At 34.4% G+C, this 65,958-nt stretch overlaps 4 protein-coding genes, 1 long non-coding RNA gene, 2 other non-coding genes and 1 pseudogene across 7 annotated transcripts; 3 read left to right on the top strand and 5 right to left on the bottom strand.

Moving 5' to 3' along the window:
• Positions 1 to 11,447: 11,447 nt before the first annotated feature.
• LOC108831562 (uncharacterized) lies at positions 11,448 to 13,630 on the bottom strand. The gene is made up of 8 exons (XM_056991501.1): positions 13,556 to 13,630; positions 13,360 to 13,413; positions 12,755 to 12,857; positions 12,483 to 12,538; positions 12,163 to 12,402; positions 11,962 to 12,069; positions 11,819 to 11,870; positions 11,448 to 11,696 (listed from the first exon to the last, which is right to left on the bottom strand). The coding sequence occupies exons 1-8, from the start codon at positions 13,628 to 13,630 to the stop codon at positions 11,641 to 11,643; spliced, it is 744 nt and encodes a 247-aa protein (XP_056847481.1). The 3' UTR covers positions 11,448 to 11,640.
• Positions 13,631 to 14,609: 979 nt separating this feature from the next.
• Positions 14,610 to 18,496, bottom strand: LOC108834122 (phosphoglucan phosphatase LSF1, chloroplastic-like). The gene is made up of 4 exons (XM_056990652.1): positions 18,308 to 18,496; positions 17,992 to 18,095; positions 15,118 to 15,230; positions 14,610 to 14,976 (listed from the first exon to the last, which is right to left on the bottom strand). Exons 2-4 carry the CDS (start codon positions 18,058 to 18,060, stop codon positions 14,826 to 14,828), a joined length of 333 nt encoding a protein of 110 aa, XP_056846632.1. The 5' UTR covers positions 18,061 to 18,095; positions 18,308 to 18,496; the 3' UTR covers positions 14,610 to 14,825.
• Positions 18,497 to 35,649: 17,153 nt separating this feature from the next.
• Positions 35,650 to 35,756, top strand: LOC130498169 (small nucleolar RNA R71). The gene has a single exon (XR_008937091.1). It is a non-coding gene; the product is annotated as a small nucleolar RNA R71 (small nucleolar RNA).
• Positions 35,757 to 41,180: 5,424 nt separating this feature from the next.
• LOC108815755 (uncharacterized protein At4g02000-like) lies at positions 41,181 to 42,557 on the top strand. The gene is made up of 2 exons (XM_018588256.1): positions 41,181 to 41,802; positions 41,995 to 42,557. The coding sequence occupies exons 1-2, from the start codon at positions 41,181 to 41,183 to the stop codon at positions 42,555 to 42,557; spliced, it is 1,185 nt and encodes a 394-aa protein (XP_018443758.1).
• Positions 42,558 to 45,569: 3,012 nt separating this feature from the next.
• Positions 45,570 to 46,976, bottom strand: LOC130498133 (uncharacterized). The gene has a single exon (XM_056991499.1). It carries the CDS (start codon positions 46,974 to 46,976, stop codon positions 45,570 to 45,572), a length of 1,407 nt encoding a protein of 468 aa, XP_056847479.1.
• A 703-nt stretch (positions 46,977 to 47,679) lies between these two features.
• Positions 47,680 to 47,787, top strand: LOC130498152 (small nucleolar RNA R71). Its single transcript, XR_008937074.1, has one exon. It is a non-coding gene; the product is annotated as a small nucleolar RNA R71 (small nucleolar RNA).
• Positions 47,788 to 49,479: 1,692 nt separating this feature from the next.
• On the bottom strand, positions 49,480 to 50,253 carry LOC108816536 (uncharacterized). Its single transcript, XR_001943878.2, has 2 exons — positions 49,932 to 50,253; positions 49,480 to 49,861 (listed from the first exon to the last, which is right to left on the bottom strand). It is a non-coding gene; the product is annotated as an uncharacterized LOC108816536 (long non-coding RNA).
• A 783-nt stretch (positions 50,254 to 51,036) lies between these two features.
• LOC108815754 (probable sucrose-phosphatase 2) lies at positions 51,037 to 52,297 on the bottom strand (annotated as a pseudogene).
• Positions 52,298 to 65,958: the final 13,661 nt, after the last annotated feature.

The raw sequence follows: 65,958 nt of genomic DNA, 5'->3' as shown, positions 1-65,958 counted from the left end.
CACTTTGTCTTCACCTGATTGTTCTCTAAATCCATTACAGCTTTCTCATCTCTTCTTTATTGTTTCGTTCTACCTCCCTCTCTTTCTCCTTATATATAAATTGATACCATATCTTTGTCGTGAATTATTTCAAAGGAACACCGGACTCTTCTACTTCGTCTTCACCGTCTCGGTTGCTCTGTAATATTCGTCTTCATCTGAGTACGTTGAAATCTCTTTCATGGAACTGATGGTATCGTATCATTATTTAGAGATTCGAGTTTTAGTTATGACAATTTTTTGGCACGTTAATGCACAAATCTCCTTAATAGATTTTGGCCAATGTTTGACTTTGTTTGTGTGACTGATTTAAGAGTTTTGGGTTGGGAACAAAGAGCTTCCTCATCTGTAAACGAAGAGACTTGGCGACGCTGGTTATCTCAGTTACAAGTTTGACCGACAATCTTAGTGATAGTAAGAATTTATTTCAATTTTTGTGAAGCTTCTAGGCTTCATATTCATGCTCGCTTCATTCTTTAATCAAATGACGAACCAATGTGTTTCTTCTCTTCATGTGATTGGTATTTAGGTTTGATTACGGCTCTTCCTAAGGATTGCTTTAGAGTTGTGAACTCCAGAGGTGTGCTTCCTAACGATTGTAGCGACCGAGTCTTTCAGTTGCTACATGTTGAATCAGATCCTCCTTACTCTCAGTATGATATGCCCATCAATAAGTTTTGATCGACGACATTCATTTGATCTTTTCTCATGATTCTACACTGTCTATAGTATGATTGTAGCAGCTACAATATTTCAGTCGTAAATCTTTGTTGTACCAATCCTTCACTATCATTGTTGCTGATTTGCATCTGTTGAACAATTTTTTTTTTTGGTTTAGGCAGGTTTATAAGATTCTTCAATACGTTTTAGTCTTATCAGAAGGAAGTCTATCTCAGTCTAATGCCTATTCTACTTTGCGGGTATTACCAAGTCTGGTTTTTCTTTTGCATTTTCATGTGTTTACATCTAAAGAACAAAATTTTTAATTTTTTTCTCTTAACAGCTATGTTTGTGTCTTTGTGGCAGAGACTGGAGCAGTAGTAACCGATGACATGTCGTCTACCATTCTCAGGTCACAGGGCTTTGTGTTTTCTAACGGAACTGCTCATCGGTACACCAATTCTGATGCTCATAAGGTCACAGGGCTTTGTGTCTTTCTTCATCAACCTCATCTCAGCGCTTATAAACCAACCCTTTTCTCAACTGAACCATCCCTCTTCTCAACCAAAATTAGCTCAACAACCTACCGCTTCTCCCAAGCCACTTCACTCTCCACCGCCACGTCATGGTTTGAGGCTTACTTTGCCTCCGTAAATTTGAAAGAATTTTTAAACACACCAACCTCCTTTTTCAACCTCCTGTTTGAGGCTTACTTTGCCTCCGTTCATGCTCATTTGAAAATTTAGTAGCTCATTAAAAAGAAAGCTAGAAATGCCCTCCTTTTTGAACGGACCAGCTCTCAACCTGTAAGCATTTCTATCAAAGCAAAGTAGGATGCAAGTATTTGGTTTCGTGTGAACTACCCTGAACCCCATACTCCTAACACTCCAGTTCCTCTGGTTCTTAGTAGTTGGCAGAAACCATCAATAGGCTTTTTAAAATGCAACACTGCTTCATCATGGTCTCCTGGACAGGTTCATCAGTGGCGCTTCCTGGATCCTGAGAAACCATTCAGGTATTCCATTAACGCACAGCCGTAGGTCTTCTCAAACACACCTTCGGCTCTTCATGCGGATCTCCTTAGCCATCTCTGGGCAGTTGAAAGCATGAACCATCTCCACCATGATCAGGTCATTTTTGAGTTCTCTTCTGAGCTTCGCTTGTGTTTTCAGCTGTCTAAAACGTTAAAAAAATCAGGTTTCATTTTTCTGATAGATCTAAAAAGGGCTGAGAAACCCCAACCAAGTGTTGTGATGGGGCATTGATCACAATGTATTTCTGGTGAATCATGGTGTATTCGAAGTGTCACATCTCCACTTCTTTCATAATAGATAGCTGCTATCAAGTCTGCACTTCTATTCAGATCAAAATTTGGAACTGACTCTCTCTCAGATGGACAAATATGACATGGTCTTTGTTGTAAGGTGATAGCAGATTTATTTTAATTCTATAATATTTTATATGTTCGTAATTGATTATGCCCCAAAAAATTTTGATCACACTTTTGTACTTGGTATGTCTAATTTACTGACGATGATACTTAAGATTGTGGACCTCATTTGCGAGGACAATGTGCAGTGCGGGTTGTCTATAGTTTATGAGCATTTAATCTATGTGCAGTTTGGGAATGGTACACATTGGTTTGGAGCAAACGCAAAGCTCATCCATCCTACTGCCGTGAGTAAGCAGCAGCTTTTCCGCATCACCCTGTCGAGGATGAGATATGGGGAAGGAATGGTGGTGGTCAAAGAAGTGATGGAAGCGATGATCATGGGCCAACGAATTTTTCACTATCGCATCTATGCACTGCAAGCTCTGTGAGAAGACTAGGAAGTGATGTGGCTCCTTATGTGAGAAGCCTACCAATGTAACTGTTATTGACTATACTTAGTGGCAGTCAAAACCAACATATGGAGGTGTCGTGAAAGGTGATTACTTAAGGCCAGAGGCCAAGCTGGTGGTGGCAAAGGGAATAAATTTGCAGCCGGAGCTAAAGCCTTTGTTGCTCAGACTTGTGCAGTGATCTTTTTCGGTATTCAGTGGCTACACGAGAGTTATTTCTTCGTAGAGTCTAGAGTCTGCAACGAGTGTACGATAGGTGAAGAAGGACCAGTTGTTTTCTTATGCGAGGAAGATGGGAATGATTCCATCTCCATCAGTAGCTTAACTATCTTCACATTTAAGATGGTGTGGTTACAGTTCTCTGTTATCTCGACTCTGCGCTGTTAGTTGTTAATCTAATGATTAAGTCAATACTTTTTACGTACAGGGAAGAGGATGCTACCTTTATCATTGATAATAAAAAGTTGTTTTTGGTAAATTGATACTACAGTTTTATTTTGTCATCATAATAAAAACATCAAAGACTTATGAAGCGGTAAAAGTCTAAGTTTAATGCATGAGTTTGAGCAAAATAACGCAAATACAATTCAGAGAATGATCTTTAAGAAAAACCCAACTATAAGCCGCATTTTAGCGTCTTCCAAACTTTCTATGAATTTTATACTTAGTTTTGTTTTTTTTTTTTATGGAAAATTATAAAACACAGTCTTATAACAATTTAGAAAAAATCAAAATCAATTTACATGTAACAGTTTAAACAACCAAAATCAACGCATGTCATCTTCCTTAATCTATATGTTAGATGTTAGAATGTTTGTAAAATTTAAACATCAATTATCCGCGCGTAGCGCGAAAAACGATCTAGTTACTATAAAAAAAGAGATTGTCTCTCTCCTAAGAAGGACACGTGTCTATCACTCTAACGGATTTCAAATGATTTGGGTTAAAGGGCTTTAACGTTTGGGCTTGAAAAAAAACACATACAAGGTAATGACGTCTTCTTTGATGATGTCGAACTTATAAAGGTTCTTCGTTTTCTCAAGCACGAAATATGGCAACGATGGAGGTTCTAGAATCTATGTTTCGATCTTCGTTTCTGACATTTCGTTACAAGATGAATCGCGATTCGTCATTCAATGCTCCTTAGCTCCCTTCCAGACGGTGGAACGCAACCTATAAAAAGGTCTGTATCCATCCCATTAACATCATTCTCACCATCTTACTCATCTTACGAGATAAACTTATTTCAGTATTATAGCTAACTCATCTGTTATACTCTTCGATTTGAAAGCGGATCGTTATTCTTCCACCATGGAGATCCAACCTCGAGGCCAAAAATGTGTAGCGAGGCGGATAGGCTTATCGGTTTTTGTGGCAGAGTGTTTTATTCCTTAACAAAAGAAGCTTTCATCATCATCCTAGATTCTTATTAATGGCAATCAGTAAGTAATGAGGTTTACATTTGCTCAATTTTTTTTTGTTTTTTTTTTTTGCATCTGTGTCTGACGATTGAAAATCTGAATCTGATTCAAGTTATGGATCTGAAGATTAATCGAGCGCTGGCGATTGAAAATTGTTTTCATACCAACATAATTCACAAGTGAAGGCTTGGTGACGTTTACGACTGCAGGTTAGCGATTTGCATTGCATCCTTCTAAAAGTTTTATTGTTCCGCATACGTTTTTATCTTTTGCTGATTTAGATTGGGTTGGTGATTTACATATGAAGTTGTGGCTGATAAGAGATAACTGATATTTCAGTGTGACCCTTCAGTGAGCATACATGTTACCATGGAAACAAAGACTTTGGATCATGCTTGGTGCCACTGAATTATTGTCTTATTTACATGGACTTTATTCTACATTGCCACACTCACTCCCATCTTCATTCTAATTTAACCCACCAATTAAAAATATTATAATTTTTATTATATTTTAATGAAAAACGTGGTGAAAATCGATATTGTCCTTAATGAAACCAAGTATTTACAAGATCCAACCTAACTATTTGACCCGACCCACTATAACCCATACCCAATACGGATCCCATCAATTAAATAATAAGTAAATGAAAAAAAAATCTTTAATCTTTCCATCTCCTTCTTCACGAATCTTCTTCTGCACATCCTCTTCTTCTTCGTTCTTTTTCTCTAATTTTTTTTTTAAATTTCTCAGACAACATGTTTTTTTATATCTAAACTCTTTTCTTTCTAAAAACAGAATCATACACCAAAAAGCTAAATCAGATCATCTTCGTCGACTCTCCCATGGCGGTTGTGGTCACAAATCAGTTCTCTTCTTTGGACAACAGTCACAGATCACAGTTCACATTATAGAATCAAAGATTTGATGTATAAACACCAATTAAAACCCATAAAAACAGAAGAATCTTTGAAGAAAATCTATGGCGGCCGCATGAAATTGCAGGCAGAACCCTAAAAATATAAAGAGATAATTACGAAATTGCCACTCATTAAAAAGAACAAAATAAAAGAAACTGACCATCGAACCCAAGATTAGTTTGCTAAGAAACAGGAACTATACCACTAGACCACATGTCACTTTTGTTAATAGCTACATAAACTAAGTTTTGTATATTTTTATTTTATTATAAAATACACAAAACCAAATATCGAACCAGTAACTCTCTTGATAACAAACAAAGAATATACCACCAAACCAAGTGCAATGTACGTTTAAATTTACATAACTATATTAAATAACGTTTATTTTATAAATAACATAAAGCCAAATCCGAACATACGTGGAGCCCCTAAAAATTTGCATTTAACATCTGTTCTTATTTTTAATTATTAAATTATACATTTAAAACATATATACCATTTAAGGAAATAATTTCTATAAATATTTTATTAAATTTATTTTAAAAATTAACTATTGATCAAACTATTATTGAAATGCATGTTTTACTATATTTTTATTTTAAAAATATTTTTATATAACCAAAATTATATAAATATTTTATTAAATTTATTTTGAAAATTATTGTTGATTGAAATAATATTGAAATACATATTTTGTTAACTTTTATTTTTAAAATATTATTGAAATATTTTTTATAAATATTTTTGAAATTAATTGTTATTTTGAAAATTGGTAGTTCCTGAGGAACCAATAACAAAAAATGGTTTTTGTATGTTTAAAATATGAAAGTTTGTTATTTTTAACTTGTATAGCACGGTCTTTGAAACTGGAAGTTTGTTCATTTGATTTTTTATGTGTTGTATGTTTGTGTTGAGGAAAAATAATTTATATAAATAATTTATTTTAAAATTAATTGATAATTAAATATTATTAAAATAATTTGTTTAATTTATTTTTTTATTTTAATTGGCTTTTGTATGTTTAAAATTTGAAAATTTGTTATTTTTAACTTTTATAGCACACACAGTCTTTAAAACCAGTAACAAAATTGGTTTTGTATGTTTAAAATTTGAAGCTTTGTTATTTTTAACTTATATAGCACGGTATTTAAAACTAGAAGTTTGTTCATTTGAATTTTTATGTGTTATATTTTTAACTTATATAGCATATTAATCATCAAGAATTTTAAGCATATTTTTAATTGTAAGCATATTAGTCATCAATAAAATTTTGATCATATATAACACTTTCGTCGAAACAAAATCTTGAAAATGTGTAGTTTGGGTGATATTATGATATTATTGTCTTTAAAATATTTTAACTATTTTCAAAATAATAATAAATTAGCAGTTAAAATTATTTAATAATATTAATAGTTAAGCATAAATATGACTAAATCTATAATTATGCAGAGCATAAAAAATAAACAAATTCACTTCTCAAATAATAGTATATATAGATTGTTTTATATCTTATTTTAACTTTTATAATAAACAATTATTTTAAGATAACAACACAATATATAAGAATTATCTTATTTAAAAAATTAATAGTATTAAAATAAATTCCTTTTTCACTATATAATAAATTCACAGAAAAAAATATAACAGAAAAAATTATTTTAAGATAACAACACAATATATAATAATTATCATTTTTATTTAAACAAACATGTTTGAATATTAAAGTGATATTTATCTTACTCTTAGTAGTACTCAAGGTAATAGTAATACTTCACTCTTCATAGTAATATTTTTGCAAATTATAACATTTTTTAGTAATACAACGTCATTAAACTAAATTAATTAGTAATACCAATATATTTAGACAGTTTTAGACTGTATATAACACATTGGAAGAAACAAATTTCAGAAAATATGTGTTTTCTGAAATTCATCTCATGATGGCCTTCCCATCAAGACATTTACTAGGAAGTATAAGAGTGTTTTCTATTGAAATGAGAAATTTTCTACCAACTTGAGATTTTAATAGTATTTTATGTCTATTTTGACAAATAAACACATGCATGGACATATAATCACGTAATATACGAGATTCATCTTTTAAAAATAAATAATAAGAAGAAAATTAAGGTTCTTAGAAACATGCATAAGAAATAGTAATACAGAGTAGTTTTTCGGTAGTTCAGAGTAGTACAAAGTAGTTCCTAGTAGTTCATATTACACATAGTAGTTCTAGCAGTACTAGTAGTTCACATTACACATAGTATATCTTTATCAGTATCCTCTCCATCAGAAATACCAACATAGCTATCATCAGTTTCATCATCAGTTCCATCATCATCTCCTGAAAGCAGCAGACCACCATATGTAACATCCATGGTGGTCTGCTGCTTTCAGGATAACCCAAAACGTCTTCATCAGTCCTAATATATGATGGTATGCTTGAATACAACACCATTGGAAAATAACTAATCTTCAGCATCCCATCTCCATTTGCCTTAATCTTTCTGCATATACTATCAACCAATTCAGAATATGTAACCTCTTCCACAGATGTTTTCATCATTAGAGTGTGAATTTGATCTTCTCCTGAGATCCACTTTATCTCAGGCCCATGCTTGATGTAACTTCCTCTATAGTCAAAACATATGACTGTAATGGGAGAAGCCATATAATTCCCTGAAAAAAAAAATTATGATTAGTTAACTATTTAAAGAATCTAAGTTGTCTAAGATATTTGGTACATAGTCGTTCCAGTAATACAAGTAATATACTTTCACTTTAGTAATACCAGTCGTTCCAATAGTTCTTATAAATTTTTGCTTTTCTCGATTTAACACTTATAATTGATCAAGAGGGTGTTATACAACCCATAATATCGTCTACCACTATTGTAATGCATTATTATGGTTTAAAACAGTGCAAAATAAGAAAAAATATACAAAATTGCCCTTAAACATCCCTTTTCATAACAATATACCTAAAACTTTCATTTTTACCTAAAACTTTAGTTTTTCATCAGTTTAAGTCTTTTTAATCAACTAATAATGTGTTATACAACCCAGATTATCGTCTAACACAATTTTCATATTTTTTTTCTTTCAAAACCGTGTTAAAAATAGAGAACAATACAAAATCTTCTTCAAACATTATTTTAATTTTTCTTTCAAAACTCTCACGATTTTTACAGCAAAATGTTGATATTTTTCGTTTCACATCATACATAAAACATAAGTAGTATATTATTATGAGAATTTCGTGAAAAAAAACGTATCAATTTCCTTCAAAAAAAACCTTCAAAATCGCCAATGGATGTAAGAATATGAGAAAAATCGTTTCTGGTTGGAGAAGAGGAAACAAGATGGGAGAAAGGAGACATGAAGCAACAGCTGTGGGAAGGAGATATGTGGATTGGTGTGGGGACCGCATGTTAGGTTTGAGATTTTATGAGAGAATTTATGGGGGAAATGGTCGACATAATGGGGGGGAAGAGAGAGAGGAGAGAGGAAAGTGAGGTCTGAATTTGATTTTAATTTTAAAAAATATAGTGGGTATGAGATATTAATATAATATTAAGGGTAAGAAAGAGAAGAGAAATATGAAAAAAAAAATGGGGCAAGTAGAATTTTGGTGTGGCAAATAGAATACATTTTTTTCATGTGTGGCTATGGAGAATACTTCCCTATTTACATTAAGTTAAGGTAAAATCTTAAAACAGGAAAACCGGAAAACCACTTTAGAGGAAACTTGGTCAATTCTGATCATGACAGTTCTTGAAAGTTAATGACAGACACAACGTCTTAACAAACTTATTGTACATTGACCCATGAACATTAGACTAGGACCCTGACTTCTGTCAACCGTATTGCGATATTCAGTATTGGGGAGAAATATGTGTAGTGAAAATTCTGTAAAGCCAACGTTTGGTTAATATATAACTCAGTGAATGATATTGTGTAATATATTTGGTTGGGCAGGTCACATTCAAATCCTTTAACGTGCTGTTAAATAATGATGTTTGATTTTATCATGAAAAAGTAGAAACTTTATTACTTGGATTGTTGTTGTTTGATCGATTTTATAATAATTATATTTGTTTTCTGACCTCATAGTGGTTAATACAGTTACAGGTATTTAATCTGACGGAAGTGAAACCCCGTCAAGTTGTACGGTACAGTTTGGTGTGTTTGGAGAAGTTTGCAGTAAAATGAGATGAATGGAAAGAGAATGAAGAGAATGATGAAGATACTGGTGAGTAATATACATATTCATCCTTTAGCAATGGGAATTGGATTTGTCAAGCGTGTGGCAATGATGATATTGATAGGTGATAGGTGGTGATTGTAAATATGGTTGGGTTCTTGGTTGTCTTGATGAGAAACACAATATTGCTCTGTAGTCTCTAGAGATTTCAATCCATATTATGATACAAATATATTGGAATAATAGTATTTTTTCCGTTGATGCAATTATGTACCTTTAAATTGTCTCGGGAGTAATTTTAGACTAACTATTCAGTTTCAGCTGTTGAACGTATACTATTTGAAAACCAAATCTCTTTTTCTGAAATCTAAATAAGGGTCAAAGTTGGTTAAAACCTTTAGGGGGAATATGTAGAGGAAAAAGAGATGCACAATACAACAACTTAAGGTATTTTTCAGTTCAAAAAAAAAACAACTTGAGGTATTTTTGATCCGTATTTTTTTGAAACTTGAGAGTATGCAACATTGATGTCAAGCATTTTCTCACCTAGGACTTCGAATTCATATTCATATTTCTTTGTAAAAGTTTACTTTATTTGTTTTCTTTCCTACGTTTCAGATACTCCAATCTCATCTACCTATATTGTAGAATGAGAGAATCTCTAAAATTGATGGTGCAAAAGGATCAATAGTATTTTACCAATTTTATTAGGTGTTGTTTGTGGAGCAATTTTTTTTTTCGGTTTTGCATCGCGGATAAGTATATGTAAATTGTTTCTAGATAAGCTTGATCAATGTGTCACTGTATTTCCTGCAAATGATTTATTTCCATCTGATTCAGCAAGCAAAACAAGTACGTTGACACAAAGAATGCCCTTTGTTTGATAAACAAAAGAAACAATTTTATTCAACAATAAATTATAATCAATATAAGTACATATATAATAAAATTCTTTCAAAAAATATATTTAATAAGTTAGTTATTTTGGTGACAAAAAAATCAGTTAAATTTATTTCAAAATTCTAATCAATTATGTTGATGTATAATAATAATATTAATAATATTAATAATAATAAATAATAATAATAATAATATAATAATAATAATAATAATAATAATAATATTAATACCTATAACATTCTAACAAACATGTATATTTAGAAATATAATTCTTAAAATATTTTTAGTTATAGTGAATAAGTTACTTCTTTTATGTGTATATCAAAACTGAAAGAAAATAATTATATTTTTAATATAGTAAAATGAATAGTTAAACTATTGTAAGAATTTATAATTGTCAATAATAGTTTTAGTTAAATAAATCTAAAATAAATATGTATTGATAATTTATATATTCGCCCGCTCGTAGGACGAGTTTATCCTAGTGGCAATAATAGTAAATTGCTAGGGTGAGTGGGGTTGTTTTCAAAAGCAGTCTAAGAAGCTCTATTTATCTGACACGTCGCCATAATGGCAGTTTTGTAAATATAGTATTATTTGAAGGTTTTTCTTTTTTTTGCTTCCTTTTTAACTTGTTCAGAAACTCGTTAGGCGCTACGTGTGCGGCACACACAGATCTACCGATTTATTGAAAACGCGGGATAAAATCGGGAATACGCGGAGAAGAATTTTTTGTACTTTTTATGTATAACGTCACATTTTATACATATAATACAAAATTTTGATTAATATATATTTATGAAAGACACATCATTTATACTAAAAGTTATAGATTTATAAATACATGTCAATTAGATTACAATAAAAATTACAGTCCAAACAAAACTAACAAATTCTTAATAGTTAACAACAAATAGGTTATGAATAATATATATGTCGTGGTTATTGCTTTTAACAAATATGATATCGTAGCTTAGTGGAATATGAGCCATGTTATTAACTTATAGTTCACGTGTTCGACACTAGTGTTAGCGTCTTTTTTATTTTTTTATTTAATATTTATAACTAATGGCAAAGTTGTGATTAAAATCATCTTCTTCCCCAATTCTTTTATGGCTTGCGATTGATTTCTGCAAGGAAATTTTAGATTACTTACTCACTCGAATTCACAAACAAGATTATATTCAGTTTGGATTCACTTGATTTGAGGTTGAGAATGAAAGGTTAACGTTTTCTAGGAAGAGAAAATTCTGGGCTTCGAAATTTTTTAAGGAAACAAAGGAACGCTTTACACATTTAAGCGCCGATTTGCTCAATTACGCCGCTAATCCAGACAAATTCGCTTCACCGCCTAGCACCTTTTCGCCACGGTGACCCACGGATCAACGATTTTGCGTCCGAGTTTTCGGTAACGCGTCCGCGTTTTAGAACAAGTAAGGGGATTAAAAAAGCAGTATTATATTTGGAAAATTATTGAATAGAATAAAGTACTAGACGACATAGACATGTTCTTGGGAAGTCAACATGCCGTGGGACAAAGCAAAAGAGAGAGAGAGAGAGAAGAGCATCGTGTTCATGTTAACACATAGCACATGCTAAAAAAAGACATGATCCCAAAAACAAGAAAACAGGAATATGCATATTCGATATTAGTATCCCCTTCTTCCATGGCGGCCGCCTGCATTATCTTGCTGATATTCACCCTCTAGATACGCATCGAATTCACATGAAAAGAAAACACAAAACCCTCGGTTACTATAATAATAAGAAAAAAAGAAACTGGAATCCATGTCCTTTTTTAAACAAATCACAGACTAATTAACTCACCTGCCAGATTGGTCGCACGGTTAGCTTGAGCATCGGCCGCTGAATTGAATTCCTACAAACAAACACAGCTAACAGTTAATTTCCATCGAATGTATTAACAGTGAAGTTAACTACTGAATGGGATCAGAATCAGGGGGCGTTACCCTGGGAACGTGTTGAACATCGCATGAGTTAAACTGACTCATAAGCTCCTGTGCTTGTCCACAAAGCTGAGTCATTTTCGGGTCTCGGGTTGCCCATTCACCTCGAACCTGCTTGCCAATTAGTCAGATTTACTAACAGCACAACACAACACAACACAAAAGGAGACTGGAACACACATAAAAAAAGAGTCGGAACTGGACCTGCTTACAGACGAGCTGTGAATCACCCTGGACGCGCACATTTGTAAAGCCTTGGTTAAGAGCAGACTCGAGGCCAAGATTGAGAGCTCGATACTCAGCAACGTTGTTTGTAGCAACCCCCAAACCCTCGCGAGAAGAGTATATCACAGTGTTATCTGGAGCACGGAGAACGGCTCCTGCACCAGCTCTTCCTGGGTTTCCTCTTGAAGCACCGTCAAACTCGATGGTACAATATGAGTCCTGATGATTATTACATTTCACAATATTATTATTATTGTTAAATAAAAATAATGCAAAAAGAGAGGGAGGCTTAGAGATACTTTGGGAAGAGAACGATCCTCACGACGAGCCATAGCAAGCAAAGCAAAAGGGTTTCCTGCAAAATAGTAATTGAATAGTAAGATGAGCTAACAGATGCTAACAAGTAACAGAAAGATCTAACATCATATGCATGGTACAACTGTCAAAATAGATAACTAAGCAAAGCGAAACACGTAAAATGATTCGATCTGAGTTTTCGATAGAATAAAAGAGCAAGGAGGCTAAACAAATCTAGGATTCTCACGACGGCTGGGAAATTTTCTCTACGTACCTGATTCCGAGTGCCGCTCAAGAGAGTAAACAAGTGTAGCAGTGGAGGATGACCACGTCTCCTTTAGGTTTATATTTATAAACGAGAACCCTCCACCCCTAATCTAAACGAGCCCAATACTTCTCCTTTGGGCCTTTTCTAGATCCAATGGAACTATTGTTCACGGCCCCTTCTCATCGATTTATATTTATTTTGTTTCAGTTAATAACACACGCAGTATTCAGTAATGTGATATGATAGACTTCAGAGAACTGAGAACTAGTAGAAAGACAAATCCATTAACTTAGGAACAATTATAGTACCACGTCTTCTTACTCCAAACCATTGGTTTACTTTGGTTAACCAGTTGACTCTCACCAGTATGATTATAATTGGAGAAAAATCTTCTTATTCTTGTTACTTAATTTTTCTCTGAATAACCAAATAACTCATTTTACATTGTGTTTACTATGTATTTTTTTCCTTCGTTGTTGAAGTAGTAATATATTTGGTTTATGGCCATAAATAAACAGAAATTTTGTTTTTTTTTTTTGAAAATAAACTATTTTGGGCAGAGTCTAATTGGATAGACTGAGAATGCAATACAACGAGCTGCTTTTGTCAACCTGAACCTTTCGCTCTCTGTCAGCACTCTCTATCACTTTTATGATATTTGCATCCTGCAATTAAAAACAACAACATTGTTTAAGAGCTTTCTTCAGATAAAATGTTTTCAAATACCAATTATTTATCATATATCCAAGTTTTTCTCAACTGTATCAAGAAACTGACTAGTTCATACTTCATAGTTTAATTACTAACCTTTCTTGGTTGTTGAATAGTAGGCCTGACGTTAGCAACATCTCCAACCACTATCAGTGGCGGATCCAGAACCATAATTAATCGGGGGCACCTCAATAGAATAATTAACTCATATAAAAGGAAAAAAAGTTTCATAACTAAATGTATCTTACAAATTTATTCTACGAGATTCATTATTCTAGAATCTTTTCACTACTACTTCGTTTGTTATTTTCTCAAACAATTCTTTTTCAACAAAAACAAATAACATAATCATTTAAAAACTGATCACTTATCCGGTTCCGCAAACTAGTCTTCACGATTTTCATCACTGAAAAACATCTTCCACATTTGTTTTCAGTGTAATCTCTAAACAAGTAGCAGATCAAACAAAATGCTTTATCCTTTTTTACTATATTCTAACTAATCGTTATAGAGATCAAATCAAGCGAGATTGAATTGTCTCAGTTTACTTTTAAACAATGTTTTAGGAAATTCATGACCACGAGGTTGACAAGGATCTCTCATAAGATATTTGCGTCTTACCTCATCTCTCTGATTTAAAGGAAATTCGGTTATATCCTTTTCCTATCTCCAGGATCACTAGGTAAATTCTCCAAATCAACTTCAACGTGTTGTTGTTTGGAGAAGACAAATCATCTTCAGATACAATTTAACTTATTTTTCATTTTAATTTTTAATAGATTAAATGATTAATAGATTTGGAGATATAATTTAAAAAATAAAAAACATTAATTTGATTATTATTTTAGAACTTTAGATACAATTTTTGCTAATGCACAAAACAAAAGCTTAACATGTATATTATATAAACTTAAACTATGTATAATGTTAATAAAAATATTTTGAATAAAATGAAAGGAGTAAACTAGAAATATAAGGTTAAATATACATATGTTTGGATATTTTCGGATATCCATTCGGGTTCGGATATTACTCGTTCGAATTCGGATATCCAATCTCTCTTAAATCAATACGAGTTAGGATATTTTGATACTTCGATTCGGATTTCGGTTCAGATTTTTCGGATCGGGTTCGGGTGTGGCTTCGGATATCGAAAAAAGTATCCGCCCATAGTTAGTGTCGTGATACTAGATTAAAATTAAAAACTTCCATTATTAACTTTTTTTTTAGTTTTGATTGGGTTTTTTAAAACTAAACTTATCTTGGGCTACATTAGACTTATGGACATATAATAATAGTGTTCTACATTTCTTACTTATCCTGCAATTTTATATATACATAACTATTATTATATACAATTTTTTTTTTAAAGTAGTAGGGGGCACGTGCCCCCGTAGTCAACAACGTCCATCCGCCCCTCCACTATTATATTGTTAGTATTTCCTCGATCATCCCTCTCCGTTGGTGAAGTTGTTGAATGCCTCCAATCACCGTTGATTATATACTTGTAGTAGTATCTGCCACATTGTCAACGATCACCGATGTTATAAAACTAGAACACCCTCGTGATCCCTCGAAACCAACTGCTCGAAGATTATGGAACGTTTCTTGAGAATAAGTACAAATGGTAAAAATGGTCAAAGAAGCTTAGACTTTACTTTCCCTGTGAAAGCCTAACTTCTGTTTCAAAACGTGGACCACCCTTGTGCGTTGCCTTTATCGGTTCTTTCCAGTTTCCAGTGAAATCCCCAACCAACAATACATCCTCCCCCTGTTACATAGCAAACCGAGGTGCAAAACTTAAAGGGAAATTACTTAGAATAACACAAATCTTTCAACTAATGACTAGAATAACATACCAAAAAAAAAAAACAGAAAAAGTGAGTTAAAGTCTAAAATACCCAATCCTCAAATATATTAAACTAATTTTTAAACAATTATAAATATATTAGAAAAAGGAAACAAATAAAAAAGACATTCTCACGTTATTAAAAAAAAACAGGAAAACATTCTCTTCGTTAACGACGATGAAACCAAACACACAGAGAAAAGCCCCCTTTCCCCCCACGACATGAACCCTAAACTCGTCAATCTCTTGCGTCGATCTTCTTCTCACCCAGCGTCGATTTGATTACGCTGAGAATTGATCTTCTTCTCACCCTTCTCTGCCACAAAAAGCTCTGGCTTGAATCTCACCATGTGGGCAACAAAAGCCCTAAACTCCCCAGTCTCCTTTCTGAAATTCTGGGTTGTGTTGATTCGTCACTCCTAGAAGCTTATCTCCACTTGAATCACTTATATTCATATCTCCTGTCATCAAAGGTCCATCCCTCTGTCTTTTGAAACCTTTTTTTTTTCTATCAGTAAACTGGAATTTCTTTGCTAAAGAGTTGTTAATCGTGTTCATCATTCGTAAAGCCATAGATTGTGTAAATCGATTTTCATATTTGAAGCAATTTTCCAGATTGTCTAAATTGCTTTGATAAAGAGTTGAACTTGATTTAACTTGATTTACTAATCACTCATATACTTGATTAAATAAAGTAGAAGTTTTTTTATTTTTCATTGGGTTATATGTTTGAAAATTTAGATAAGAGTTACATCAATCCCTCTTGATTAACTAATTGTCTAACTCGGTTTTCATATGTTTCTGCATAATATTGTTTTGAGTGTCTCTCTTATTACATTCTACATTTTTTTAACAGAGATGAGTACATCGGGCTGTCCGAAAACATATCCAAAAAGACTGTATCAAGAGGGAAAATGCCCACTGCAACATCGAAGCATGAATCACAACTGTCACCTGTCAACTGTCACTTAACTTCCAACTACAGCCTCCAATCCAACACTTTACGATTAAAAGAGTCGGCGTTGAGTACTCGACATCATAATCGAATTTTTGCACTATCGTCAAGATCTTAAGTCGTGTTTTTATTGCAGACTTGGAGTCAAAACTTTGGCCAACAACTATATCTATAGAATCCAGTTGTTGCCTAACATGAGTGACTACCTTAGCCTTTTTTGATTTTGTCGCTGACCAAATATTTGGCTTGCACTCCTTCTTCATCTCTGTCTCTACTTCTGGAGTTAATCCGTACGCTATAAAGTCCTCATCATCTGATGTAGCATCATCTGAATCATCGCAATAGTCAAATCGTTCTCCGTCAGTGCCTGTGTCTTCATCATGATTATAATCAGATTGGATTTCCATCAGTGTCTGTGTCTTCGTCGTTTTCATGTTGCTTCTTAAAGAGACTTCCACACATAGATGAACTTGGACAGACTTCTGTAGATGGATGAAACCTTGAAATTGCTGAAAATTCCTAATTTTAACTGGAGGTGTGTCACGAGTTAGCTTCATCAAGTTTTTTCTGCTAAGCATGTAACTCAAGTCGAGATTGACATGGCCTCTATCTAATCTGTAGTCCTCATAAACCATGTTAATCATATTTTCCAAGCTTGTGTCATCATTCACTGGAATTACTTTGCTTCCTCTTCTGCTATCAACGTGAAACATCCATTTATCCTTCTCAAATAACCACTGGCCACAAACGACTTTAACATCCATCATCAATTTTTGGGGATTATTTTGAAAGAAATCAATTGTCAAAAACAAGACATCGTAACTTGGAGAAAGACATAACTTGGAGAAGAAAAGAGTACGGCTAAACCTAGATTTTAATAACTGTTCCGGTTAGTGGTCGGATTTGGTTCAATTAGTAACCCAGAATTTCCTAATTTTAATTAGTAAACCGATTTTCGCGGATAAGTCTGCTACAACATCAAATTCCTTGAAAGTCTGCCATGTATGGTAAAGTCTGCCATAACGTATGGTTCAGTATGTTAAAGTCTGCTAGTACATAAAAGTTTGTTTTGTTAACTCACAAGTGTGCAACAAAGCATACTTGATTCGGAAAGTTTGCAGTTTTATAAACGAAAAAAATATAAGTATGTGATCTCATCGACATGAAAGTCTTCCAAATTATGAAAAGTATGTGAGAAAAATATGCTTCCCGGTACGAAAGTCTTTGAAATATTAGAAATATGCCATCAAATTACGAAAGTCTGCTATAAAAAACTGCCAATTAAAAACAAATTTGCTATTAAAATTAAATCAACCATAACTTGCAGTAGACTTTTCTTTAAAAGTCTGCAACGATATAAAGTCTGCTATAAAAAGTCTGTGGAAAAAAATAAATCTTTTAAGCAATAATAAACCTACCGTAAAGTATTGCAGATTTTTAACAGGAGACTTATTTATATATTGCGAAATTATTTATATTTTCTGTAATTTTTTTTTTAAATTTTTTTTTTGTTAACAAAGAAAATGAGGGCATTTTGGGCATAAAAAATAATATAGTAATTAAAAAAATTTATATGTTATTCTAGTAATTATATCAAAATTTGATGTTATTTTAGTAAACCTCCATTTAACTTAAAACATAGAGGCCATCCGAGTTTTTATTAACCTTACAGATCATGATGAGGTTCCTGCAAGAACAAATAATAAAAGCGTGTGAAGCAATAGTCACCTCATGTCCATTCCACACAAAGGTGACAGCGTGTGTTGGAGGTTCATCATGTTTGCCATCGTCCACCATTGCAATTAGATCCTGTTGCCCAAGCAATTGCAGGTCTGTGATAAAAATAAATATCAGTTAATGAGGTTTGAGATAGTTCAGCCACCGGAGCCTACAACTTTTCCCCGTACGTTTTAGACCTTATTATATACATGGAATTTATCATCAGAAACATAACCAATTATCTCAACCTATTTTTGATAATTGTACAAACTTTTTAATATAAAACATAAATAAGATAATTAAAGTATATATGATTTTGGTTTACCAGAGAGGCTTTGGCGACGGAGTTCCAAAGACCTTCACCATGATTAAGGATGTAATTAAAGAGGATCAAATCTTCTTCCATAGTTCACGGCCCTTTCCTCAGTCTTCCTTCTTCTTCTTTTTGTGATGTTATTTCTTTCCCTCTCCCTGTCTTCTTCATTTTTTTCTTCTGATCAGTTCTTTCTATTTTTCTTCTGTTTGTAGTTATGCATGTGTGTTTATTTCTGTCACGACTGATCAACAACTGTTTTCTTTTATAGGGTTGTTGTGGCTTGTGACCATGGTGGCAGGATACATATATGTGAAAACATATGTATACAATTTTTAATGAAAATATGTAGTATTTTATTACAAAGATTAAAATAATAACTTGCTTATTAAGATTATAGCATTACTTAAATAATTAATTAAAGAGTTAAATGAAATCTCGGCGTGATTAGTTCACGTCCACACAAATCGAAGAAAGTGAGAAGGAAGAAAGTACAATATTAAATCAAAGCAAAGCTTGACAGAAACATGACTCATCTATCTTATTAAAACAGAAACATTATAACTTTTTCTTGGTGGATTTTTAAATTGGACATTACATTATTATTCTTAGTCTAACCTTTCATTTAAATATTTTCTTAAAGAGTTTAATATCAACTATCTATCATTTAACTCCACTATAAGATCTATGTCTATGCATCTATTAAACAAAATATCTGTTCTTTTCGTTAGAGTATACTCACATTATCATATTTATATTACATCATAGTAAAAATATAATAATCCCTCTCCTTTATTATAGTCAAATAAATACAATAAATGTCTCCAATATAAATATAACACGAGTCTAAGTTCTTAAAAATAAAAATATAAATAGATAGAAACAAAAATAAATATTACACATGTTATTAAAAATATAAATATTACACGAGTAGATTGACAAAAAAAAAATACAAATATTACGCTAATCCTTTTTTTTGTCATCAACTTATACAAACTTAAACTGAGTAGGTTGACAAAAAGATACAAATATTACATGAATCATTTTTTTTACACGAATCCTTAGCCAGTCATTATACAATTTTGACTATTTTGGTCTGGTTATTTCCTAAACAATTGATTCAATTAACCAAATAACTTAAGAACACGTTTCCTCCCATCATTAAACTATAATTATCTTAAAACAAAACCCCTTTTAATTAAAAAAAACAATTATTTGGAATCAAATACTGATGAATCTTAAAATTTTAAATAGCTTGATACATAACTTTTGAAACTCAATAATAAAGATATCATAATATATTTTCTTAGATGTTCAAATAATCGAGGTTTGCTTTGCATATACACTAACTTACTTCAATAACAGAAACATCAATTTATACTTAAAAAACGATTATTGGAAAACCTCTTCACCAAGTTGAGTCTACTATGCCTAAAATCTCGGTTACAATCAAATATTCACAATCAAATTGTCAGATTTGAAAAATCATGAATATGGAAAACCCTCTTCTCCAAGTTTATTCTACTATACATAAAATCTCGATGTCAAGAGATTTTGTATTTATTATATCTGATTTAATAGGTTAGAAAATATACATTTTCTCCCACTAAAATGTGTATACAAGTACTTGTCTTCGTATTCATCATTGGACATTCACAGAATTTTTAGAAAAAAACCCCAAAAACACAATGTCAAAACCAAATCGTATTGGTTGATATTATATTAGTGTTTTCACTATACAGTCAGTATAACATCTTTAAATTAATAATATATAAATTAATATCTCTATAAATTAGTATAATTTCATAGTTTCAAATTGAGTTTTTGGTTCAATTAGTATCTCGATGAATTAATAATATCTATAAATTAATAAAAATTATAGTTTTGGTATAGTCCCAACATTATTAATTTATAGAGGTTTCATTGTATATCTCTAATACACCAATGAAAAATTATTAATAGAAAAAACAGTTTTAATATTGTTCTTAAACAATATGTTTTAGACAAACTCAAAATTATATAAAACCACATTATGTGAAAAGGACAAATTCCAAATTGTATCAACTATTATAGAATATATGTTATATGTTAAAAATAAAAAATAAAATCCGCGCGGTCGTGCGGATCATGATCTAGTATCTTATACATGTTGAATAACGACTATTCCCTGCCCTCTCTCTATATATATTTGTCCTAATCAATATTTAATTAGTATTCAAAACCAGTGAAGGTCTTTTCTGTTTAAAATTGAACTCGATCAACACATTTTTTTTACCATACGTAGAAATGTAGAATAGATAACATTTTCTTAAATGTATTTTATTTGATCAACACTTTTTCCTTTTCACGTGTGTGATTATATTTTACTTTTATAATAAGAAAATTTCAAAAAGAAGTGAAAAGAAAGAAAATAGATTGATAGTTAATAGCGTATGCTTTTGGCCAATTAGTTGTTATATTATTATTATCATGTTAAATTTGTCTACTTATTTTACAAATTAAATTAAAAACCAAAAATATAATTATTTTTTAAAGTTTGTTCTAGTTTCTAACAATATGTCACTTCAATTATTTTTAACAAAGAAACATCTAACTAATAGTTGTAGCTTTAATATAAATCTAATATTAAAATTTCAAAATTGTCTTTCACTTTTATACACAGTCACACACAAAAAGTAAAAGAGTATTATCGTAAACTAAGCTTGCCATCATCTACCTTTGTCGTGGAAATTCATCCTCTATCGATGACTCAAAAAAACCATTTTTTCCAAAAAAAAAATAATTTTATCTTCTCTTATGTGTTTGCTTCTTGAAATTTTCCGCGAAAAATTTCAAATTTCACACAATCAAATTTTGAATTATGATCTGTATCAAAAAGGGTCTCTCTAACTAATTTAGAGAGTTAAGAGTAAAGAAATATTGGTGTAGAGAAACGGTTTAAGCGCATAGTTTGCTCTTCTCCTTCATCTATCTTCTCGCTTTCCACCTTGTTCATGTTCTTCCTCAATCATGGCAATCAGTTTTTTTTTTTTGGTAATATTAATCGTGGTTGTGTATATATGGCTGGTGTGTTTGTTTATATATATTTGGTTGCGTCTCTGACTCCTTTTTGTTGCAGTTTTTTTTGATAGATTTAGTTGTGTCTTAACATTGCTTGTGTGTGTTTATGGCTGGTGTGTTTGTTTATGATAGATTTAGACTTTGTTTCTTAGTTATTGTTCAATACTATTTGCATCATTCTAAAAAGTCGTAACTCATTATATTTTTTTTCTTTTTGTTCTTAAAGAAAATGAGCTAAAAGAAGAAGACTGAAAACAATAATGTGCGTGGTAAAAAATCCATAATTTTTCACTCGCCAATCTCTCCATCTTACTCGTTTGAAAACCATATATTTTTATTCAAAATATACTCTAGTCTATATTTTCTTTCCAATTGCAAACACTATAACTCGAAGATTGAATGATGGATATGTTTTTTTGCAAATTTACATTTTCTGCAGGATGTGCATGACACTTTTGTCTGGATATGAAAAAAACTATGAGTGATTAAGAAACACTTCATGTGAGTTGATTTTTCACTATCTGCATATGAACTTGTTCAAACATATTTTCCTATATAAAGAAGGCTTTTACTATATTTAATGTAACAATTATGTTTCTATTTACGTTAGATTTTTAATGTAATATTTATTTTTCTTAATAGAATATTTTCTATTTTTTATATTATATATTTAGTTATTCTAATTTTCTTGAGCAAATTGGATCAGTGATCGATTTCTAGGTTTTTCATATTTTATATCAAATGATAATATTATGATAGATGTTTAATGTAGTATTTCTATTTCTTATATTGTATATTTGTTTTTCTTATATTGTATATTTACTTATAAAAATATTTGAAAATAATAAAAATGTTAAACTATACATTTTTTCAGATAGATGTTAATGCAGTTTTTACATTTTTATATTGTATATTTACTTATTATTTATTTTACTTATATTGTATATTTACTTATTCTAATTATTTTGCTTTTATATCAAACTGTAATATTTCCACAGATGTCTAATGTAATATGTATATTTCTTATATTGTATATTTATTTATTTTTATTTTACTATATATTTTTCAGATAGATGTTTTATACTTTATATTTATTTATTATTTACTTTTATTATATTGTATATTTATTTATTTTAATTTTCTTTATTTTATTATATATTTCTTATATTGTTTATATTCTCCTATGATTTATTTTTCTTATATTTTATATTTACTTATTCTAATATTATAATAATTTGTACTTTAATATTTAATTTCTTATATTGTATATTTACTTATTATTTATTTTACTACGCATTTTCAGATAGATGTTTCGTTTATTTTTTTATTTCGTATATTGTATATTTACTTATTTCTATTTCTTATATTTTATATTTAATTATTCTAATTTTTTTTATATCAAATGATAATATTACGATAGATGTTTAATGCAATATTTATATTTCTTATATTGTATATTTAATTATTATTTATTTTTATTTATATTGTATATTTAGTTTTGGTTTATTATTTTTATTTGGTAATAATATCACATCGCATCTTTTGGAAGAAAACAATTTTGCTGATGTAGACGCTCCAAATTTATTTTTATTTATTCTAAGTTTTTTTTTTGTAACACTATTTATTCTAAGTTTATAATATAATTTTAATGTTATATTTGATTTAGTATACATTTTTAGGTTGTTGTTTAATTTAATTTTTAATTTTTTATATTGTATATTTACTTATTTCTATTTCTTATATTGTATATTTACTTATTCTATTTTTTTTTGTTTTTATATCAAATAATAATAATACGATAGATGTTTAATGTAATATTTCTATTTTTTATATTGTATATTGACTTATTATTTAGTTTTCCTTATATTGTATATTTATTTTTTAATACTAATGTCACGTGTCATTTTCTGGAAAAAGTTTGTTTCGCACATGTGGACGTTCCCTGGAACTTTAAAAGCGAACTTAGTATAGATTTATGACTACTATATATATATCTAATCTATTAAAACTGAAGTACAAAAAGTACATAGTCCTGAGTTTTTCACAAAAACTACAATAGCATGCCACTGAACTAAATCGATGGTATCATTAATACCAAACCTCTGAAAGTCAATTGTTTTATTTGACCAATCACATTGATTAACCGACGCTGATAAACAGACGCAAACATTATAACCAAATCTCCTAAATTCAATTCATTTATTTAACCAACCAGTAAGTCCAATATATGAATTTAATTGCCACAAAATATCATCCATCCTCATTATTGTAGTATGCTGCATTAGAGCAACCCCATCAACGAACTGGTGAGAGGGGTTCATAAAGATATTTTTTTATTATTTTTTTTGTTTTTCGGTTTGATTTATTATAAAAAAACATAAGCGAACCAGTTGTGGGCCGCTACGTGGCGTGGGGCCCACAGAATAGTGATGAACTCGGTTCACCGCGAAAAGCTCCCGCGACCTCGGTTCACTGCAGACACATTATTGTACTATTTTTTTCTTGGTTTTTGTGTGAACTTCTCTTAAAAACCCTCAATGGGGATGGTTTTATAACCCATCTACGGCATACGTGAACCATTTTAATATCACAAATAGTGTCAAATAAAATTCATCACAACACCTATATAGATCTTTGTACTTTTTTTTTTTTTTTTTGCTAAACAAAAAGGGTTAAACCCGGGTCAATGATGACACAAGCCTAACCCCCGGGTGGAGGTACAGCCCACGGATAGACCCTCTCCTGGGCATTCAAATGAGTCGAAAGCAATGGACCCATATCCGTGTGGCCAGTGGGAATCGAACCCGGGACCGTATTGAGGCCGAAGATCTTTGTACTTGGATTACAATTTAACTAACGTTCGCAGAAATCATATATGTGGTAGACAAAGATGATGCTATATCTTGTGGTCAAGTCGTTTTGAATAGATTACGAAAAAGTATTACGAAACCGGTTATTGTGATGGTAAAACCAAAGTTCAAAATTAAGTGAAAATCATTTTTTTGCATCAGTGGAAATCTCTTGAGATATGGAAAATATAAATAGAATATTAATTAACCAAGAAAGATCAGTAATTAGTTACTATATTATGTGCCAGATATTCTAACATTAGCTAGGATTGATTAGCATATATTTGGTAATCGATATCATCTATTAGGGGTGGGCACTTTACCCGATATCCGAAGCCGCACCCAAACCCGATCCGAAAAACCCGAATCGAAATCCGAACCGAAATAACAAAATACCTGAACGGTATCGATTTATGAGAGATTGAATATTCGAACCCGAACAGGTAATATCCGAACCCGAATGGATATCCAAAGATTACCGAACATATATATATTTACTTTATATTTCTAGTTTTCATATCTCATTTTATTTAAAATATTTATATTGATGTCACACATACTTTAAAATTATATAATACTAGATTTTGACCCACCCTTTAAAGGGCGGGTATATTTTTGTCTTATTTTTTTAATTAATTTTTATATTTTATTTATTATTATATTTGTAATTAATTATTAATTAAATTTAATTTGATGTAATATAATTTTGGTAATTATATTAAATATGCCAAGTTGCATAGCTACACACATATCCATATATATTTCAGAAATTTTTTTTAAACTTTATTTCTAAAGTTTGCAACATATAAATTTTTCTTAGTTGTTACATAACGTAATTAGTTAAGAATATTTGTACCCAAAAATTCCGAACCGGAATCACCGCGAAAATCAAAGTCCCATCCTTAGTGTTTTGAAATCCGATCTGGACCTGCAGTTGAATCGGTAAATTTGATGACTCAAAATAAATCTGATTTGGATTTTATTAAAAACCAATATTTAAAAACAAAGAAAACCCGCAAAAAATCACTAAAATCCGGAATCCGTTTACCGGTTAAAACACTGGTTAAACTAATATATAAATATTCGTGAGTTTTGATATTTTTTGTATGTCTTAAATCTTAACTTGTTAAAAATAAATAAATAATCTAAATGCAGTTAGGAAACAAATCGTAAAATGCAGTTAAGAATTATATTGATGCTTGTCCAAAAAAAACAAAAATTATATTGATGCAGTTTTGACAAAAAAAAAAATTGATGCAGTAATGGATCCGATTTTGCCAGCCCAATTAAGAATTATATTGATGCAATAATGGGCCCGATTTTGTCAGCCGATATTAGCAGTTATATTAATTTTTTAAAAGTGTATTAAAAGTGTCTTTCATAGCAGTTATAAAATAAAAAAGTGGACTAAACATATATCAATAGGGCATGCTTCAACTTTAATAGTATTGATACAATATATTGATGTCACACATACTTTAAAATTATATAATATACATATAATTACGGTGAAAAAGATTTGATATTCACTTAAATGAATATCAAGCTTTTAGTTTCATATATTAACAAAAGTTGCATCCAAATTCTAAAAATAATAGCCAAATGAATATCATATACATATGTATATTATATACATATAACCACACTAAGAACAAGAAATATACATATAATTATAGCCAAATAATAGCCGTAATTATATGTATATTATATACATATAATTATTTTTGAAATTTGAATGTCTATTTATTTTTGAAATTTACCTCCAAGTCTATTAGTAATTCAATCTATTAAAAAAATAAAAAGTCAGTCAATCGAAAACTAAATTTTTAAATACAAGAACCTTAAAAATGATTCCTTTAAAATCTAAATATCCGAATCCGACCCGAAATAACCGAATCCGAACTAAAAATACCCGAACCCGACCCGAATTTCAGAAATACCCGAACGGGTATTATACTCCTATACCGAAATACCCGAAAATCCGAAATACCCGATCCGAACCCGAACGGGTATCCAAATGCCTACCCCCTATCATCTATACTATTAAAACACAAGGCCCTTTTTTGAAGTGCCCTTGGAATTTTCAAATATTTACCATCTTATGCCACTGCATTTATTTTAGGCTATGCTTTTGATTTATTGTTTTTTATTTTTTTTTAAAAACGCAGGTAACAATCACCTATTTTCGTGTAATCTGTTTTATGATTAAATATATATATATAATGCTTAAAACCTTTAGTTTAAGCCATTTATGTAGAATTGTAACAAATATAACTGCGGCTATGTCACTTATTACAACAAGTTGACATACCTTCAATCAATACTATCAAAACAGGGGCAATATTTATCGACTATGTTTTGAACTACAAAAAAAAAAAATTATAACAGTCCAACTAAAATAAATACATTAATTATTATCACATAATAAAATAGTGAGATATTATTCGATATGCAACTGATTCCTACATACGTGCAAAAGAAAATCGGTTTGATTAAATATTTATATAAGAAACGTTATATGTTTTAAAAACATTTGAAAAAATACTTAACTTTGTTTTTTTGTTTTTATTATCATTCCACATACTGAATATATTAAAAACAAGTTTTTTAAACAATATTAAACAAGTTAAGAGTTATGATATAAAATAAAAACATATCAAGACTTAAAATATATGTGTATTTAAATGTATAATGTGAATACTAAAGATAAAATTTATTTAAAATAAACCAAAAGTAATATATAAATTGTAATAAATTATAACAAAATAAAATAATGTTAAATCACATCAACTAATTTTGTTAATATATTTATAATCCACATGATCATTTGATCTTTTTATTTTTGAAAAATAATTATTTGTAACGTTGAATTAGTTATATTTAACTTAATTAATATTAAATATACATCATGCCTAAAACTAAGGAGATAACTAACTAATTTATTATTTTTAAACTAATGACTATAATTTAATTAATACGAAATTTAATAATAAATTAATTATATTTTAATTATTAATGTGATAAATAATGATATATATCTATTAATTTGTATATATACAGCTATATATTAATCCAAATGCAAAAAAAAACAATTTCTTCAAAACCCTCACTAAATATATAAAAATATAATTCATATATTTAGAGTATTAAATTAGATATACATACATATATATATATGTGATAAAAATAGTAATAGTTTGATACTATTAATATTAAGAATTTATCCAAGCATTTTGGATTTACCAAAGGTTTATGATTTATCCAGGGGTTTAGGGTTTAAGATTTAGGGTTTAGGTTGTATACGATGAAACATGTTAGATTGTTTAACCGTTAAACCATTAAAAGATATACACAAGTCAATGAACATTTTCGTCTTACAATCGTTGGTTCTAACGTAAATCAAATGGTACACAATGTAGTGAACATAATAAAATTTACAGAGATCTTAGATTTAAACTTAGGAATACAAGATCGAAAAATCAAACGGTAATTGAAAATGGATGTCACACAAAAATCATTAGCAACTTCTTCCATCTCAAATATTTTATACGCGAGCTTTGTGTTATTGTTTGTTTGGTTTTGATTATATTATATACTCTTTCTATAAACACATACTAGATTTTGACCCGCGCTTTGGAAGCGCGGAATATTTTACGATGAAAAAAATCACTAATAACTTAACAAATATTTTGGTAATTTTTAAAGAGTATGTATTTAAAATATTTTTTGCAGCTAAATCAGTGTTTTTAAATTCAACCCGATTGTGATTATACCGGTTAATCCGAAGATCTGACAATTCAATTTAGGTTTTTAAAATATTCATATTAAAAAAAAATCACTAAAACCCGAGATTAACCGATTGAGCTGATGGATGACCGATATGTAATCTAATTGGATTTAAATTGTAATAGTTTCATAATTTGTAATCTTATAATCCAAATTTTAAAGTTCATTATTTTGCAATTTATGAAATTATAACGTTTCTACAAAATTTAAAAAAAAAATGATATATATAAAATAACTAAGATTAATTATTGTATTGTTTGGAAACATTGATAGTAGTATAGAAAATATATTGTTTGGAAACATTGATAAAAGTATAAAGAAATAAGTATATTGTTTGGAAACATGGATAGTAGTATAAAGAAAGGAACATTAGTAATTTAATGTAGGTTTAACTATAAAATATAAAGATGTATTTAATTTAAAAACTTACAAAATAAATGTTAGGTCCAATAAAATGTTTCTGTTTTAATAAGATAGATATAACATAATTTTAGATGGTGCAAACCTTCAAGACTAACAATTATTTATTCAGCTGCAGCCTATTGTAAACTACATATCATCTATTTATAACATTACTCTATTTAATATATGTAAGTTAAATTTCTTAACATTTGGGTATAAACATAGCATATTTGGAATGAGCATATACAAACAATATTTTAAATATTTTTAAAAGATAACGATATTGACAAAATATCTAGAAGATTAACAATAAGATTTTGTTGTTATAACATTTTAGACAGCGTTTCAAAACAATTATACAAAAAGCTACAAATCGCTTCAAACCATTCCAAACCTATTAAAATCAAAAACTGGCGTTTGCGGTTGCGGATGGTTGCGAAAGGTTGCGAATGGATAAAAATATAAAATATTTTTTTTTCAAAATATTTTATATTTTTTATCCATTCGCAACCGTCCTCAACCGCATCCGCAAATCGCCTCAAACCGCAAAAGTTGGCGTTTGCGGCTGCGGAGGGTTGAGAATGGATAAAAAATATAAAATATTTTTTTCTAAATATTTTAAAATAAAAAATAAAAATATTATAAATAAAAATATATACACATTTTATATAGTAATGTAAATTCATAAACAATATCATAATTTGTTTTATAAAAACTATAAACGAGCTATTCATTAGAAATTTTTAAAAATCAATATTCATACATATATAAAGATATACACATATATAAGAAATGAACCAAAATATTCTTTTAATTTTTTTAGTATAAATCTTCAAAAATATATTGAAATTATAACTTTCAACTAATTAAAAATTAAATAAATAAACATAATATTATTATTAAACATATTATATTAATTATTATTATATTTTATCAAAACAGTATGTTTTTATATTTTTATAATGTTATAATATGTTTATATTATTAATTTATTATTAAACCGCTGCAATATCACATAATCAATCAGTCACAAATATCCCGCAAATGCAACAATTTTCAAACGTTATACAAGTCATACAAAACGCTACATAACACTTGGAACCGCAACCACCCGCATCCGCAAACTCTGGTACCCGCAACCGCTGCGTTTGAACCAGTCATGCTCTTAATGATAACTAGATTTTGATCCGCGCTTTAAAAGCGCAGAATATTATATGAAACGAAATTTCATTTACAATATTACAACATTGTCTATTTAACCTTTTTGTATTTAAATCCGCGCTTTTAAAACTCAATCTAGACCCGTATTCTATCTATACCAGCAGTCGAACCGGTAAATCCATTAAACCGATATATAGTTCAGTTTGGGTTTGAAGAAATAACCATTATTTAAAAATTTGATAAACCCGCAAAATAGCTAAAACCCGATGCTACCAGTTTAATCGAAAAGTGATCGATATGTAATCTAATTTGATTTAACTTATTATTTTTATAATTTAATTTCAATGTGTTCATTAGATATTTGAATACTTATCAATTTTAATTTATTGTACTTTTTATTATATGTGGTAGCTCCAACTTGTTATGAAAAACTGATTAACTATTTTTATATCTATATTATTAAAACTAAAGTACAAATTAGGTTTGTTTGGAAACATGGATAGTAATTTCAAAAAAGAAGTTTGTTTCGGAATATTGATAGTAGATTAAAAAAAGTTTATTTGGAAACATGAATATCAGTTTTAAAAAGAAAAAGAAGTTAGTTTGGAAATATAGATAGTAGTTCAAAAAAAATGTGTTTTGAAACATGGATATCAGATTAAAAAATAGGTTCGTTTGGAAACATAAATAACAATTAAAAAAAAGTTTAATTGGAAACATGAATAACAATAAAAAAATATAATGTTGTTTAAAAACATGGATAACAATATATTAAAATTTTGATTTATGTTATTGAGAAATTTCGGAAATCCATTATATTATGATAAACTATCTATTTGGGCCACCTTTAAAATATACGAAAATGAGGTAATCTAATTATCTAAAAACATATTTTATCTAAAATAATCATAAAATAAAATTTAAATTATATACATATTTCAAATCAAAATAATAATCTAAAGTTGATTTATATCAAAAATTGATTCAAAAATATACATATATTCAAATTTTTATTTTTACTAAAATATTATCCAATAATCATTATTAAAAAAATGTTTTCAATATATATAAGACACAATACAAAGTCCAATTTCATAAACAAACTTAAAATATGGTTATTATATTTCACATTAACCTTTTAAAATATGATATATGTGATTATTTATATGATAATAAGTATAAAATACTATTAATTATATGATTACTTATATAAAAATACATATAAAATATGATCAATTACTTGTGAGTGTTTATGTTACTAAGTTTTTGAGTAGAGGTACGGGCGTTCAGATACCATTCTGGTTCAGTTCGGGTCTATTTGGGTTTGAGGTTTTCCAGGTCAAAAATTTCAGCCTCATTCGAATATTTTCAAATTTTGCTTCGGATTCAATTTGAATCTTTGCGGGTTCAGTTCGGGTTGGGATAACCCGTTTAAATTATTTTTAAAATTTTAAAATTTATTATATATTTTAAATTTCTCAAAATATATAATTAAAATAATATATTTGATACACTAAAATTGTGTCTTTCCGACTGCAAGCAAACAGTGTTGATTGTAGTACTTAAGATTCAATCCAGAGGACCAGCATACACTTTATTTCTATGGGATCAAAATTAAGCTAAGACAATATGGGGTTTTGATTGATTTGGTAACTTGCAAAACAAGTAAAATAATGCAAATGTAAATTCAATTTAAAGAGAAGCCAGCCTAAGGTTACTTCATCGGGTGTCAATACTTGTGAGCTAAACAATTATTCAAGTGCTAATAAGAACAGTCTAGAACTCGGATCACTCAAGTAGAACAGTCCACTGTCGTGGTACTGCTCCGTATGCTGATCGATCTCACCATCTAACTGTCGTTGAGGTGATAAGCGATCGCAAGCAATAGAGATCAGGTCCGATAGGTTCACAAAACACCCTAATATCTACTTTCGCTGATTAGGGATGCAATGCTCATTCATAACATGTCTAGCAACCTAAGCACTTTTGATGATCAGATTAAACCTATGATCTAACATTAAGCGGTCAGTTTAATGCAAGCAGTAAGAATGGTTATGAATGAAGACAATCGAGTGATTCACTTATCTATGTTTAGCTCACGAAATCAACACCCTAGAACCCTAGACAAGCTAGCCGACTACTCAGCCATGAACAGAGAAAACACACAGTTCATAGATGAATAATACTGCATAAATATAACAGAAACAAAGAGAGGGTTCAGGATGATCTTCTCTAAAACGAGAGAGAGAGAGATCCTTCTCCCATTACAAGGTATGAAATCACAAAGCAAGTCTCCAATGGTTTCTTCTATGAAAAGAAGCGTAGAATAATAATGAGAAAACAGAAAATATGATATATCAAAGCCACAGGCGGCTGGGAGAGAAAAAGAGGATAATTAGGGCAAATCCCGAAATAATAGTGGTTTCCATAAAAATCTCTGCCGCTGGAACAATCACTCGGGTTGTTCCGCTCGATCAGGAACAATCGTCAGACTGTTCTGCGTAAAAATCACCAAACTGCACTGTTTTCTGCCTCTTTTGTTCCAGCAGGTCCATCTCCTATCTAGTGCAACTCCAGACCTGTAATGACTCGAAAAGGACTAGAAAGACTCGATAAAGACTTGAAAACCAATTAGAAAACATATATACAATGATGTATAAAACACCATATATCAATTCCCCCAGACTTAGATCCTTGTTTGTCCTCGAACAAGACCAAGTATCAAGAACAGGGAGAAAGGTTTGAAAGTGTGGGAACTCTCCTATTCTCAGCAACCATACCTTAACCACGAATCTCTGAACCATACAAGCAGTAAACTAGGACAACACACCCTTACCAGAACTCCACTGACTGCTGTTCAAAAATCGGCTCCATACTCTACATCTCAAACCTGAAAAAGCAACACTATCGAGACAGAACTCCCTACATTCATTTAAGAGCAGCGTGAGCTTCTCATTACAGGCACTATTCAGGGTAGATGGGCTAGGTGTGGAACAGGCTAATTTTATGGTGGAGTTAAAGAGTGTGTAGGGGCTACCAAATTTTCGTAGTGGATGCAGGATATCGCACAAAATAGTCGTGAGAGGACGGCTCCATTGATGTCCACAGCCCCTTACTCGTTTTGCTATCTCAGGAGCGACTGTTCTTTTCGTTCGGGAACAATCATCAGACTGCTCCGCTCATCTGTCTGCTCCGCTCATCTGTCTGCTCCTCATCCCTTCATATTGATACCTACTCTTCTGCTCGACCTTCCCAATGGCTCATGTATCCTGAATTCTTCTCCTTCTCCATCCCCATATGCTAAATAAAATGAAAGATAGTTTTTTTTTTTTGTTTTTTACCAAGATGGTGGGGTGACGAAGAAGGAGGTAACATTTGATGTTTGGATTGCCACTGGTGGTTCTTCTGGTTCAGATCATTCTGGTTCTCCACCCATGTTCTTGCATAGCTCATTGGTTATGGAGCGGTTGCTCCCTTAATCTGCTTGTTCTCCTTCTGACTGAATCTGCGCAGCAGTAACGAGTAAGAGGCTGCGTCGATCCTTTCCTCTCCGACCTTTTTGCACATATCTGCACATACAACACTGAAAAACAAATGCATGAAGGTGGAATAAAGGCTAAGGCGCAGGGTGGGAACTAGCTAAAGATGAGCTAGCTACTCAGAAACAACAAGATGGATATAAAGGATAAGAAGTCCTGAGTGTAGTTCTCGTTTCCCTGATCTAGTGCCCATAACAAGAAGAATTTCAGTCAAGATTAGGTTCAAGTTAGGTGGAGTTGAGTCTACCCAGTGTAACCTGATCGGCTGAGAACTTCTGGAGAATCAAGTGAGAAATGTCAGGGTGTTCCAGGTCCACATGTGTGTCTTTCGGCACTGCTAAGGTCACTGAATAAGATAACTAAAGCATGAGGTGGTTAATGATCAACACGGAATAAGGTCCTAATTCCCACAAAATTTTGACTGACTCAATCCTGAAAACTGACTCAAAAGAAAAACAAAAGAAAGAAACGAGTTAGTAAACGACGAAGACCCTCCCCCAGACTTACTTCACAACGTCTCGGTTTGAAAATAAATCAGAGAGAAGGTGAAAACAAGAATTTACAATTTTTTTTTGTCGAGATACTTACCTGGAGCGGGTGCTCCGAAAAATTCTGGGTGTTCTATCGCCAGATTTTCACCTGGGCGGTTGTTCTTGGCTCCTGCAGAACATGGAGCTCCGTTTCTGCAACCCAGAATTTTTTCGAAGTATCTCGAATTTTTCTGCTTTTTGACCTGAAACTCAATAAACTAAAACGAAAATAAGCAAAAAAAAACAAAACCAAGTTATATTTACACTTACCAGTGGATTGCCTCCCACCAAGCGCTAAGTTAAAGTCACTAGCTTGACTTGGTGACATGGATCAGTCGGGTTGAGCATGAGGGCTTGTTCCAAAACAAGCTCCACAATCAGACATGTTCAGCTTCAAAACTCTGTTCAACAACCCTTTCACAACAGCTTCTCCTTTCTCTTTCAGCTCATCTGTGAGAATAACTCTGACCTTGGAGCAAGGTTTAGAGGTACCCTTGCACTTTACCTCATATTCAATGGATTTCTCATCACACATGCAAGGTATCAAAGTCATGGTAGGATCTTTCGTGGCCTTTTTCTTCTGGACTTTTACATTCACCTTAGCATTCCCACTGAATGTATGAGTATTCGTGTGAGGATCTCCATCCTGGACTTCCTTGATCTCACTGTTTTTACCAAGCTCCTTCCTTGGAACAACCTTCAGCTTTTCTCCACAGAACACTGAGATACAAGAGGCGTGTAGTTTCTAAAATCTGGTGGGAACAGCCTGATAGAAGACATTCTTGTTGATGTGGGAGAAGGAGACTCTCTTATTAGGCATATCAACGATTGCTCCCACTGTAGCCATAAATGTCCTTCCTAAGATTAAAGGCATCTCATGATCCTTGTTCATGTCAACAACCTGAAATTCAGTATGGAGAACACAGTCCCCAACTTGGACAGGAAGGTTGCGAATGGTGCCATAAGGAACTGCTCTGGAAGAGTTTGCAAAAGTCAGAGTCACCTGAGAAGGCTCAACATTAGCAATACCCAACTTCTCTACAATCGCCTTTGAGACAAGATTCACACAAGATCCAGAGTCACAGAGAGCTTCATTAAATTCCACTCCGGCAATGGAACATGGAAAAGCAAACTTTCCAGGGTCATCAACCTTAGGCAACACCTTCAGATATGTAGGTGGAATCGGATAAGGAACCTTAGGAACATAGACTCGCACTGGTGGAATATCAGTAGATCCGTCAGGAGCGGGATCAGTCGCGGGAGCAGTCGCGGGAGCAGTCGCGGGAACAGTCGCGGGAGCAGTCACTCTAGAGCTAGCAGACTGCTCTAATCTCTGTTCTGCGCCCAGAACAGCCTCAGCGAACAGTTGTTCCGCTTGTTTTTCCTCAGATTTCTCACGTCTCTGCTCGGTTGCATTACAGTGCTCAACCCTACTAGAATTCATCACACTTTTTCCAAGAATGATCTCTTACTGTCTTTTAACAGTTTCAACAGTTTGAGCAAGCTGAACATCAATCCTCTTTATGTGGTTGCTCACATTATCATATTTTGAATTCAGCTCGGTGAACATGCTGTCCATCCTGGTGTTGATGTCTGTGGTAACCTGATTCAGTGCCTTGACCTGAAGTTGCTGGCTCTGGAGCATCTGCTGCATCATAATGTTCAGATTTTTCAGATCATCTGGCGGACTGTTCCCTGCAGTCGGAGCACTCGCGGCTGGAACAGTTTGCTGATTGCTCTGCGGGATGGTGTTCTGATACCCAGATCCTTGTGCCTGGTTGTTCTGCAGTATCTGATCGACCTTAGCTGTTAGCTCATCAATTTTTCGGATTCCAACACTGTTCACTACCTTGGAGCGATCGCTCTCATTGTTCTCATTAGCAGAACTAGCAGCCATGTTCTCAATAAACTCAAACGCTCCATGATTGGTCTGAGTCATGAAATATCCTTTGCTCGCACAATTTAGAGCACTTTGGTATTTCCAGTCTACTCCATCATAGAAAATGCCCAAGAGGTAATCAACATCAAAACCATGGTGAGGGCACTCTCTGCGGTAGTCATTGAAGCGCTCCCATGCATCACAAAAAGGCTCATCATGGAGCTGTCTGAATGAGGTGATCTTGTTCCTCAATGTAGCTGTTCTCGCCTTAGAGTAGAAATGGTTGAGGAACGCTGATCGGACCTGTTCCCATGAAGTGAGAGAGCCGGTAGGGAGAGAGTTCAACCACCGTGCAGCTTTGCCATCAAGAGAGAATGGGAATAGCATGCACTTGATGTAGTCTGGTGGCACACCATTCGCACGAGTGAAACTACAGACTTTTTCAAAATTCTCAATATGCTCCATTGGAATTTCTGCAGAGAGACCAGAGAACACCTTTCTCTGCACCAGATCAATCAAAGCAGGCTTGATCTCGAAGTCCTGTCTGGTGCAGAGTGGAGGAACAATGGCAGAGCGCGTAGTAGGAATGTTCCGTGGAAGGTTTCTCTCCCCGATTTGAGCAGTCTGCGCTGCTTGTTCCTGCCGCGCGAGAGCAGCCTGTTCCTGCTGCGCGAGAGCAGCCCGTTGAGCAGCATCCTGTTGAGCTTGGATGGTCTGCTGCATCTGAAGCATCTGCTGTTGCATCAGTTGCATTGCTGCAGCGAGATCATCCTGATGGCCGTGATCACCCATGGTGGTTTTGGTTGGCCTTGGTTGTTGTCTGTTTTGTCTTTCTAAACCTTGCGATCTCCTGCAACAAAGAGAAAAGAGAAAGTTAGAGGTCTTAGACTAAATAAATAACCGAAAAATAAAGGTAAAAAGATGGTCCCCGTCGCAACGGCGCCAAAACTTGATACACTAAAATTGTGTCTTTCCGACTGCAAGCAAACAGTGTTGATTGTAGTACTTAAGATTCAATCCAGAGGACCAGCATACACTTTATTTCTATGGGATCAAAATAAAGCTAAGACAATATGGGGTTTTGATTGATTTGGTAACGTGCGAAACAAGTAAAATAATGCAAATGTAAATTCAATTTAAAGAGAAGCCATCCTAAGGTTACTTCATCGGGTGTCAATACTTGTGAGCTAAACAATTATTCAAGTGCTAATAAGAACAGTCTAGAACTCGGATCAATCAAGTAGAACAGTCCACTGTCGTGGTAATGCTCCCTATGCTGATCGATCTCACCATCTAATTGTCGTTGAGGTGAGAAGCGATCGCAAGCAATAGAGATCAGGTCCGATAGGTTGACAAAACACCCTAATATTTACTTTCGCTGATTAGGGATGCAATGCTCATTCATAACATGTCTAGCAACCTAAGCACTTTTGATGATCAGATTAAACCTATGATCTAACATTAAGCGGCCAGTTTAATGCAAGCAGTAAGAATGGTTATAAATGAAGACAATCGAGTGATTCACTTATCTATGTTTAGCTCACGAAATCAACACCCTAGAACCCTAGACAAGCTAGCCGACTACTCAGTCATGAACAGAGAAAACACACAGTTCATAGATGAATAATGCTGCATAAATATAACAGAAACAAAGAGAGGTTCATGATGATCTTCTCTAAAACGAGAGAGAGAGAGAGAGAGAGAGAGAGAGAGAGAGAAGAGAGAGAGAGAGAGAGAGAGAAGAGAGAAGAGAGAGAGAGAGAGAGAGAGAGATCATTCTCTCTTTACAAGGTATGAAATCACAAAGCAAGTCTCCAATGGTTTCTTCTATGAAAAGAAGCGTAGAATGATAATGAGAAAACAGAAAATATGATATATCAAAGCCACAGGCGGCTGGGAGAGAAAAAGAGGATAATTAGGCAAATCCCGAAATAATAGTGGTTTCCATAAAAATCTCTGCCGCTGGAACAATCACTCGGGTTGTTCCGCTCGATCAGGAACAATCGTCAGACTGTTCTGCGTGAAAATGACCAAACTGCATTGTTTTCTGCCTCTTTTGTTCCAGCAGGTCCATCTCCTATACAGTGCAACTCCAGACCTGTAATGACTCGAAAATGACTAGAAAGACTCGATAAAGACTTGAAAACCAATTAGAAAACATATATACAATGATGTATAAAACACCATATATCAATATTACACATAAATTTGATAACATATGTCAAAATACCTAAACTAACATATAAATTGTTTTGATTTAAATATTTGGATAGACAATCAATAATTTTTTTTGGTGTTTTGGATATATTTTAACTATTTTAGATATTTACTTTTGATTATATATAATATTCAAGTATTTAAACCAACTTAAAAGTACCATATACTCCCTCTGTTTTTAAAAGATTCATGTTTTAGAAAAAAAAATTGTTTTCAAAAAGATACATTTTCTACATTTTCAAGACATTAATTAATGAAAAATTGTATATTTCCAAAAATATAATTGTATTTATTAAAATCTTATTGGTTCAAAATTTTGGGGAATTGTTAATTAATAAAAACAATGCATTGGTAACTAAAATTTTATGTTTTCTTAATAAGTGTGAAAAATCTAAAACATGGATCTTATAGAAACAGAGGGAGTATATTTTGGATGTTTTTATATACATTAAATCTTAAAATGATTAATATATATTATATATATATATATATATATATATATCAGTATATAAGTCTATTTCAGATACATTCGGATATTCGAAATATTTTTTCGGATCAGATTAGGTTTCAGTTCTCTAAATACAAAAATTGAATAATATGGATATTTAATCAATTTTGATTCGGGTTTTGATACTACTTTTGAATCGGATCAGTTAATTTTTTGGATTCATGTTTTTTTGTCCAGCCCTAATATTAACATAAAAAACAAATAGCAATATATCTTATAGTCCGTGCGGATCAAAATCTATTCTTATTTGAAACAAAAGCAATAAAGAAAATATATTTAAATTTTTACTAAATTTTGAACATGATTTTATTGTATTTTAATATTTATATATAATTATATATTGAATTTATTAAACTATTGAAATACATTTTACTCGGAGCCAATAGCCCAGTGACCAAAGTACGATGTCTGCATAATGAAAACATTGACTAACATATTTTTACTTTTTATAACTATATAATATACTTATTTATTAAATTTGACCAAAATGATATATGATTTATATATTAATTCTATGTATACTGATAATATATCTCGAAAGCTAATATAATTTATTGGTTATTTCAGATTGTAATATTAATAGTATGATTGTCGATCTATTAATTTTAATAGTTATATATGATTTTTTTATTTGTGAAAAAGAGTTAATAGGATATTTTTTCTAACCAATAAGACTTCTTGTATGATTATGTGTAATCTTGTGTAGTATTTTGTAGTTAGTATCTTTTTTAATTTACGTTGCATATTAACTAGGTGTCTTCCTGCACCATGTGCAGTAAAATTTTTTTTAAAATATGTTTTAATAGATAAATATAAATTATATTTAATTTTTTTATTAATATTGTAATTTTCTTTTTCTACTAATATTTTAGTATAAATTTGATTTAACAAAACATAAAAATAAAGATAAAAACAATTTTGTTTATTTTAAATTATGTTTAAGAATATGCATGTATATATTTAAAATTTTAATCTTAGATAGATCTTTCTATCTATTTATTATAATTAAATATATTAAATAAATATGTAAAAATTGCATAACTTTTAAAAATTAAAATTAAACAATACTTATAAAATTTGTAGATATACAGTATATAAGAAAACTAATAATTTACGATTTAATTTTATAATTTTGTAAAAAAGTTGTATACATTTTTTGGAAATTTTATAATTTTAAAATAAATAATTAAATGATATTTCGAAAATTTTAGATGCTATAATTGAATTTATTTATTTTAATGATGATTTATGTGTTATTACCATATTCTAAAAAAGTTTCCAAAATATAAATCGACAATAAATGTAATATATGAGTTGTTACCATATTTAAAAAGTTTACCAAAAATATAGATTAACATTAAATGTAATTGTCCATGTCATATTAATCTATAAGCAATGTCATCAATTTTAGTAGCCATGTCATATTATTTTTCTAAGAATGATTGTAGAGATGACATGTGGCAAAATTACTTCTCCAATATAGTCTAGGGGATAGGAAAGTAGGATATGCAGTTACCAAATTTTCCATATTAATAGAAAATGTTTATTTTCTCAATTTAAATAATTACCATAATATGTGTTTTTTAAAATAAATGGTAATGACACTTTTGTAAATAGTTTGAAAAGCTAAGGAGATGTCTAAAAAATGTATGCTGTTTTAATTGTATTGATGTTTCATTATAAAAATATTATCATTTGTCAACATTATAACTTTACAAATTACCATTTTTGGATTTTGTGTTTTATTATTACAGATTTTTCATTAAATGTGTAAATATTAATAAATTTCATCAAAATGTATCAAGTATTAGCAAATGTTATTATAATATCATTTTGAATGTATAAACATGTAAAATGTATAAAAATTTTAAATTATAAAATTATTTGTTTTTATAATGGGGTTATATAAAATTATAAAAATATATCTTATTGTTTTATCTATTATGTCATATTTAGTACCGGCTGATCTTATGCCCTCAAAAAATGTATTTTTAGAATTTATGGTGTTTATTAATTTATTAATAATTTATAGCCCTATTTGTTTCTACTATATGTTATCTTAATCCTACAAAACTTTGAAAAAATGCTAAATATAATCTCAATTTGAATTAACCATAAAATAAATATTTTTATGTCCAAGTTAATTTATGCATTATTAAAAATTTCAAAGAAACAGAAACCATAACTTATGCATAATATGAAGTTTATAAATAAATAATAATCATACTATTAAAGTAGATTGATATATTATGACTGTGTCAAAAACTTTGAAAACTTTCTCAGTAGTGGTGTTTGATTTTACAGACACATCTAGAAATATAACCTCTTACATATACAACCGAAACATACATATTTCAGATTACATTATAAAAAAGAATACAACATCCGCGCTTCCGAAGCGCGGATCAGTCTCTAGTTGAGTTTAAAAATAGAATCAAAAATATCATAACAGTATATTATCTCGCCATAATCAAGGATTGAACTTCCGTATATTCTCTTTTTATACGTGTAAATCACGTTTTCAATCTTTTTAGTTATGATTTCTTCAAATAGCTACACCCTCGGCCAAACAATATAGATATAGGAAGCTTATCTAACACCCACTAGTCAATCATGTTCTCTCTCAAAAGCCCTAGCCGCAAAAAACAAAAAAAAGGCGACTCTGAGCTTTTGACGCCCTCCTTCCCGACGCCTCTCTCCGATCTGCCTCTCCTCCGTTTCCAGACTTACAAGGGAGACTCTTGACACTCCTTATTTGTTCTGTCGTCTCTTCTGGCCTCTCTCTCTCTCTCCGTCTTGAAGCTCCCGTCTGGCTTTTGTGCCAAGTTTCTTCTTCTTGCTCATCACGTTTCCTGCAAATTCCTCTGTTTCCCTTCCTGTTTTCATCGTCTCCACCACTACTCTCCTCGTTTTCATCTCTCTAGCACGCTGCTAAGTTTTTATCTCTACAAATCATGTCCCAATCGGCTTTGACAGTTCGCAAGGGAGGACCTTCTTCTGTGCGCCGCAAGCTCGACTCGGAGGACGAGATAATCCGAATTCCAGCCTGTGATCTAGACACAGTTGCAGACCGCTTCCGCCTGACACTTACTGGGCGAGTCTTCCATCTGCAAGGAAGAAGTATCGATGGTCTGATCCACCTTCTCCCGCGCAATAGGATCTGGAACGTCGAAGGACGCGTCCGAGGGATTAACCTTGGCAATGGGAGATTCCAGTTTGATTTCGATAACGAAGCCGACCTCCTCTCTGTTCTAAGAAAACGCTCGTGTCACTTTAACCAATGGAGCTTTGCGCTCGAGCGTTGGGAACCTTTCACCAGCGAATCTTTCCCCAACACAATTCCCTTCTGGGTTTGTGTCACCGGAGTCCCAGTACACTTCTGGAATGACCAGACTTTCATTGAAATCTCAAAAGTCTTAGGCAAATGGACTGCCCTCGATTCGAAAAGGGCAAGGTTCCAAGTCTCTGTCAACGTTGACAAGCCATTACAGTTCGAACGACGCCTTGAATTCCCTAATGGAGACATTGGACGAGTCTCTTTCTCCTATGAGGGACTATTCAGATACTGCTATACATGTCACATGATCTCACATGACGAAGCATCTTGCCCTCAGCTTACTCCGGAAGAACGGGAACAAAAGAGACAACAGCGAGCAGAACTAAACGCTTAAGGCGAACCAGGAGCCTCTCGGGTACGAAACGATGACCGTAATGCGCACATGAAAAGACCATGTTCCCCATAAAATGGGCGTCAATCCCCTCCCCTAGGGCGACCAAGAAGCTCCAACTCTAATGATTACCGCAAAGAAGACAAGAGACCTCGACTCTCTTCAGCTCACGATAGTAGAGCCACCAGGCCAAACCAGAGAGACCAGGGGAACAACCGCGAACCCAGATCGCCCCCTAAGCCTACTCCATACGCTGATACGGCTCCGGCATCTTCACGTGCTCCCCAACTCGAACATGGCGGCCCTACTCGTGTTTCCCCCTCTCGGACTATCTCAGATTCTCAACGCACTATCTCCGATCAACTAGGAGAGCTTGAGCTTGGGGAGGCAAACAGGGGACCCCAACCAACGAGCCCCGCGGCGGAAACAGAGGAGGAGCGACTCAGACGTATCAAGGGGAAAGCTCATGTCTCTGATACCCCGTCTTCCCGAGACCGCGATCACCGTAACAGGGCCGCTCCACTCATTATTCAAGAACCAGTGGATGCTAATCAAGCCTCCCCACAGCGCAAATCCTCTGCACAAGACGTCCCCGCTACAGCGCCAATGGTCATAGAGCCAAGAAACCTGGATACGGAGATGGACCTTGCTTTGTGGTGTTAAGAGTTTTCAAGGCTCCTAAGACAAATGATGTAGTATAAAAGATTGTCGAACCAATTCTAAGGGATTTAAAGCAATGAGAATGCAAGTGCCTATTTAATCTAAGTGCAACCAGAGATTTGAATGATTTTAAATTACTACTAATGATCAAATGCAATCAAAGAATTATACTTTCTTAACTAATGGAAAAGAGAACTCATGGGTGTAGGGAATTTGACCTTGGGTGATCAAGTTTCGAACTAATAAATGCAAATGATCAATCAAACTATCAACCTAAAGCCTAACACAATTCTAAGCAAGCTCTATGTCTAGATGAATGCTCATTTGCTAACACATCTCAAACATCAAATGTCTTTGGTTGAATAATATGAAATCAATCATTAAGAACAAGTCTAATAGCTATCTTAGCATCTTTAACAACAAATGTCTTTGGCAAATTACACTAAAAGCTTAGGAGAGTTGTCTCAGACATTTCATCAAACACCTTTTGGGTGGGAAAAGCCTAATGATCAACTTTTAAGTGGCTAACTCAAAAGATGCATTATGAATACTCTACTAGCAAGGAACAAGAATGATCTACACTAAAACATCTTAGAACTAGCATAATCACCCTTAATCTCCCTAACCCATGAATTCAAAAGGTGATTACTCACTAATCTCCATGATTCCTCTTAAACCCATGGTGGGTTTCAGATTAATCATGTAGAGAAATAGATAAGAAATCAACATAAACACAAGAACATAACAAATCAAAATCCAAAAGAGATGAACTTTTCTTGAGAGTTTTGTGTTCTTCCAATCAAAAAAAGATAGCTCTGCCTCCCTAGGCTTACAAAGTACTTAAACTTAGGTTTAGAAGTCTAAAAACGTGCATAACAAATTGCAAAAAGGTCCTTGAAAAATAATAAAATCGTGCAGCAGATAACGCGGAGCGACCTCAGAGGGTCACTCCAGGAAGTCGCTCTGGGTGGGAGCGACCTTGGGGGGTCGCTCTGAGAGGTCGCTCCAGCCTCCATTTTTGTGTCTCCGGGCGATGAGAACGCGAGTGACTTAGTTAGGTCGCTCTGGTTGGTCGCTCTGGTTGGGAGCTACCTTAGGGGGTCGCTCCAGAAGGTCACTATGCGGTTCTCGACCAGGATGGATATGCCTCTAGTACATTGATCATAACTCCTTTATTACATCTCCAAATGACTTGAAATCACTTCCATTAGAAAGCTAACTCAATTTCCTGTGTCTCCACAAAATCTTAGCAACAGAAGATTTCTCTAAGGCCTCCATCCATGCTCATCTTTCACTCCCTTTTGATCACATTGCTTCCAAATGTTTCCAAGAACTCCATGTGGTGTTCCAATACCTAATAAAGACTTATGTATGCAAAATGCAACCTGAACATGTCTAAATATTATTCTATATGATGAAAATGCATATAAATGAATAGCTAAAACAATGCAAATATGCAAGATATCAACTCCCCCACACTAGTCCTTTACTTGTCCACAAGTAAACTTTCAAGAACCAAGGAGAAAAGGTTTGAAGATGGGGAGTCATAACCAAAAGAAACTCTTCTTAGTTTTCAACCTAACAACCTTGCATAATCATACCAAATAGCAAGAGCAAAGATTTTATCCATCTCTAACTTCTCTAAGCCTATCCCAGCTCCTTTGATCTCTACACTCATTAATCATGCATCCACAAACCACAAATCCACCATCTCTCTAACATTCAGGAAGCAAACTCAATAGACATCTCACAAATGGTCAACTGGTCCAAATCAATTGGTTTGGTAAGACAAAGGTTTAAATGCAAGTGAAATCAGAGGTTCAAAATGATCTTTTAAGGTGGTTTACTCTCAAAACAAAGTAGCTTTGACATTACACATAATATATCTAAGAAAGGGATCAACTCATGCATACAATGCTCAATCTCCATTGTTCTACCCTTTCCCAAACATACAAGATATTTAATCATTCCTCAATGTCAAACCCAACTCACATCTCTCACCAAAAGATCCCAAGAACATTTTTTCACATGAGACTCTTTCTTTTTGAAATCAATAAGAGATTTTTCACAATTTAAAACAAATCTGAGCTCCTAACAACTTTGCTAGTCCCCTTTTTCATTCTTTTTTTTATTATTTTTTTTTCTTTTTTTTTATTTGGGGGCCAAGACTTTTCACAACAAGGGCTAGATATTTCTACACTTATCCCATGATGATTAGTCATTTACACACTAGGAGTCAAACCTTTCATATTTCCAAATCACAATCACAACACTCACCCCCTTCCTATAGCTAGACAATAGAGTGACTAATCTAGCAAGAATGGAGACTAAGCACTGTCGTTCCCAATACTCTCAACATTATGCACATGTAAAGCTTTCCAAAGAGGCCTCACTCAACAAATAATGATGGCTTAAAAAAAGAGGTATGGGTTTTGGGAGTGGAGTACCACTTGAGTTTGTGAAGAAGATTGGTAAAAAGGATGGGACAACTCAAGTGTGTATATCCATGACTTAGCACACAAGGGACCATATGCAAGAGACATTAAAACAGGAGCTTGCTTCAAAGAGAGAGTATCAACAGTCAAATGAGTTTCAAGAGGAGCATTCAAGGCGCGAAGTTTACAACCTTTCCAAATGGTGCTCAAGCTACTTGCCATGATTACAAAGGTCAACAAATTCAGTACTTAGCATGAGCTCTTTACAAGGTTGAAATCCCACTAATGCATGAATGCAACCTATATGCTTCTAGACTCAATCCTAAAAATGCAAATGATACAACTAAATGATTCTTTTTGTGTTTTTCAATTTTTTTTTTTTGGATTTTTCTATGCAAATAAGAATGTAATATGCAATGCATGAGTCTCAAAATCATGAAAACAAACATGATCAAATACTTGGTACCTCCCCCACACTTGAATCACACAGTCTCTGTGTGAGTGAGAGAGAGACACCCAAAAGAAACTAAAATGCAGAGAAAAAATGGTATATACAAGGGTAAGGTAGTGGAGTGGTACCTCAAATGGAGAGTGGAGAAGGGGGGTCCTTCCCACTATTAAGAGTGATGGTCAGGACCTGAGAGAGGAGCTCTTGAATCTTGATTGGATCATCTTGGAGCTCCTGAGTGATGATGGCCCTTGCACTTGAGAATGATGTAGTCTTTCCTTTACATCTGATCTTGTACTCAATAGCTCCATCCTTAAGCTTCATTGGGTGAAGAGTCAGAGTGTGTGGCAGTGTATCAAGAGGTGGAGGGTGAGGTTCTTTCATCATCTTCTTCTTGACATGAGTAGCCTTTGTGGCTCTACTCACCTCCTCCTTTTTAGCACTTTCCAAGTGCTCATCACACATCTCTGTAGAGGACTCTCCAGCAAGAGTTTCTTTCTCAACATACAGCACTTCATCCTTTGGTTTCTCAATGGATGATGCTTCACAAGTGATTGTTCCACAATACACAGACTTCATCTCTAGGGGCTGGAGAGGATATGAGACAACTTTGTTCACTTTGAGGAGTGTGACCTTCTTGTTATCAAAGTCTATGCAAGCTCCTACAGTTGTGAGAAATGGAGTGCCAAGGATGAGTGGGAACCTCTTTGCAGTTGCCATCTTTAGGACAGTGAGGTCAACAGGGATGGTGCATGCTCCAATCTTCATACGAAAATCCTTGATGAGACCAATTGGGGTTGTAGAAGAAGAATCCCCAAACTGTAGTAAAGATCTGGTTGGCTCCATGCTCTCAATCCCTAGAGTCTTTACCATCTCTATAGAGATCACATTCACACTTGCACCAGAATCAACAAGAGCATCATCAAAAGTGAGCTTACCAAGGGAGCAAGACAAGGTAAACATCCCCTGGTGTTCTTGTTTAGAGAGAGACTTTGGTGGGACTTGTGGGTCAAGTTGCAGAGTAGAGAAGTCCAGGAGCTCTGCTACCTTATCTTTGTGAGTTAGAATGTCCTTGATGAGCATCATTTGTACACGAGCCTCTCGCATACCCGAGATCTCTGGAAGCTTTACCCCAACATCACTAAGATCTTTCCTGAACTTGGAGATGACCTTCTTCTGAGCTTTGGTGAGGACCCTCTGTGGAAATGGGAGTTTATCATAAGGTGACTGCTCAACCTCAGTGGTGTCCTCCTGCGTGACCATCTCAACCTTGTGTCCATCTCTCTTCACAACCTTAGTTGCAACCAGCTTGTATACTTTCTCCACAATCTTTGCCCCACTTGTTGTCACAATCTGTTGCTCAACCTGTCCAATATCAGTTCCAAACACCAATTTTTCAATCTCATCTACCTCTTTCTTGTGCTCATTCAGCTCAATCTCTGAAGAAGTAGTAGAGAGGGTAACATTGCAGTACTTTGTGGGATTCTGGTCTGGTTTCCCTAGTAGAGTTCCCATTGGCTGCTTGGAGGTGGAAGCCATAGAAGCAAACTGATTCTCTAAAGTCTTGACTGTAGAAGCAAGGTGAGAGAATTTGTTGTTCAGATCAGTGTAGCTCCCATCAATCTTGGAGTGAAGGTTCTTCAACTCATAACCTACATGCTTCTCACTTCTAGTATGAGACTCTAAGATTTGCTTCAGTAAGGCATCAGTGTTGATCTCTTGAGGAGCAGAGGAACCAATTGAAGGGTTTTGCTGAGACTGATAGCTGACTTGCTGGTTGTTTCTAGGCTGATAACCACTCTGTTGGTTGTTGGGATAGGATTTCTGCTGGTAGTTGTTCTACTGAAAGTTGGGCTTCTTTTTGTACCAGCTACCATTGCTATTAATGAAGCACAGTTCCTCTTGGCCTTCCAAAACTTCAACTTCATTGACAGTAGGTGGTGTCTCTTGCTGTGGGTTACCAACAAAGTGAACCTGCTCTTGAGTAGCTTTATCAGCAATGAGGATGTCAATCTTATCCTGTAGAGCTTTCAACTCCCTTCTTGTTTGCTTGTCATCTGTCCTATTGGCTCTGTCATGATCTCCACTGTAAACTGCATCACTCTTAACCATGTTGTCAACCAGCTGCGCTGCTTCTCTCTCAGTTCTGTCCAAGAAGTTCCCATTGCTTGCAGTATCCAATCTGGCTCTGTACTCAGGGAGAGCACCTCTATAGAATGTACTGAGCAAACTTCCCTTGTTGAAACCATGGTGTGGACACTGAGCTAGGTAGCCATTGAACCTCTCCCATGCTTCACTGAATCCTTCCAAGTTCTTCTGTTTGAAACCATATATCTCATTCCTGTAGTCAGCTGTCTTAGAAGTAGAGAAGAACTTTTCTAAGAAAGCATTCTTGCAGTCATCCCAAGTGGTGATAGAGCTGCTTAGCAGAGACTTCTCCCACTGACGTGCCTTGTCCCCCAAAGAGAAAGGGAAAAGCTTGAGCTTGAAAGCATCCTCTGATACACCATTGGTTTTGGATAGGCCACAATATCTATCAAAGCTGTCCAAGTGGTCGAATGGGTTCTCTGCAGCCAGGCCATGAAACTTGTTGTTCTCAATCAGGTTCAGCAACCCTGACTTGATCTCAAAGTTGTTTGCTGTCACAGCTGGTGCTCTGATTCTTAACAGTTGACCGTTGTTGGTCGGGCGGTCATAAGCACCAATAGGGCGAGCTGGTGGTTGTGGGTCAGCCATGTCAATGTTCAACCCTTGTGTGTGAGCTAGCTGCTCTTCTTGTCTTCTCTTTCTAGCACACTCTCTCTCCAAAGCTCTGATGTCTTCTGCTCTTGGAACTAGGTTTGTTGGACCCTTGCTCCTCAAGTGCATACACCTGTAAATCAAAAGTAGGTGAAGAAAAAGAATCAGTAACCAGCGAAAATAAAAATGACTTAGTCTCAAACAAGCTACTAAATCTCAATGTTTAAATCTACTCAGAATTTGGCAACATCGCCAATTTGGTGTTAAGAGTTTTCAAGGCTGCTAAGACAAATGATGTAGTATAAAAGATTGTCGAACCAATTCTAAGGGATTTAAAGCAATGAGAATGCAAGTGCCTATTTAATCTAAGTGCAACCAGAGATTTGAATGATTTTAAATTACTACTAATGATTGAATGCAATAAAAGAATTATACTTTCTTAACTAATGGAAAAGAGAACTCATGGGTGTAGGGAATTTGACCTTGGGTGATCAAGTTTCGAACTAAGAAATGCAAATGATCAATCAAACTATCAACCTTAAGCCTAAACACAATTCTAAGCAAGCTCTATGTCTAGATGAATGCTCATTTGCTAACACATCTCAAACATCAAATGTCTTTGGTTGAATAATATGAAAGCAATCATTAAGAACAAGTCTAATAGCTATCTTAGCATCTTTAACAACAAATGTCTTTGGCAAAGTACACTAAAAGCTTAGGAGAGTTGTCTCAGACATTTCATCAAACACCTTTTGGGTGGGAAAAGCCTAATGATCAACTTTTAAGTAGCTAACTCAAAAGATGCATTATGAATACTCTACTAGCAAGGAACAAGAATGATCTACACTAAAACATCTTAGAACTAGCCTAATCACCCTTAATCTCCCTAACCCATGAATTCAAAAGGTGATTACTCACTAATCTCCATGCACTACAAGAAATATGTACATTCTTAGCTCACGAAAAATGCTATCGTAAGGCTTTTATAGCGTTTTCTGTTATGCTATGTCATCGGCAGCCATCATAGATACCTTATCTACGATAACATTTTTTATTGACGCTACGAAATATGTAAAAACAATAGCAATACTTAGATGCTGTTATTAATTTAACTATAACACTAATTTTCCGTTACAAATTGATTATCCATTTATATTCCGTGCTATAATTGATCCTTGTATAATAGCAATTATATATAGCTATTATATTTTTCAGTTATAGCATTGTAAAATGCTATAAAATTTTATTATTTAATTTATACAATATAATTATAATATAAAATTAAAACTAAAATTAATTCAAATTTAAAATTAAAATTTAATTATTTTATTAATCAAAATCAATTTACAAATAAAACTAATTTTACAAAACTAAACCAGATTAAAAGAAATAAGTAAACCAGAACACACTAAACCAATAACTAATTAACCAAAATCTAGACCTAATTAACTCTAAATCTAATATCTCTGTTGCTGCCTCCCTCCTCCAATCCATTCTGTCTCCATCTCCGGCACCATTGATGGCGAGCAGGACGAGTTCGATACCGGTGATAACAGAGGCAAGCTCTACACCGAAGGGGCGAGACATCTCCTCTGCTCACGAGTCACGACCACTCTGCTCAAGAAAGAGATGACCATTACATATGTCTTCAATCTCCATGGATGCACGCCATGACTCTTCCAACCCTAAAACAAACAAAATGAGTTCAAAACAGAAACAGAGAGGGAGGCAGAGAGAGAGAGAGAGAGGTCAAACCGTTGTGGTCGTGGTGGTTGTCGGGCGGCGTTGGTGGTGACAAGCGATGGTGTTGGTGTTGTGATAACAGGGGCAAGCTCGAGCTTCGCGGAGAAGAAAGAGGTTGGTTTTGTTCTGGTTTTTTGTGGTCTGGTTTGCTTCTCCAGCAACGAAGAAGAGAGGAGGGGAGTGAAGAACAAACGGAATGATGACGAAGAGGAGAGATCTGAAATATTTTGTGACTTGAGAAAATAGAAGAGGGGAAGAGCAGAGATCGCGAGAGAAAAGAGAAAACAAAGGAAAAGGTTTATGTCCCTTGGATTATATTCAATCAACGGTTCCTGTTAAAACTTGCCTATCCACGCCAACATTTCATCATCCAATGAGAAAACAAGAAATAAAAAATAAGAAGGAAGGGATTTGGTCCACTGGATTGAGTCTAATCCAATGGACAGTATTTATGCATTGAGATTTTTTATTTTTGTTTTATTTTTCTGTGTTATACAGTGTTTTTAATATTTGAAGTTAAATAATAAAAAATGTATAAGTTAATTTTCAAAAAAAAATAAATTTCAGTTTACAATTTAATTTACTATTTTAGTGTTTAGAGTTTAAATTAGTGTTTAAAGTTTAAAGTTTAAGTTAATGATTTAGGTTTAGAGTTGATAAACTAAACATAAATTGTGGTAATTGTGATTTATGACTATATGAAAAGATATATTTAATTAAACTCGCAGTATTCAATTCAAAATAAATGATTTATCATATAAGTAAGAGTTTTATTTAAGATTAGGTTTAAAATTTAGTTTTTGTATTTAGAGTTTAGGGTTTGAAGTATAATATAAGGTTTGGGGTTAAGTTTTGGGGTTTAGGGTTTGAAGTACACCAAACTCCATATACATAGTATCACACTAAACATATAAACCCCTAAATTATATATATATATATATATATATATATATATATAAACAGAACTCTAATTTTCATTTTATCCATTATTTTGCACTCAAACATAAATCAAATACAATTATTTTTCAATCTAAAAATACACACAAAAATTTGACAACACATAAATTACACTCCATTTTTATTGCATAGATTACCTTTATTTTCTTTTTGCAAAAGATTGCATAAATTATCTAGAAATACATAAAAATACATTAAGAACTATTACATTAACCAAAACAAGTCTTCCATGACATCTAGTTTTAACAAAATATAGAACTAGCATACACAGCTTCGACTTTCCTGCAGCTCTAACTGGCAAGAGAAGTCATAGACATCTCTTGGAGAAAGGTTTGGGCCAAGCTTGAACTCACCAATTGCTTGTATGATCCCACCTGCACACCTCTCCTTCGGATGGATTACCTTTGGGTTGTCACTAGCATTCTCAGTGTGCCACTTCAACAGCTCTTCTTGAGCACTGCAAGAGTGTTAACATGGAGTTTCCCTTCACTCTTGAGCTTATTGAGTAGATAAGCAAGCGCTTGTCCGTTCCCAGTAACTTGAGGTAAGATATCCAAATCCATGCCTCCACTGTAGATTATTTTCACATCCAACTGAAACAAACAACCATCATAAACAATCTCAAGAGAAACGGTAAACTCTAGTTGCTACTACAACATAATCAAAGCAAAACCTCACCCAACGTTTCTCCAAGCGCTGTGAGAGCTCGTTAATCAGTTCCTGAGCCATACTCTTGTCAACATAAAAGCTAACCCTGTGTGGCCTCTGTTCAGTTTCCACCTACATACAGTAATCACACTATCTTCATTGTCCCAGTGGCGAGTACATTGCAAAGATATAGACTTTACCTGAAGAGTTAACTAAGAGAACTTCCCGGTCTCTTCTGTGACAACCCTTAAGTCTCATTTGTTGTTCAAGGTATCAACCCAACCGTGATCAGGAACCATGGAGTTACCATAAGTGATCTCAGTCCCAACAGACCTGATGGTGGTGTCAGGGGTCAACAAAGGCTTCTCCTTTCTGAGTTCCTTGTAAAGGGTCGGTGATCTTCCGGTAGAAAAAACATGAAGAGAGTCGTGGCGGTAAGCGTGTTCCCATAGTGAATTGAATCCTAACAGAGAGAGGTTCTCAGGATCATGATGATCAACCTGCAAACACAACGAAAAACATGTAACACAGATCAATAAAGACAAAACTTTTAATTGTTAAATTGCAGCAAGGAAAGGTTAAAGCTTTTACCATAGTGTGGTCAAGATCGGAGACGATCATGAGACGAGGAGGAGATGTTAGCCTCTCCGTTGTTACTTTAATCGTATCCTCTTTGTATCCTGGGAGATTGCATATTCATTATTGCTAGAATGCTAGTGTCAATTAAATCCACAAACTAGTCCAGATTCTAATCTATAGCTTATCAAACTCATGTCGTAACGAAATCAAGACATGAGATACAATACAGAGAGGTTCTCACCTTAGGAAGACTTTGGGTTTCTTAACAAAAGTTTTCTTAGTCTGCAAGAGAGAGAAGATGATGAGAATATTCAGATGTGTATAAACAAAGAGACAGAGTAAGAAGAAATAGAACCTGTTCAGCCATGGCTACTGGTTGCCTCTGCTGCATCCGTCTCTCCTGTATCGAATCAGAGGAGTTGGGATATGACGAAGGAGAAGAGTCTGCGACGACGAGAACCGGTGGCTTGGTGGATTAGGGTTCCTGAATTCGACTTTGAAAAGGCCAATCCGTATGTCTTTCTTTGATTGGAATGAATAAGAAAGAAAAAAGGAAGGAAAACCCAAACAGAAGAAGATGGAGAATGAAAGATCGATTCTCAATGTGGTAAATAGTTTGTCTAATTTTTTTTTCAGTGTTGGCTCCAAAAAGAATTTTAGTTCCCTCGTAATGAAAAATATGGCTCCAAACTCAATTTTTGTTTCATATTAGTGAAATTTAATCATAGCATTTATCTAGTGCTATTGTATAGTACGAAAATTTTAAACTTATATATGATAGCAGTTCAGTAAAACGTGCTATAATAATATGCTATCAATGTGAACTTTTTTTGTAGTGATGATTCCTCTTAAACCCATGGTGGATTTCAGATTAATCATGTAGAGAAATAGATAAGAAATCCACAGAAACACAAGAACATAACAAATCAAAATCCAAAAGAGATGAACTTTTCTTGAGAGTTTTGTGTTCTTCCAATAAAAAAAAGATAGCTCTGCCTCCCTAGGCTTACAAAGTACTTAAACTTAGGTTTAGAAGTCTAAAAACGTGCATAACAAATTGCAAAAAGGTCCTTGAAAAATAATAAAATCGTGCAGCAGATAACGCGGAGCGACCTCAGAGGGTCACTCCAGGAAGTCGCTCTGGGTGGGAGCGACCTTGGGGGGTCGCTCTGAGAGGTCGCTCCAGCCTCCATTTTTGTGTCTCCGGGCGATGAGAACGCGAGCGACTTAGGTAGGTCGGTCTGGTTGGGAGCTACCTTAGGGGTTCGCTCCAGAAGGTCACTCTGCGGTTCTCGACCAGGATGGATATGCCTCTAGTAAATTGATCATAACTCCTCCATTACATCTCCAAATGACTTGAAACCACTTCCATTAGAAAGCTAACTCAATTTCCCGTGTCTCCACAAAATCTTAGCAACAGAAGATTTCTCTAAGGCCTCCATCCATGCTCATCTTTCACCCCCTTTTTGATCACATTGCTTCCAAATGTTTCCAAGAACTCCATGTGGTGTTCCAATACCTAATAAAGATATATGTATGCAAAATGCAACCTGAACATGTCTAAATATTATTCTATATGATGAAAATGCATATAAATGAATAGCTAAAACAATGCAAATATGCAAGATATCACTTTGGACTTTGACCAAGACCTCGACATTACTCTTACAGAGGAAGACCTCGCTCTAGTTGATACTATGGTCAAAGACTCAGAACTGTACATGGACGAGGATATGCTAGAGCACGATGATCTTCTCGATGAGTGCCCAGACGAAAATGCAGAGAAGATTGATGCAATATCCCAGCTCTCCCCCGGTTAAAGCTAAGAGGCCCGATGTCATAAAGGACCCGGCTACCCTTAGACCAAACGGAGAAGATTGGAGCAGCTCCGGTGAACGACACTCCAATTCTAGTCCCACCCCCACATACCGTGAAAGGATACCTTAAGAAGTACGCCACAACAAATCTTGAGACGAAAAGCTCAAAGGCTTCAAAGGCCTCGAAGAAACTAGGCCAGCTTCGCGGTCGTAGTTCACCCAGGAAACGCTCCACCATGGGTAAATCTACTACTGTCTCCTCTACCTCTGATGTCCCTCGTATTGAGGTGTTCCCTTCTGCTAAAAGCAAAAAACCTTTGTCTCTCTCAGGTTCAGTGGTGTCCCAGAAACCACCCAGTTAGAAGATATGAGTGCCATCACTTGAAATTGTCAGGGCGCGGGAGCTTACCTGACCAAGAAACACCTCCCGGAATTGCACTGTTGTTTTACTCCTTCTTTTCTTTTTCTTTCAGAAACAAAAAATAGTTATTCTTTTCTTCAGGATTTTCAGTTTGAATTTGGTTATAATAAATTGTTCACCGTGGAACCAGAGGGTCGAAGCGGTGGACTAGCTCTTTTTTATTTAGATTCTTTTGATGTTACGATTCTTTTCTCCAATGATCGAATGATCGACATTGAGACAACCATAGCAGGAAACAAAGTTTACATTACATTTGTCTATGGTGATCCGGTTATCAATAACCGAGAAAACGTGTGGGAAAGATTGACCAGAATCAGCCTCACACGATCTGATGCATGGCTTATGATCAGCGATTTTAACGAAATTACTTGCCACCAAGAAAAGAAAGGCGGCCGTAAGCGCAGCGACTCATCTTTCCTGCCTTTTAAGACCATGCTAGCCAATTGCGGAATGATTGAATTCCCCTACTCAGGCAACCCTCTCTCATGGGTCGGTAATAGAAAAAACGGCAAAGTACAATGTAGACTGGACCGGGCAGTTGGAAACTGTAAGACCCGAACCCGGCCGGCTAGGCTGCGGTCGATGCCTCACGTCGCTCGGTCCATACCCTGACCGAACCACTCAATTTTTCGATCTTTATCTATACTTTCACCTAAGGGCGAAGTCTATCTTAGACCTTAGCTTAAGACTACCTTAGTCATTCCCTAGCTTAGATCCTTTCAACTTATGCACAGCGGAATATTCTCTACTTATCCATTGGTCTAAAACCAATCTAACACTGGTCAGATCGAATCACCTTAGCCATGGTCAGTATACACAACTACTACCAGCTCCAAGGTTGATCTTGAACCTAATCCAGGTCATACAATAACCGAGGTTCCATTCCCCTAACCATTCTATCTATATCTATGCAATATTGCTAGATCATACCTTTGCCACATCCACGGAGCTTGATAGCTCTTTGTCTCAGCTGCCTTAGCTGTCTAGCTAGCTCATCCAGCTAGCTGAACTGAACCACTTCACTTGAGGTTCCCAACTCTCTTCCAGCTGATCGAGCTGCGAGGTAGCTTTGCCTAGCTCCCCGTCCACTCGTCCAACTCCCTTATACTTGTATAAAATCTCCCCCTAGGTACTTAGTCATTCAACCAACCATCCCCACAGACCAAGTACCTTTGGGAAGTCTTCAGCTGCAAAACCAACCACAAGCAAACATGCTCCAAAAACTAATTAAAATTCATGATAATTCATGATAAATCATAACTAAGAGAATGGTCAAGTCAGATTTCTCAGAACTGGCCTCGATCATACTGATCTTGCCCATGAACAGCCCATATGGCCATAACTGACCACCTCTAAATCAATGAGATAAAACTAATATTTCACCATGATAATTCATGATAAATACCCATTAAGAGATATTTGAAGTCAGATCCTAACAATTCCCTCTGGAACTATCAGATCTCCACTTACCTGCCCAACCAAGGCCATGGAGAGATTTCTCTGAACCGGCCACTCCATGGTTCAGTACCTCCATGTCTGAACATCATAAAATAAGATTAACAATGCCCACCAGTTCCTGAGTCAATCAACCAACCACCCCACATGACTCAGGACTGATGAGTCTTCACACATACCTAACCGGCCATGGAACCATGTCTCAATGAACCTGGTCAGTCTTGCTCTTCTTCATGGCTCTCAGCCAATCCTGTACCATCCCAAGGTTGATACCTATCATACCATATGATTCCATTACCTCATTGCCACGGCCTGAAGCCATTGGTAATGCAAAACCATAGATCAGGTTCACTCATGAACCACCATGAATCACTAGTTGCTGTATAGCATCTAATTACCATTCCATATGGATGAATTAGTTCAACTATGATCCGCCCCTTTCTCCAGGGTCCTGTATCCCTACAATACATCACAATATATGGTCTCCAAGGGCGTGCCATACTTGGCCTCATATGCACCTCAAGAGACACCAACATAAACCACAAAGTAATCATATGTACATGTTACCTTAGACTTGATCTTACTAGATCTTGTGCTTCCTGTATCATGTCTGGCCATGCTCCTCCATTGCAAACTTCTATCATGCCTTATCATATACTTCCAGTATTGATAAGAACCAACCATGGGTCGCACCCATCATCCCTTTCATGGGACTTCCATGAAACCAGTTTCTGCACTGCATCCACCTTCAAGGCTGTACAAGCCTTTGGGAGTGGAGTCTGGCCTTCTCAATTCTCTTCTGGCCATTTGGGTGTGTCCCTAAGACACAGAGGAAGCCTAGGGTGTGTTCATCCATGATCAAACACCATCCAAGGGTCTTCCATCACTTCTCACTTCAGTACCCATGAAACTGCCTTTCTACACACCACTGCCCTTAAGGCTGCTCTTGGACTTTGAGAGTGAATCCGGCCATCTCCCTTCTTCCCTGGCTATTTGGATGTGTAGTAAGGATGTTGAGGAAGCCTATGGCGTGGCAAACCATAATCAAAACACACCAGAGGATCGTTCTCAACTCCCCTCTTGATTGCCATCAAAACTGCCTCTTTGCTGCCTTCAAGCCTCTCTTGGTCTTGGATTGTGTAATCCGACCATCTCTCTGTTTTTATCTTTTTTTCTTTGTGTTTCAGGAAGAAGAATGAAGTCCTGGCGTGCCTGCAAAGGCACGGACTTGCCCTCCTTTTATAGAAGAAATGGTGGTTACTTTCCAACCATTGCATCCCTTCGGTTTCATTTCTGGCCATTGATTTAATCAATGGTCCAGATCACACCTGTTCACCAATGGCAGTTACCTGACGTCCATGACATGCCTAACTGCTCCTAGACATGTCACACACAAGACTAGGCTGGTTGCCCAAGCCCCTGGTTCAACCACAAGTGCCCACCGGCTCACCGGCACACCCGGGTGGTCCACATGGTCTGACCACTGTCCGGACCTGGCCCAACTTCCCCCGACTTGAACACTCAGTCCAGCTGAGTTGAGCTGATCCCCAGCTGACCCAGCTGAGTGAGCTAGTCCATCCAGCTCAGGGAGCTGACACACTCTTCAGTGAGCTACACTGAGCTGCACTACACTTCATCTAGCTGGTCGAGCTTGCTCCCCGCATCGCCCAGCTGCCATACACTTTGTACAGCTCCTTTATACTTTTCTCCTTCTTGGTTTAGTTATATCTTAGCTTCCTGATGCCTTTAACCTTACTTCCAGGCCATGATACCCTTGTGTTTAGGTCACATGACCTGACTGGTGCGTCTCCTTGCACCATGGTCGATCCTAATGATCATATCCAGGATCGGGGACATGACAGAAACGAAGACTGGCACCATAATTTTTCCCACACCAATGTGGAGTATCTTCGCTTATGGGGGTCGGATCATCGCCCTATCCTCTCGCGCTTTCTCTCAGTGAAGAAGTCTGGAAGACGTGGTTTCAAATTCGATAAACGATGTATAGGAAAAGATGGCTTCCGAGATACAATCTTCCACGGTTGGAACGACCCAAATCTCTTTGACTGAGATGACCTGCACGACAGGATCGAACTCTGCAGAAAATACATATCTCGCTGGAAACGGGGTAACCCATCTAACACGGCAAAGAAGATCGAAGAGATAAAGCTCAAGCTGGAACAAGCTCAACTTGATGATAACTTCACAAATGAGGCGATTCTAAACCTGAAATGGAACTTATGCGCAGCCTTTAGAGACGAGGAACTCTATTGGAAGCAGAAGAGTCGAGCAAATTGGTTAAGGGAAGGCGACCGCAACACAAAATTCTTTCATGCCACCACCAAGCAAAGAGGAGCGCGAAACCGAGTCCTACGACTCCGACGGCCGAATGGTACATGGGCAGATACGGAAGACGAGCTGGAACAAGTGGCAACAAACTACTTCCAGACTCTTTTCACCTCGTCCAAACCATCGGATTTCAAAAACTCCCTCCAGTACATTACTGAGAAAGTGACCCCAGCCATGAACGAAGCACTTACAAAAGCTCCATCTGATGATGAGATTCAAAGCGCTATGTTTGATATAAATCTGGATAAAGCTCCTGGTCCAGATGGTATGACTAGGCCTGGGCGTTCGGGTACCCATTCGGGTACGGGTCGGTTCTTTCGGGTATCGGGTTTTTCGGGTTTGGAAATTAAAACCCATTCGGGTATTATAAAATTTCGGATCGGGTTCGAGTCGGATCTTTCCGGGTTCGGGTGGGTTCGGTTCTGATGTAAAGGAACCTGAAAATAACCGAATAACCAATGTATCCGTAACGGGTTCGGATAATAGTACCCAAAATAACCATATTACCCGATTCGGTTCGGGTATTTTGTATCCAAACTACTCAGATGTACCAAAAAATAACCAAAAATACTCATTTGACACAGTTTTGTTTAAGTACTTCTATCCAAACTACAATATTTTATCCGAAAATACACAAAATTATTGAAAATAACTAATATATTAAATTTATAATTAAAATTAAAATAATTATACATATAATTATAAATAATATTTTGAAATCTATATTTTATTTCGGATATCTTCGGATACCCATTCGGTTTTCGGTTCGGGTCGGGTTGGATACCGGTTCTTCGGATACAACAGTTTAGGACCCAAACGGTTATTTCTGAAGAACCGAGTAGACCCGATACCCTGATTTTTCGGGTCGGTTCCGGTTCGGGTCCTCGGGTCCGGTTTTTGTGCCCAGGCCTAGGTATGACGAGTCTTTTTTTTCAAAAATACTGGGGCATCACTACCGAAGTGGTGCGTGGAACCGTGAAAGAATTCTTCAGGAGTGGAACACTGGATCCCCGCCTAAACCAGACAAACATTTGTCTCATCCCCAAGACTGAGAGACCAACCGAAATGACAGAATTCAGACCCATAAGCTTGTGCAACGTCTCATACAAAGTCATCTCCAAACTCCTGAGTAAGCGGTTAAAGAAATGCCTCCCGAAAATTATCTCGGAGACCCAATCGTCCTTTGTAGCCAAACGTCTAATCACAGACAACATCCTAGTTGCTCATGAAGTCTTCCATGCCCTGCGGACTAACCCTGGATGCCGATCAAAGTTCGTCGCAATCAAAACGGATATGAGCAAAGCTTTCGACAGAGTTGAATGGTCCTTCCTTGAAGCGCTTTTACTAAAACTTGGATTCTCTTCGCAGTGGGTCTCATGGATCAAACTATGCATCTCATCAGTGTCATACCAAGTACTAATCAATGGTGAACCAAAAGGAAGCATCACACCATCTCGAGGCATTCGACAGGGCGATCCTCTATCGCCTTTTCTCTTCATTCTCCTTACGGAAGCTCTTATCTCCCAACTCCAAGGAGCGGAACGGGAAGGAAGAATAACTGGCCTCAAAATCGCCAGAAATAGCCCACCCGTCTCCCACCTTCTCTTTGCCGACGACAGCCTCTTTTTCTGCAAAGCCGATACTCAGCAATGTTCGGAACTCCTCCGTATCATCCATACATACGGCTTATCCTTGGGCCAGCAGCTAAATGTTGCCAAATCCTCCATTATCTTCGGCAGTAAGGTTCCCCAAGACATCAAATCAGCTCTTAAGCAGTCCCTCGGGATCTCAAAAGAAGATGGAATGGGGGTCTATCTCAGACTACCAGAGAAAATATGTGGAAGTAAAAAGCAGGCCTTTGCTTTCATCCAAGAACGGCTTCTTAACCGTATCAACTCCTGGTCGGGAAAACTACTATCCAAAGGAGGGAAGGAAATCCTGATCAAGTCCGTAGCCCAAGCTCTTCCCACCTATGTCATGTCATGCTTCCTCTTACCTATAGAGATCACTTGGAAGCTTACTAGTGCAATTTCCCGATTCTGGTGGAGCACAAAGCAAAATAACAAGGGATTACACTGGATTGCTTGGAAAGATATTTGTATTCCCCAAGATAAGGGTGGACTCGGCTTCCGAGATTTTAGAAATTTTAATCTCGCTTTACTAGCGAAGCAACTATGGAGGTTAGTCCAATACCCCGACTCGCTCCTCGCACGAGTCCTAAAAGGAAGATACTATCGCCTTTCGAACCCACTAGACGTCAAAAAGGCGAGCTCCCCATCATACGTTTGGCGAAGCTTGATGGCCGCTCAACCTCTCTTGAATGCCGGCCTGAGACGCTCGATAGGCTCGGGGAACGGCACCCTGGTTTGGTCGGACCGTTGGATCCCGGATACCACGCCACGACCAGCTCTCCCCCGCGGCCCTTCCTTCGATCCACATCTCCGTGTAAGCGATCTTATCGATCCCGCGACCTTTGAATGGAACCTCCCAAAGCTTCGAGACTTATTAGCTCCCGATGATATCCCCCTGGTTCTGAGCCTGCGACTACGCCGCTCCAATCGTCCGGACAGCTTTGTTTGGGCATCCACAAAGTCAGGAGCCTATACAGTCCAGTCGGGATATGTTCTTTCTATGGCAATGGATTCATCTCTCGCCACAGCCCCCGTCACCGAGCCTAGTACTACGGCCCTAAAAGCCAAAGCTTGGTCTGTCAAAACTTCAAGGAAGATCAAACACTTTATCTGGCAGGCACTTTCAGACTGTGTTCCAGTTTGCAGCCGACTTTCAGACCGTCACTGTAGCAAAGAGAGGAATTGTCCACGCTGTGGAGCCGACAACGAGACCATAAACCACCTACTCTTCGAATGCCCACCATCGGAACAGACATGGGCTCTGGCTCACCTCCCCCACTCTCCGGGTATCTTCCCGAGCTCGTCAATCTTCAGCAACCTAAATCACCTCCTCTGGCGCGCAAAAGATCTTGGTATTCCAACCTCTATCTTGGAGAACGTGCCCTGGATCTTGTGGTACATATGGAAAGCTAGAAACGATAAATTCTTTAACGGGAAGGACACTTCCCCTCTGGATACGGTCCAAGTAGCTATCTCAGAAGCAGGCAACTGGAAACTGGCGCAAATCCTACATTCAAATGAGGAACACTAGTAGAAAAATGGTCTATAGCCACATTTTAGTCACGACAGGTAGTGACTTTTCTTGAATTAGTCATTGAATAGTCACCAATTGTCACGAATAAAGATAATAAGAAAAAAATGTGACTATTCGTGTCTGTTATGTGACTTTTTTATCACGTTTTCTGTCATATTAAAAAGGTGACTAATTATAAACACGATTTTGCCACAAATAATCCTGACTAATTGTCACAAAATGTAGACGTAGCTAAAACCGTGTCTAATCTATTATAAAATAGTTTTAGGGTCTAACTGGTGACCAAGGAACGGATATGAATAATACATTTCTTAATGTTCCTAACAAATTTTACCATTCACAAAGAATAGTCGTTCCTTTTCATTCTTTCTCATTCCTTTAATTGTAGAGAATTAAAGAATTAATTTGTTCCTCACTGAATTTGATATGGAATAACCATTCTTCATCATTCCCATAATTTTATTCCCATCCATTATTTTCCTATTTGTTCCTAACATTCCCGAGATGGTTACCAGTTAGACCCTTAGTCACGGTTTAGCCACAAAATATCCGTGTCTATGATACCCTAAAGTAAACCCTAAATAAACTTTTAAACCCTAAACCTTAAATATAAATTCTAAAACTCTAATCTTTTCATATTTTAACCTTGATTAAAATTTAAATTCAAAATTTAGTTTTCTCAAAACTTAAATTCAAATCTTAAATTCTAAACTCCAAACACTATACCCAACCCCTAAATTATAAACAATAAACCCTTCACTTTATATAAAACTTGAATTGCTGCAATATACCTAATAGAACTAATTTCCAATATATAAAAAAGTTTAATAGTTAAAATCATATTTTCAAAGGCTTAACTTCATATTTTAAATATATACTTCAAACAACCTCCCCCAAAAGTCTAAACCCTATATGATAAATCTAGTCTCCAAATTTATTTATTTCCTTTTTAACTCAAAATCTTAAATGTAACCTTTAAATCCGTTTCCAAACTTTAATTTCAGATTTTAAACTTAAACCCTAAAATCTGTTTCATATACCTCACTATCAATAACAAAGATAAAAAATTTAAATTATAAATTTAGTTCTAAATCCAAAGATTAATTTTTTAAAAATTTAAATTGTGAAATCTAAATCTTAGTTTTTCTTAAAATATCTTTGTTTTCAAAATTTTACCCTAAATATTCTATATATTAAATACACAAAAAGAATAGGAAAAATGGTGTTAAAAAAAAAGAATAAGAAAACAATTACAATACAATCTAATTGGTCAACATAAACTAGCCAATCACGTTTAAGTGCGAGGATCACAAATCTTATTAATCACAGCCGTTGATAAAGTTAAATCCAATGGACGAAAATGCACAAAGATGAAAATCACACTTTTCTCTCTCTTACATTATTCTCTGCGAATCTTTCCATTTTTTCCTAGATCTACAAAAAAAATTCATTTCCCTTTCTCTTACGGTTCTTCTTATCTTTTGATTCTCTCTCAAATTTTCATAACAATTAATGTATACTCTTCATCTTATTGAATCATCTTCCTCCTTTTGTCGTGAGGAATTGAATCCTCTTCATTCTCTTATGTGTCTGAGATCTCTTGAATCATCAGGTTGTTGTTGATGATAATCTTCGTCGAGGGAGGGATTACGTCCAAGGGATCCGGTTTGGTTCATGTGATTAGGGTTTATTGTACCACCACCATTGTTACCGTAGGTATTCAGAAAGGAAATGAGAAATGAGAAGATTTGAAGGACTGAACGAGAACCAGAGGAGGACAGCGTAAAAGAAAGAGGAAAAAGGAGAGAAGAAAGAGGAAGACGAAGAGAAAAAGGGTGAGCGGCATGACGGAGATGTAGCCCGGCGTTCCGGTGTACTGTTACGGCAACATCTCAATCGTATAGTCGCCGCTCCGGCTGTGGTGACCGTATACATAAATACATATATATGCGTAATATATATAAATTGTGTATTTGTATTTTATATAATTGATTAATAAAATATTTTTCAGTTTTGAAGGGCGGGTATATTTTTTTTTTTAAATTTTCTTTATGAAAAATTTTAATTTTTATATTTGTTTTTAATCATATTTTTTTGTAATCCTATTTGTGTTTAATACTAATTTAATTTAATATAATTTTTATTAATTGTATTAAATATGTCAAATTGCATAATTATACAATTGTGTTATATGCATTTCAAAAATTATCTTTAAACTTTATTCCTAGTTTTTTTAACATATTATATTTTCTTAGTAGTTACCTAACATAATTAGTCAAAAATATTAGTACAAAAAACGATTCGGAATCGACCCGAAAATCAAAATCTCATACTTTGTTAGACATGATCTATATATTCAAACGGTTCTTAAAATGTTATATCTGAAAACCAATATCAAATCTAACCCGCCCTAATCCGCCCAGAAGACCGAACAATTTTTTTTTAAAAAAATGTGAAAAACAATTTTTGATAACATTTTATATTTTTAAAAACTGTTTTATAAATTTAATTTAATTATTATGCCAAATTCTTGTGAAATTATTAAGGAAGTTTATTCCTTACATCAATCCATATTCTTTTATAATTAAAATGTATTTTTTTGTTTTAGAAACCTATTTTGTTATTTTAAATAATTTTATTTCTATAAACTGCAAGTTTACATATTTTGTACTTTATTACATCTATATATTTATTGTTTGAATTTTTGATTATACAATAAAAGTAATTTTAATTTTACTGGGTTTTCAAAGTTGATATATAATATTTGCTTCCAATATAAAATGTATTGATTAAAGAGACCAGCAAAAAATTATTTATTATTTAATAGAATATGAAGCTGGATTTCGCTAAACGCCAAAAAAATATCTTATTTACAACATAATTGATCAATTTATATCTCTTTTTATTATAATGTTCGTATTTTCCAGAAAGAAAGAAAAATTAAAACGTCAAAGCATTAAAAATCCACTTGGTCTCTTTTAGTTTAAGTTATTTAACCAAGTGTAATACACTGTTTTCACGTTCTTCTCCTCTCTCTCCCTCCCTCCCTATAAACCCGCTCTTTCTTTTCTTTTTTTTTTTCTGTTTTTCATAGTTTATAACCTGAGTGACCCCCGCTCCCCGATTATGGTGGTAATATTCTTTATTTATTTAATTTTGTTGCAGTTACCATATAAAAAAATGTATATATATTTGTATAATGCAGTTATAAAATTTAAAAAGTAGACACAACTTACTATCAATTGGATATGTTGAAGAATTAATAAAATAGATAAAATCGTGACTAGACAGTTATTTTGTCACATTATTTTGTGGTGTCTATTCCATGACTAAATTATTCACGAAATTATACGTGACAAAACTGTGACAAATTTAGTCACGAAAAATCACGGTAAAAAATGGTCACAATCGTATACGCACGGTTTTTTTCGGTGACTTTTCGTGACTAAATCAGCATATAGTCACGAAATAATTGCATCAGACACGAAAATTTATGTGACTATAGAGCTAATTTCTACTAGTGGAAGAAGAAGTCACGCCACCACTACCGCACGCACAACCCCCAGGCCCTAGATGCTCGATCGACGCTTCATGGCATAAAGACGATGCACTATTTGGCAGAGGCATGGTCCTTTTGAACGAGGAAGGGGACACGATCACCGGTTAATTCTCTAGTAACCGGGGTCTCACCCCCCTACACGCAGAGCTACAAACTTTGCTGTGAGCTATGAAGTCCTCACTTCAAATGGATCAACTAGATATGACCTTTGAGACAGATTGTCAGCAAATGGTCAAGATCATAACCGACGAAAAAGAAGACGACTGGCCAGCTTTATTGGTCGAATTTGAAGAGTTTCATCACCTTCATTCTATGTTTAACTTTTGTTCTCTACGTTTTATTCCCCGTTCTTGTAATATCCGAGCGATGCTCTTGCCAAAGATGCTCGAGCTCGTGGTAAAATCTTTTCCCATGTAAACTCAAGAATTCCGAATCGGATGGCTCAAACCAACCAAACAGAAATTCTTTAATAAAATATGGAGCTTTAGATGTCAAAAAAAAATCTAACACCCACTATTAAAATTATAAACTTTTCGTTTTAACAAAATATTTGTTTTTAAGATCTTGACTATCAAATGTTTTTGGGGGATTTTCCATGTTCAAATAGTCGGTTAACAAATCTTAATTTATGAGATGCGATTATGAAATAGGCATTAACTTCAGCAAATATGATTTACATAAAAATTTCGGACATTAAGTCATTAACTTTCAACAATTTGATTAATATACCTTTTAGGCACTTTAAAATATTTTGAAAGATTTTATGGCCCATCTATTCTATATATTCTATATTATTAAAACTGAAGTACAAATTAAATTTGTTTGAAAACATGAATAACAGTTTAAAAAACATGTTTATTTGGAAATATGGATATCAATTAAAAAAATAGGTTTATTTGGAAATATGATTAGCAGTATAAAAAAGTATAATGTTGTTTGGAAACATAGATATCAATATATTAATAAAAAGTACTGGGCTTATGTTATTAACAAAAATTAGAAGACTTTATATTATGAAATACTATCTATTTGAGTAACTTTAAAATATACGAAAATGGACTATCTAATTATTTTAAAACATATTTTTAT

This window comes from Raphanus sativus, chromosome 7 (genome assembly GCF_000801105.2).
Source record: "Raphanus sativus cultivar WK10039 chromosome 7, ASM80110v3, whole genome shotgun sequence".
Lineage (NCBI taxonomy): Eukaryota > Viridiplantae > Streptophyta > Magnoliopsida > Brassicales > Brassicaceae > Raphanus > Raphanus sativus.
Note: the sequence above shows the minus strand (reverse complement) of the source record. Positions and strands in the feature narration are given on the sequence as shown.

Excerpts from the sequence above, each read along its gene's own strand:
- LOC108831562 (XM_056991501.1), bottom strand. The coding sequence starts at position 13,630 with ATGGTTCTGGATCCGCCACTGATAGTGGTTGGAGATGTTGCTAACGTC. Across the intron at positions 12,858-13,359 it reads ACAGAGAGCGAAAGGTTCAG|ATTAGGGGTGGAGGGTTCTC; the intron begins GTTGACAAAAGC and ends GGGCTCGTTTAG. Across the intron at positions 12,403-12,482 it reads AGGATCGTTCTCTTCCCAAA|GACTCATATTGTACCATCGA; the intron begins GTATCTCTAAGC and ends AATAATCATCAG.
- LOC108834122 (XM_056990652.1), bottom strand. The coding sequence starts at position 18,060 with ATGGTGGACGATGGCAAACATGATGAACCTCCAACACACGCTGTCACC. Across the intron at positions 15,231-17,991 it reads TTGTGTGGAATGGACATGAG|GGGGAGGATGTATTGTTGGT; the intron begins GTGACTATTGCT and ends GCTATGTAACAG. Across the intron at positions 14,977-15,117 it reads GTTAGGCTTTCACAGGGAAA|ATACTACTACAAGTATATAA; the intron begins GTAAAGTCTAAG and ends ACAATGTGGCAG.
- LOC108815755 (XM_018588256.1), top strand. The coding sequence starts at position 41,181 with ATGTCCCAATCGGCTTTGACAGTTCGCAAGGGAGGACCTTCTTCTGTG. Across the intron at positions 41,803-41,994 it reads ATTCAGATACTGCTATACAT|GGCGACCAAGAAGCTCCAAC; the intron begins GTCACATGATCT and ends CCCCTCCCCTAG.
- LOC130498133 (XM_056991499.1), bottom strand. The coding sequence starts at position 46,976 with ATGGCTTCCACCTCCAAGCAGCCAATGGGAACTCTACTAGGGAAACCA.